Consider the following 72089-nt stretch of genomic DNA (forward strand, 5'->3'; position numbering starts at 1 on the left):
ATAACAAAAACAGATAACCTGAAAGTATGATCTACCTAGTAATTGTAACAATGAGGTTGAAAAGAAAATATTCAGTGGACTGGAAAACAAGTTTAATTTTAAAATGAATCATAATTCCGATTTTTGTATCATGATTTATCGTTAGAGTTCAAGAAAAAATCATGTGAATAATGGAAATTTGTTAGAAATTTTCGACTGGATTTCATTTAAAGAAAGAAAGAAACGAATATTGAATAAATCATTTATGCAGTATCATGCTTTGTATAATTTGTCTTATATTCAAATTTTAGCCAAGTAAAACAGTCTACAATTTGTTTCAAAAATTCAATATTGATCAGATAGATAGTAAAGAAAATAAGATGATGGTTGGAGGTAGTCGTCAGGAAGCTCTGGACCTAGGTTTCGTGCTATATGGCACTCGTCAACAAGGTGTACTTGTAATCTTGGGGGAAGTGATGCTCCTTGACGGATTCGATTTTCACCATCCAACCACCACCTCATCTCAACGTAGTGCATGAAATATTGAGTCATTTATACTAGTGGCCAAATAGCAACTTGGTCGATAGAATTCGATCTGCATTAATAACGACCTGACACACATGACACTGATTCCTACCCAGTGATCAATCAATTGTAAGTGGAGAAAATAACCTAGCTAATTTGAATGTTTTTCGTCAAGAAACGCCTTAAAATGTAATTCAATTATAAAATGTTAAATCAAATAAATTTTCTCAAAATAGTTTTTAATTCTTTCTAGGTTATCAAGATGTCAAGTAAAGATCATCGATTTATTCATAGGATCTAATAAGTTTAAGCTTTGATAGATAATTTTAAAGTCGGAATGTAGGTTTCGTTAGATGATTTATCGTTAAAACTCATTACTTTTCAACATAAAACTTTATATCTATTTATCATTTGTTAAAGTAGTATTATCAAGAGAATTCTACATCACCTTTATATCCAAATGTTCTTATATGTTATCACGTGTGTAATAACAAATTCAAAACAATTTTATAAAAGTAAACAATCAGAAAGAATTTTTGTAAGTAGTATGCTCAAATCTATGGATTTTCGAATCAGGACTATATTCGCACACCGTCTTTGGATGGATAGATAATCAGTTAACAACCAATAAGAGCACACATGTGTTTATTTGTAAAAGTTGAAGTCTTTCACTAGTCACATAATCATTTAGACATAAACTAATTTATCTAGACTCCTAATAAGTTCTTTTTGTTTTAAATGACATCAAGTTTTCTGATGATAACAGGTCAGCTATACAGTAACAGTCGTCTTGGATTGTAAATCCTCCTAAATCCTCCTGCAATCCATTCTTTAATTCTTCAACATTATTAGTATAGACTTATGTTTGTTACTGTTGTACCAACTAATACCAGATTCTGATTCAGTAAAACACTATTTAAATAATCCTCTTCAATAATAATTACGATGTGGTGAAAAAGAACTAGCATACAACAAATACTTCAATAGTGTTAACAAAGAATCTTGTTTTCCATTAGCGAAAACATTCAACATATCATCCGACAAACAAATAAAGATTATATGATAGAATTATTTGTAACCTCCAACACAGATTGACCTCCGTTAGGACATTATAAAAAGTCACAAAACACTAGACAACTGTCTCATCTCAGTACACACACACGGTCATGCTAAAGGTCAAACCTAAGATATTTATGTCTCGTGGTGAGCACTCGACTATTAAACTACAGTTTTGCCATCTGGCCACAAGTCCTCAATAATGACACTGAATAGTCGCTGGTCTACATGACGTCAATTTTTGCTGGAAATGTGCACCATTGGATTTCGACTCAGAGGTAATAATGGTCAAATGCTTATTCCGAGACATAAAGGTGCTGGGTTTGATCTTTGATGATCTTTGATGATTCTGAGGGCGTTATACAACAACGAAGAGGTAGTCTACTGATCTATGACCTGTAAAAGTACTCTGGTTAAGGTCAATCTATAACGAATACTATCTATAAATTAAATCAATCTTTACAAAACCCCTTAATCGATTCCGTGAATCGCTAAAATCAACTACATTTATTCTGATTGGACACTGAAAATCAAGTTGATGTCGTTATACTGTCATTTTTATCTTGTTAAAATCGTGTTGGAAAATTCGAAAAAAGAACAAGATGAATTTAGAGTGTTAATGCTTGTTCATATATTAAAAACTAATAATCATATGTGATACACACCTACCCTCAAAAATATAAGTTGGAACAAATTCATGTTGTAGACGTGTAAACACAATTCAATAATTCTACTGACAACAAATGCATCATAGTGACTAACTTGAATTTCAGCATAGTTAAAAATGAATCATAACTATCTGGTATTTTGATTTTACTTGTTCAAAAAATGAATACTTGTTTATTTGATTGTAAAATATTGGTGTACGCGTGTGTTGTGCGCATATATAGAACGTATTGTGTGATGTGTTCACACGTGGATACAAATATCAATTTATTATCTTCATTATTCATCTTTAAGATAATTGTGACTGACAGGAAAATTGCATGTTGTAACCTTAGTTGTGTAATAACCGTGGTTACTAATTATTATGATTGAAATTTGTCTATTTTTATGTTAAAGTATAATAATAATAATATCACAAGCCTTATAGCTTATAAGAAAAATGAAACTTGAATCGAAGTAGATATATAACCTAGACAAATAATGTAATAGTGTGTAACAATTAGTCTAGTTCAATATTTTGTTACACTGACTTGGACTATTATAATAATTTCAGAGAATAAATAAATAAGGAATTAAGTGTAACTAAGTTTGGTGTATTGTCTGTTTTACATAGTTAAATCACACATAGATCATATTACAGGCGGATTTGTTGACGGATTGTGTTAAATTAACTTGTCAATATGTATAGTAAATCGATTGAGTTTCATGTAAGATACAAAATGGATGCATTCGTATAAATTTGATTAATTTGAAGTTATACTCATTGAAGAGTTTCTATCATCTCGACAATAAAGCTCATTAATTCTACAGAATAGATAAATTGTAATTTAAAAACATACATTTCGTTCTATTTGGGACTTGCTAGATGGATGCATCTGTAGTACAGTGTTGATGTTAATTTTGAGACTAGAACCTCGATACCACTCACTTTAAGTACCAATGCTGCGTTACTTAGTCAAGCACGCCACTAACCTCTTCAAAAGGTATGATATTCCTATCATTGTAAGTAAACATATGAATTATCCCATTGTTGATATTCAGAATCGGATTTTGATTAACCTGTTGGCAGATATGTATCCCGTACTGATTACCTCGATATAACCTTTACTAATATTACTCAATAAGCTTAAAATAATTTATGCGAAATCCAAGCAAAACAGTTGGTCTCTTCATAGTCTAGTGTAACAAATCTTTGAATTGATCATTTCTAACTTTTATTCGATATAATTCTATCACAACCATCCACCCAGATCATAATAACTCAGTCATTTGAGTCCGGAGATGTATAGACAAACTCATTGATTTACCTATTCTGTTTGCTATAAAATTTTATGCCTGATCTTAAAAATTATATCCTATTCACTGGTTCATTCATACACTCTGTTATCAATTTATATTGAAAACTCGATTCGAATTGAACATTTCTATAGGAACCAGAAAAATGAATAACAAAATTTTATCATATTGAGTGAAAATTAAAAATAAAACATATTTGAGACTCCACTTGTAGCTGCTCTAAAGTTACTGACGGTCCCAAGCTCGAGTAAAGGAGAAGGGTTGAGCATGGAGTCGGCAACCCGTCTTGTAGAATAAGCCTTGGCAAAAAAATGCTAACTAGATAACCTGAAGGGAAACGGAAAAGAGAGAGGCCGAAGAACACATTATGTTGGGAATTGAAAGTAGACATGAAAATGATGAATAGCAACTAGAAACAAATAGAAAGGATTGCCCAAGATAGAGTTGGATGGAAAATGCTGATGAGACGCCTATACTCCTCCACGAGGGGTAACAGACGTAAGTAAGTAAGTAAGTAAGTAAGTAAGTAAGTAAGTAAAGTAAGTAAGTAAGTAAGTAAGTAAGTAAGTAAGTAAGTAAGTAGTAAGTAAGTAAGAAGTAAGTAAGAAGAGCAAGTGAGAAGAAGTGAGTGAGTGAGTGAGTAAGTGAGGAGTGAGAAGTGAGTGAGTGAGTGAGTGAGAAGGTGAAGTAGCAAGTGAAGTGAGTGAGTGAAGTGAGTAGTGAAGAGTGAGTGAGTGAGTGAGTGAGTGAAGTAGTGAGCAAGTAGAAGAAGTGAAGTGCAGTAGTAAGAGTGAGTAAGTGAGTAGTAAGTAAGTAAGTAGTAAGTAAGTAAGTAAGTGAAGTAAGTAGAGTAGTAAAGTAAGTAAGTAAGTAAATAAATAAATAAATAAGTAGGTACTGGTTCCATTTACCCTTTTATCTAACCAAATCTCATTCAGTGCATATTTTTTTCTAAACAAAAGTATCAATTATAATGGACGATCTCTTTCAAAAGATTTAATATTGAATTCTTTGTATAAATAATTACTTTGATAATAATCTAAACTCTTTTTCATTCAATAATAATTTCTCAAGTGATTTATTTAAATATTATTGAGAAAAGACACAAAAAGAAACAAAGATTATATATGACTGTCATTTCATGTTTATGTATGTAGTATCTTCTTTAAAAAAAAAAATAAATACTTTGTTCAAGTTATAATATAAGGGTAGAAGTTTTGCTGAACGACACTAGGACTAATTAATAAGTTTGAAATACATTTGATTAATTCGACAGTTGATAGCTAACAACAAAAACAACAACAACAATTATTATTATTATTATTATTATTATTATTATTATGAATAAACACTAACAAAAGGAAGTGATACCTGTATAAAGAGATACTTCCAAAGCATAGAAATTACATTGTTGAGTTTCAATGAGACCGAATTAACAAAAATAAACATTCAAATAATTATCAGTCTAGGGTAGTGGAGATTGTTGAGTTTAGAATGATATGATGAATGGATCAATGTTAGACAACACTTGAAAAGCTGGAAACACTGGACAGCAGTTTCGTCCTAGTATGTGACTCAGCAGAGCGCATCCACGACCCCGCACATGGGATACAAATCCATAACCTGTCTAGCCCGCGAGCGCTTAACCTCTAGACCACTGAGCCGGCGTCCAACAGTATTAATGTCTAACTTCAAGTAATCCACGATATTCCTAAGGAATCTCATACTAGGACGAAATGACCGTCTAGTACTTCCAGCTTTTCAATGGTGGTTTAACATTGATCCATTCATGATATCAATCTAAACTCAACAGTCTCCACAACCCTATACTGATAATCATCATGTGCTCACTAGTGAGTGGCTCCAAGACGGATTTCCTGGAGTTTCAGTGAGAAGCGGTGACTAGTGAAGTTCAACCGTGTCTGTTGTGAGGCAGTTATTGACTGAAGACAATGGTGGACGGCCGCGCATACTAGGACGAGACGGCCTTCCAGTGATGGTCAAACATTGATCCATTCATGATATCAATCTAAATTTAAATAATTAATTATGGCAGAAAATTTCTTTATTAATGAGACAACCAATCGACTGAAATATGTGTAATTTTCAAATGTGACAAAAATCAGCTCACCAACTTTTACAAATTCGCAGCAGACACACAATTTGGTAAGTAGTAAGATTGTGCTAATCAGCTTTCTTTACAAAAGGTGGGATTTTTCGGAACTCCACTTGGTAATTTTGGCAGAGTTTTGTTCTCTAAGCTGGATGGTTTGGTCGTGGAGCTTTCAACGTTATTATGAATGACGTAATCAGCACAAACTTCAGGTAGAGGCCTACCTGAAAGCTCCACAACCAAACCACCCAGCGCAGAGAACAAGACCCCATCAAAATCATCCACCTCAGCTACAAATCTTTTCTACCATCCATTTTGTAACCATGTCATATGGAGTCAATCAAGTTGACATTGAGTCAGTAATTCATAGATGATATTGAATGGAAAATCACCTCATCTGAAAACAAATTTAACTGAAGTTTAATATAGAAGGTATTGAATTGCAATCCATTCACATGATTACTTCATTGTTATTATACAACCTGAATGTATTGACTTATGAGTGTAAACTGGTTAAGAATTCTCGATCAACAAGAAACAAACCAATTACCTAATATTGTATACTTTTCAATAATCTTATCATAATCTTCCATATTGATTTCATTCATTTGTCTAATCATTCAAATCAAATCTATTTCTATCAAATCATTAATGATAGTCTTTTTGAAAATGTTAGAAATAAACTCTCGTTTTCTTTTTTAGAATTAAATATCACAATTAAAAAGGTTAAAATGCATTTTTCAGCGAACTATGGAGACAGTAACTGTTTTAAAAAATTTGGATACATATACCTTGTAGTCTACAAATTTGTAAATCAAATGAAGTCATTATGTTATAAAATCAACAGATTATGAGTTCACTTTTAAATACAATTGAAAGTAGATACCATTCATAAACCACAAATGTTAAACAGTTCTGATATCAGTACATTTTTCCCACCAGGAATATCCTCTAAAAATCAATATTCACTCTAAATAATATTTTCCAATTGTTATACATATCATTGCCTTTTTCGTGTTGGAATCATATATCATAATATAGAAGCGAATTTTCTTCATTCTAATAGACGTTCATCATATAATTAATCATTTCAGTGATAAATTTGTGTAGTACTACAAATTCATCAGTTAACTTTAAATTCTTCCAACACATACATGAGTTTCCCAAGAAACATTTCCCTATAAAGCGATACGTTACAGTCGAATCTGAAACTACGAAATATGATAATACTCAACTCATCTTTTGCTCATAGGTATATTCATCCAGTTTTGAGGCATACAGATTGTGAATGGCCATTGACATTACACGTCTGGCAAAACAGGAATAAATGTAATGCGTCCTTACCTGATTTCCTCCTCACTTACAAGCTGGTTTATTCTCTCAAACAATAGACTGTTGATAATGATGATGGTATACAGTGAAAACACATTGAGTATCTTGTATAGACAGTTGCTTATAAATAATGGTACTGTTTTGATTATGGTTGTAGTGGTTCTCCACGTTTCAGCTACGTACAGTACGACTGTCTTCACGTTCGTATTGAAGATTGTGAATTCGATGCTGGTTGACAGACAGTCGTTTTCAGTTGCATATATTCTTTGACTGTGGGAATGTGGTCATCGCCTTGCCAATCCTTACATATTCGTCTGTATCGGATCCTCCTTGTTCATCGATGATGCTGTTCATGTACGTGAAAGTTTCCACCTGTTCCAGAATTCCTCCATCAGTTCTGATTGTGTTGGTGTTCTCTGTGTTGTATTTGAAGATGTCGCCTTATTTCTTGTGCATGTTGAGACCTATTGATGCAGAGTCTTCTATTACACTGTCTGTGTTCACATGCATTTGTTGGTGTGTATTGGACAGAAGAATTAGGTGATCTGCAAACTCCATATTTTCTAGGTGCATGCAAGTTGTTCATTATATTCCATACAACCACTCAGATCGGAGATCTTCATAATTCAGTCAACTACCGGAAGAATGAGAAAGGGAGAGAGTGAGTAACCTTGTCTGACTCCGTCCTTACTTGGACTGCTTCTGTCAACTGTCTCCCATGCACAACTTTGCAGTGTATGATGTTGAAAATCTTCTCAGGTACACTATACTGTTGAAGAACGTTCTATAAATTTTCCTATCCACGTTTTCAAACGCCTTCTCATATTCAAAGAAGTTGATGTATAGTAACGAGTTTCATTCAACTAATTGTTCAACAATGATACGTATTGTGATCATTTGGTTGGTACATTATATTAAAATTACAGTTAATTTCAGTTAAAATAAATATACACTGATCGTGTGAGTATACAGTTATTTTTATCATTTCTGTCACGAAAGGACTCATCACGAATCGATAAGAATATAAACAGTGTAACGATTATTGTATTCATTATCATATACACAATTACAGTGAAGAATTCTCATTACATTAAGTATATGTTCGAAAAATTTTTTACTAGTCATTTAACAATCATTTAGCTTCATCAGTAAATAATTTCTTGTTGTGTTTTATGCTTGTGACGTTATGTTTTATTGAATTTATTCAAAATAATCTACTCTACAGTGCGCATCTACGATCCCACTTGGGGGATTCGGATCCCAGGGCCTTCAGTCTCGCGTGCGAACGTTTAACCTACTGGACCACTAAGCCGACATCCAATGGTGTTAATGTCTAACCTCAACCAATCCACGAACACACGCACTAATGAGAAGTCCCACAATAGGACGAAACGGCCGTCCAGTGCTTCCAGGTTTTCAATGGTGGTCTAACACCAATCGGTTCATGATCTCAATCAAAAACTTAACAATCTTCACAACCCCTAAACTGACAAAATAATCTATCTTAAATTTCATGATGTACGATAGTTTATCTTTTCTTCATATAGCAAACAAAGCGATGAAAATTAGCACCGTTTTCTGTCGTATATTCGTTCTAACCTTTTCATCGTAATTAGTATCGTAGTAAATTGTGAGTTTTTGTTTTATGGAATCATATCAGTATACATAATGTTCATATATACATAACTTATCAGTCGAAATGAGTATTTAAAACATGAAAATTCATTATAGATTTTTAAACAAGTCGTATTTTTCAAATCTATTGAAAGCTCTTTCCATTTATCTATACAGTATAATCAGAATGTTTTTCATAATCTTAGTTGACATACATTTTTTTTACATGAGGGTAAGAAAAAAAAGTTAAAATAGGGTATTATATATTTCATGAAATATAAAATTCAAGTACTTCATTGTATTATGGTTCTCTACGTTCATGTTCATTTAATTTTCCATTTAAACATTTCAATCCTTCATTACCATTGTGTTTAAAGATAAAAGATAATAAATAAATAAATAAATAAATAAATAAATAAACAGCAACAATTACAAGGTTCAAAAAAATTATTTTCTTTAAAAAAAATTTATGGTACTATTCATTAGTGTCATGTCATCTGGATTCATGATAAAATGTGTTTTTTTTTGTTCAGAAAAAATCAAATTATACAAGTTTACATGTTATTCATGTGTGCATCCTACACACATATTCACCACAACAACAAAGATCATGACAAATTTATGCAGTAAACTCATTTTCACAACAGTGCGTGTTTAATATAGACACTTGTTCAATGAGTTTTCGTACACATATATTTATATATATTAAAAAAAAGAATGAAAACTTCTTTGGACAATATTTTATTCTAATTCACTTGTTATTGTTTGACTTGTATCTTTCCATTGAGGTTTAAGACTGCTATTGATCATTCTGTTCTTGGTATATGTGCATACTGTGCGTATACCTCGATATTGCCTTAATTCACAAGCTTTTTGTAAGCAATGATGGATAGTGGCTAGCAGTGGAATCCAGGATGCGATTTTCGTCCAAACAATACCAAGTGAACTTAAATTCACCCTATTGCACAAACAAGTGGCTATCAGGACTCAGTAGCTGAGTGGATAATGCGATGGCGTTTGAAGCGAATAGTACTGGGTCCGAGTCTCAGAGTGAAAATCAACTCTGAGATACAGGTACATCCAGCCGACGAGTCCCAAATAGGACAAAACGCGCGTCCTTGATTCCACTGCTGGCCACTATCCATCATTGCTTGTAATATATCTTATTTACATTCTATGTGTCTCTGTTCTTGTTACCATGGTTAGATAATAATGGTGATGGGTAATTGTAAAATATATTGGAATATGAATTCATCATCGGAAGTTGTTTTCATCTTTTTTTTCTAAAATAAGTATCAATACGATGGTTTGTTTGAGCTCAGGTGATCTATAACATTCTTAATATTTACTAAGTCTTTTGCATTTTGCAGTATTGGTCATTTTTCCACTCATTAAGTGGATGAGTGATGTATATTATGATGTAATATATAATCTCTTGTTTTTCTCATATATTGGTTAAAACTGACTTATGACATAAAAAGGCTACATGATTTTGGCATTACTTGACATTTAATTTAGCGATTTGTCATTTTTATTATTCTTTATTCTTCCCTTGACTTTTGAGAAAAAATTTTGCTATGCTGAAGATGGTGATGTAATTATGAATATGGTTGTAGATAGGTATTTAAAATCTTGCAAACAACTGAGATGTATTGTTTTATCATATGTCAATCATACACTCCATTTATATCTTTCTCATTGTATGTCTTCCAACGGAGCGAGTGGCCGATACATTAGAATCCATGCATATAAGCAAAAGTATTTAAATTATACAATATCGTATCTAATATATCTACTGTAAGATGAAATGGTTGTAAGAGGTGATGTCAACAAAAAGTTAGGTTCTCGAACATCTTTCTAATTCACAGTTGCATAGTCTTATTTTCTTGAAAACAATTCATTTAATTCTAGATCATTTATTTGCATATTTCATGTATATACATAATGCAGTTATCGACTAGCTTTAGTGATACAAGAACAAGAGAAACGTGTTGAAATATTTCATTCTGAAGATTGCATGTTATTCTAAACACATAATACTGAATAAAGCCATTATTATTATTATTTCGAGCGTTTAGAGTTATTCATATCTGTCTTCTATGAATATGCCAGTGAAGAGCAGCTCAACCTACAGGATGAAAAATACAAATATGGTGTTAGTTGCGGCTTAAAATGTAATCTTTAATAAAAATTGCATGCTACCATGTAGTACTCAAACACTTAATGAACTAAAGAATGATTGAGAGTCCATGATGCAGCAAACTTATTGAACATTGAAAATGTTACAGATCACTTCAGCTGGTTCTTTACACACTCAATTTTAAAATAACCAATTCAAGTTATGCTACAAAATTAGTGTTTATTACATTTTAAATAGTGGTTAATAATAGAATGGAGGATATTTTATTCTGAGATTGTTAGTCATTTTACAAATTGTCATTAGCTTGTATTTACATATAATAAGAGAGCTATCCATTCAGAGTTCATATGGCCGCTAAAACTGACATAATATAAACAGTAGAAAAATATAAATCTTAATAATAAAGTATCAGAGTCGTTAAACAAGTTTGTATATATCCTCAATCAAAACCCTACTAGATAAACCTCTAGGTTTTTGGACGGATGTCTATTGAATTCTAATCCCTGTATAGAAATTAACAATAGGATACAAAAACATTTAGATAATGTGATCCTAATAGTAAGAAAGGTATTTTACAGACCACCAGCACATTTTACAATTTTGAAAGAATAATTCATAGTTTATTATTCACAATTATGTTAGTAAATTTTTTGGAGTTCGAAGTGCCTGATTATTGATAGTCATGATTATAATTTATTGAGAAATAACTTAATGTAAAGTATTATATTTCATCTTAATAACTGAAGAAAAATACGTTTGTGACGAAACCAAAACCCTGTATATTCAATCATTTTTTCACATTGAGTGTGAATATTTTAACGAACAACCTTAGAACTAGAACAAAATAACTATTTATTAATTTAACCAAGAAAATGTTTAATTACCATGTATTAGTTTTATCACTGACTATTTTGTTCACATAAGCCTTTGGGTCAGTTATGCAGTTATGTAGACCTTTAAAACATAGTTGGAGTAAATTAATTGATAACACAAACAGACTAATGCCTAATGATGTGTAAAATTATAATTATATTATGTCACGTAATTGAAAGAATTGACAACTCATTAATTTAAGATATATGTATATATGCATATGTTAGTAATCAAAATAAGTTACTTAGAAACATAATGAGCATCATGTTCATATATATAAGGTCAAGTTGATCTTGGCTCTAGATGATCTATATCCGTATGAACTTCTAATGAATCAATAGAGTTTCTTTTGAATAAAATTCAGTTATTCTCTTTGTTATATATTCTACCGCCCTACAATTGACACCAGTTCATGGTGAACAAACCATCTTCACAGAAACTTATTTTTGTAATCCAATAAACCAAATAATAATTTACAATGGTTTCGATTAGCCAACTATTGAAAAATGGGAAGAATTGAACAGTTGCTTCGTCCTTTCATGAAACTCCTCAGTGGTGCACACCCACGAGACCACAAAGGTTTGAAACTAGGAACTTCAAACCATTGAGTTGGTGTCGAGACGTTTACGTCCCTAACTCCGGTCAATTCACAATAATGTAATTGCTAGGTAGCTACATTAGGACGAAACAGCTGTCCATTTGCTACTATTGAAAGCGTTAAAGTTGAATTATTTATACCTTGAGTAATACCTATGAGCACGCAATACAATACACCTAGATGATTTGGAGTTTGCAGATCACCTAATTCTTCTGTCCAATACACACCAACAAATGCATGTGAACACAGACAGTGTAATAGAAGACTCTGCATCAATAGGTCTCAACATGCACAAGAAATAAGGCGACATCTTCAAATACAACACAGAGAACACCAACACAATCAGAACTGATGGAGGAATTCTGGAACAGGTGGAAACTTTCACGTACATGAACAGCATCATCGATGAACAAGGAGGATCCGATACAGACGAATATGTAAGGATTGGCAAGGCGATGACCACATTCCCACAGTCAAAGAATATATGCAACTGAAAACGACTGTCTGTCAACCAGCATCGAATTCACAATCTTCAATACGAACGTGAAGACAGTCGTACTGTACGTAGCTGAAACGTGGAGAACCACTACAACCATAATCAAAACAGTACCATTATTTATAAGCAACTGTCTATACAAGATACTCAATGTGTTTTCACTGTATACCATCATCATTATCAACAGTCTATTGTTTGAGAGAATAAACCAGCTTGTAAGTGAGGAGGAAATCAAGAAAAGACGTTGGAAGTGTATAGGACATACGTTGAGAGAATTATCGAACTGCTTCATGTAGCAAGCGCTTATCTGGAATTGTGAAGGGAAATGGAAGAGAGAAAGACTAATGAACACAATGAACTATGAATGATTTGTAAATGTACCCATATGTGTAAAAATAATTATAGAAAATAATCAATTTTTTTTCCTATATATAGAATACATTGATTTATGTATTGTTTTAATGTTAGGGTTTTTCTTCTCTTATTTAAACGATTGTTTCAATATAAATATAGCATTGTTCATCAATCAATAATTCTAGTAACCCGATTCATGATAATAGAGTTAATTGAATCGTGAAAGAAAATTTATTTCCCATCTTTATATGATTTGTTGTTAACAGAGTTTGTGTGTGTGTGTGCATGTTAATTCTGAACTAATTTTATCTTGATAAAATCATTATTCTTTTCAATAATTCCCTACAATAAATATTTTTTTATGTGTTCAATATTGATGTCAACTTTGTTGGTTTTTCTGGATCTAAATAGATCAGGCATCATTAATAGATCATGGCCACAGAATGAAATGAAATGCTTATCCTGCTGAATATACTCAGTTTAAACGTCTTACATTACGTTATATCTGCATGCAGTTTAAATAATTCCACCAAATACTAGGAAATCTCATATGTTTTACTGTATAGTTAGATAGATACAACTTAGATTGGAACATTCCATTTAATCTACTTTGAAAAACTGAATGATCTAAACGTATTTTCACCGAGTTCAACGACGAATTTATTGATCAAAGTTTCTAAAAATTATCTCAAGACAATGTTTCAATGGTTATGTTACTTCAGTGTTAAATAATGAATTTAGTTATCAGAGATAAGATTACATTTTTATCATTATATTTATACAGTTAGATTAGTAGCTAAGTTTACAAAGTTAGGGTAGTTACGTAATGTTAAAATTAACGAAAAACGAATGTTAAGTAGGCTTAATTGACTTAACAATTCAACTACGGTCATTTCTTATAAATTATTTACTTACAAACTGAACCGTACAGTTTGATCGGATTGACTGATCGTAAATGCGCGCTACTAAGTAGTCGAGTACTAGGATGAAACGGCCATCCAGTGCTTTCAGGTTTTCAATGGTGGTCTAGCTTAGATCAACTCATGAAATCAACTATTAAAAATTAAGTAACTACAATACTATCCATGGTGAATAACACAATTAGATTCGGAAAATAAAACAATCATTTGACTCCAGGATGATTTTTGATGCTAATTACAACCAATGAAGTCATCAGTTATTGGATTAAGCCTTTCTAGTAGGTGTAGACTACCTGGTTGAGGTTCAGTGATAGGCAAATTTGTGTGATATGGCTCAGAATTAATAGCACAGATGCAGATGCATTTTTTGCTTGTTTTCCTTTAAGTCTTTAACTGTAAAATATATTGTCGATATGTAGTGTTTTTTCCCGTGACATATCGTCAGTACTTCTACTATACTGACATTTGTCTTGATAATTTCATCTCGTTGTGTATGGTAACTTGAACTGATGCATATATATCAGATTCTACGTTGCTTGTGACTGACTGCTTGACTGATGAGAAATATAGAATATGCCTAATTATGTGTCATGTAATCATTTATTTGACATCACTCATAATACACAAAGTATGATTATAGAAAATAAATAATTTTGTTAGTCAATTTTCCCAAGATTTTATGTTAGAGTCCCACTCTCTACCAAAGTGAAATAAATTAAAGCTATGTCTAATTATGTTATTCTTATTTTTAGATGTTCGTGTTTCCCGAAAAACCATTTTTCTTTACGTTTCATTACAAATAGATGTTATTGTTACACACACATACATATTAATATATACTCAGATTTTAACATTTCAGGTGTAATGAATAGCTGGTACTCTGCATGAATTAAAGCAAATATATTGGAACATAAACCTGTAACCCAGTTGTTAGAGTTCCAATATTTGAGTTAGTAAATTATCACTTCATAGATCTTTCATGATAGTTATCCTTTTTACTAAAGTTGGATAGCGGTTAGCAATGAGAATCATAGTGACTGTTTTGTTTTACTTGGGATTGATTAGCGAGATTTACTGTATCCAAGTGTCAATGGTTATCAATGAGTCTCAAACTCAATACCTTTCTCTTCAAACTCTAAAGAGTTATTCAATGAGTTACTTAGTTCATATTGATAAATTTAACTTCTTAACATTAAAAGCAGAAAAATACACAACTCTTATAAACTAGTTGTTGTTTGTTTATACCTTCTGTCTAGAATATTCACTGATATAATCATCGTCTACATCCTGAGAGTGATTATGTTAGTAATAATTCCTGTGTAATGTATATACTTAAAATGATTACTTGTACCGTTTATATGTAAAGTGATCAACTTAGTGAATGATACGTTGAAACGAACTTCGATTCCCTAAAATATATATTCAGTTATTAGGAAAATGGTTCTAATTGTTTTTTTGTCAAAAAATTTAACCAGTTGAAATTCACTAACTGATTTCATAACCTGTTACTCCTTCTAGAGAAGTATAGGCCACCCACCAGCATTCTCTATCAAACTCTATCCTGAAACTGATTTCATAAGTAAACTATAAATCAGTTCAATCAATTCATTCATTTCGGTAGTATTGTATGGAGTTAATTAATTAAACAATCCTATCATCTCATCGATATATAGCCAATATTCATTAGGAATTATAAATTACTTCATACCATAAAAATTCAGTATTAAATTAATATAATACATAATACCTCTTTATTTAATAGTATTCCATAACTATAGCAACCTTATTACATAATAGTTCAATTGATGCTTGAACAATGTTTGCTTTATAACATTGACAATAATATATATATGTATGTACAAATAATCGCAGTCATTTCTAACTTGTTTGCATATATATATACTTATGATGAAATTGAGTGTAATATACGCATATTATCACTTTGTAACTGAAGTTCATTACATGATGCAATCTCATATGTACTTTTTTCTATTAGGAAAAATAGTGTTAATCATCATCTTCATCGAATGAATAATTGAATTATTCATAAATTGCATCATTTGACTGAATGATCTTTTTCACGTGCTCTCTATCATTCGTTCATCAATTAGATTTCGATTTTGTATGAATTTAATTGGTTAGAATGTTGACATATTGTAATGATAATATGCGCTAACATTATATATCAGTTACATAATATAAGTCAAAAATATCTTATAAATATTCTAATCTAATCAAAGAATTGTCTCTATCATGGAATAAATTCAATTCATAAGAAATCTAAAGAACATTGGAGTATTGAAACACTAAAGATCCTGAGTGTGAACTATAAAGAAGTTTACTAAAGTTAGGAATGTAAACCATTCGATGCTTACTCAGTAGTCTAATAGTTAAAGATTTGTTGTGAGACCTAAAGGTTCTAGTTTCGATTCTTGATGGGGTCGTGGATGTATACAGTATCTAGAAGAATCGAATGATCAGTAATTCCTGACTTTTGATTGTTGTTTATGTAAGATCTATTCATAATGTAAACTATCAAAGCAAATGACTGCAATGGCTTCTGGGTTTCGGTCATTCTGAATAATAATAATAATAACAATAATAGATGGATTATAACGGAAATTTTCCTCATTTTATTCAAAGTATACAAAAACATTAACTCATTCACCAAGTACAAGTTTTATGAATTCGATTTTGAAGGATAATGTTTGCTTGGTGGTTTATGATACTACTTCTGATTACTTAAATCGAAGTAGAGAGGGGTTACAAACTGTAAACTACTGGTTAAAAACAATGTCTTAACCAGTTAACCACTAGTTTTTAACGATGACTATTATTGTCTGATTTGTGCTGTTATTTTTTGTATATGCTACATTGAACATTGTACCAACAGATAAATGTTTTCCTATTTTACTGAAATTATTATACTTTTCTAACTAGATATAAACAAAGAAAACTTGTTTTAATCCGGAAAATAGAACATATATATATATATATATATATATATATATATATATATATATATATATATAATAACTGGAAAAATTCATTAACTTAAAATATACAAAAATAAATTAACGAACATAAATGTGTGCTACAATGCACATACATTGAACTTTGTACATCAAACTTGAAAATTGATGTTGTACTTAAGAATTTGGTTGATTTTTAATAATGACTAATCTATGTAGAATGTCAATGAATATTGATCTATGAGAATAAACTATCTCATAGGCATAGCGAATGGATACATTGTTGTTTGTTTTTTTCTTTTTCTTTTTTTTTGTTTGAAAAAGCAAACAACAACTGGGACGTCGTAATTTTGTACAACAAAATCCTGTAATAAAATATACATATATATTCATGTACGGTTTAACATCTTTTCTTCAATATTCAGTAAGTGTATAGTATCAAATATTTCCAGGTATTTTCCCGTCAGTTCAGTGGGTGATTGTTGCATAAAAGAACAAGACTTTTACTGGAGATTTCGTTTCAGTTATCTAAAGATGTATTTACACGTATTCTATGAATAGGTCACTGTAGCGCACTCAAACTGCTGGATGAAAAAGGCAAATAAATTGAAAGTTAGAGCTTAAAATGAAATCTTTTAGAAAAATGATGCTCGTACATGCAGTACTCACCCATCAAACAAGAAAATACTCGAAAAATGTTTTGAATTGTACACTTATGGAACATAGAAAAACGGATGCATTACACATTTACGGACACATATTCTATCTCATATATATAATGGTATATGTTGGAAGTTGATCTAATAATTAGATAATAGTGGTTATATATAAAACAGAATGAATGCTTCCACTTATTTTATACTTAACAGTTCAATCTCTAGATGGAGATTTATATTTTTTCAAAATTTGACAGTGATGATATAACTGTTAGGAGCAGCCGATAGAATTCCATGTCAAGAGTAGCAGTCTTCTAGTTTGTTTTGTGGAAAAGTTCAAATTAATTACATAGGCTTAAACTTTTGGCTACTATAAAAGTAGTTTGCAGTGATACTGAAAGTTATACACTTAAACTACACATCTGGAAAAGAAACCCAAAATATCATCAAAATCAGCAATTAAACATAACTACATTTCATAGAATGTTTGTGTTCTTACTGACAGTGGACCACAAAATCTAATGTAGTCCAACGAATAATAATATGTTCCGTGTTATTCACTTCTTTTTACTGATTAAAAATCTTGTGAACTGAGATGGATGATGGCTAGTAGTGGAGTGCACGACGCACGTTTTTTCATATTTGGGACTCGTCAGCTGGATGCGAGCTCTGGGGCTATAATCCAGTGCTATTTACCTCAAACCCCATCGCGTTATCCATTTAACCACTGGCTTGTGCGATGGGGTAAAAAGACCGATCAATTGCAGTAATAAACATCAATGGGAAAATTCACACAATCAATATAAATGAATTAAAAATCTTATGGTTTACCCTCGTGATGTAGTCATTAAATTACTAAGTAATCCGACTTTATATTTTGACAGTTTTCAGTAAATATATGCTTGAATCCAATCAATAAAAGTTGTTCCATCTACAACAAATTTAGATTGTAATGAATCTGTTAGGCATCAATGATTTTGTGCAGTTAAGAGTTACAAGTAAATTACTAATTGACTATCTGGATGGAAACACTTCTGATTAGTGCCCACCTTATAACCTGATCGACACAATTCGATCGACGTTAAAAGACTAAGTAAATATGACATTAATACTATTCAGCAATCAATCAAAGTCAATATTTCCGTTTTGCAGAGTGTTAGTCGTAGCCCAAACGGATCAATGTTATTGTCTCAGGTTGTGAACTGAATGACGTGGGTTTCAATCCCACAAAAATTAACACTTTCTTTCATACAGTAGATACTTCATGCTGAGAAGTGTTGACTAGCAAAAAACGTACACCCAGGGTTCCTTGCCATCTAATTCCAACAAACTGAAATACAAAAGTTTTACTGATGCCTACATTTCCATCAGTATTATTTAACTAAAAATTCTTATGTTAAGACTTGATGGGGACTAATTTAATTTTTTTTTGCAGTACTCGTCACGGATTGGGCTCAGTTCGGCAACAAGTAAATAGCGATAACTTATTACATAAACTTAATGATTTAACACTAACTAGTAAAGTAGTCTTGATTTTCATTCAAATCATTGAGTGTCTTGTGTTAATATCATGTGGACATGATACATGACTGCACTACATCTAACTGGGTAGCTAATTGGATAGAAAAGAAAGTTGACTATCACGTGCCCCATTAACATAACAAATGTGAGAAGATACATACCACATCACAGAATAATTATAGATAATATAATGAATTGAAAGAGTTTATATGTTATTTATAACATTCTATATTCGGGTAATAATAATAAACTCGTTATCATAATCTGTTTAAATACTTCATAATTACAATGAATATGTTCTTCAATGTTTACACAGAAATACAATATTATGGATTCTAGATCATAGTGATCAAAATACGAATACTTTTTAATTTAAATTAATACACACTTGATCTGTGAAAGTATTTAGTAATTTCAGAGTGCTTGACTATTCAAAAGTCATCTTCATCACAAACTAATATTGATTGAGGTGCACTGAATGATTGTTTTATTGTAGCTTAACGCTTTTATAACAAAACATAATCTAAGTATCCTTTAGCCCTATCCCCCCCTCATAAGAGAACAAAATAAAACTATCTGAAGTTTAAGATGTGCAACATGATATCATCGAAGCATTAAGTCTCAATTGAATGGTACATAATTTTAAACTGGTAACAGTTAACGTTTGAGTTTAATATTTTGTTAAGTGTATAAGTTGAGTAATGTACTGTTCGTTTTTAAGTAAATTTGGATTCCTAATTGTATTTCAACTTTGACTATAACCACAGATGAATTAGCACTATTCAGATTGTTGTTAATCCAAAACAACAAAGGGGACAATTTTAAAAACTGTAATAAAATGAACTGAAATGCGCTGAAATGAAAAGTAATATGAATGATACCCGTTATGTTCAGAATTAGTGCTGTTCATAGAACGAATATTATCCGGTAGTCAATAGATAGATGGACAGATGAACAGTTACAAGTACGTAAAAAAATCCATATGGAAATGAATACAAAATAGTCATTACAAATAGATGATATATTTAGTTACTCTCTAATTTTCTAGTCTCATAGACAATCCAAATAAGTAGCAACTTGTATAGATATGCCATGTCGACTCATCACATCAGAATACAGCTGAGTCTCAGAACAGAGATTTTACCTGATGGGTTGTTAATAAATAAGGATAGAATTTTGCTATAATTTACTTATCAACATAAACCAATCAGATAATTTGGAGCGAGCTCTGACGAATTGTCATCTTTATCAGTAATAGTCCTATAAATACTTTAATCAGGTATCCACAAATACTCAATAATTTCAGTTTTAAACAAAGAATACTATGATCATATAGGTCTGAAGTATGCGTTACAATATGAAAAAAAGCTACTTTTTTCACAGTTCAAATGACGAACTGATCTTAAATAGACCACCATTGAAGGCCTGTAAGGACTGGATGGCCGTTTCATCCTAAAATGAGACGATTCAATAGTGCCCGTCCCCGACCTTAGAATAGAGAACTGAATCCATGACCTGTAGTACAGTGTGGTACAGCAATATGATATAGTATATAGAAAACACAAGTATGGACTTGCAAAGGCATGTTTTGTAAATTCTTCACAATACTTGTCTCATTCCAAACTTGATAGGGTTCACAAATCTTGTAAAATAGTTATAAAGTCGATTAAGTTTAGAGAAAAGAGGATTAATATCTAAAAGTTTAGATGAAAAGATGTTTTCTTGTTACTGTAGTGAAATTATAAAATCTGAACTCAGTATGTCAGTTTAAACGTCAGTGATCACTTTCGAGAGATTATTCCACGAGTTCTAGTGAGAAACAGTGATCAGCCGAATTCAAACATGTTAGATGTGAAACAATTACCCATCAATGACGTATAAAGATCATTGTTTGATATTGCGAAGTAACTGACGATAGAAATGTAAACCGTTGGATCCTGATTTAGTTGTCTGAATGTCTAAATTAGATTTTTGTGTGGTCAGAATGCCCTAGGTTCGATCTCCTTTGTGGTTGCTGATGTACACTATTGAAGAGTCATATACTAGATACTTTTCATAAATGTTCCGTTTATTCATTGTATGAACAAAAATTAGTCAGTGTCATAGAATTTTTATTCTTATGATATGAATCACAAACACCTGTTGCTTAAATGGTTAGAACAATTTATTTGGTAACCCTGCTATTTAAAATCAACCTACGGTTTTAAAGTTATGACTCAGTGCTTATGATGAATTAATTCTACAAAGTAGTATGTTGACATACCTACATATAACCCTTCTTTTCTACAGATATAAATCAGTTTAATGCAGATTGAGTCGAAAACAAAAGAATATCATAGTTTTATTTTTTTTAATATTTAACTAATCCAAATAATGGATAATCCCTTTTTTGTGTCTTACTTCAATGTGCTTGAATCACCATAGCAACAAAATTTGTCTATATTTTTATGTGTATCAGATTAAGTTCAAGCACACGTGAGGCTGTCACTGGATTAGTGATAGTTGTAGTGATGATAATGTTGGTGATATCTGCAACACAAAAAACGGGCCAAACAGTGTTAAGACAATGGATTAACTGACTTGACCTTGACTCTGTTTGCGTGCCTAGTGAATATATAACTTAATATTTATTATGAAGTCCGTTACAGACAATGTGTATTTGTATGTTATGGTGGGTGAGAGATAAAAAGCGGCAGTTGGATTTTTATATTATATCACTATGGCCTTTAAGTAAATTATGCATATATATGTATCTTTGTGTTAGATGACTAAACAGTTAAGTATCTGCCTTTTAAGCACATAAATAAAGTAAAAATCGACATTTATAAAATTGTTACTAAGTGATCAGCGCAAGTTATATATTACTATGATGTGACTGTCAGTGAGTTAAACGGTACAATTTTAATAGTCTGTAACATGTACTAAAGGATTTTCAGTAATTATCAATACCTAAAAGTATGTGCCAAGCAGATTATCATATGGATATTTTAAAGTGCATAAGTGAATCAGCGTCCTATTTTTAATGACAAGATTCCTCAGTAGGTTGTATTCGTCACAAACTAAACTTAATTTGTTAACTATCGGGAAACCAGGAAACAGTGGGCATTTGTACCGGACTCGTCAACAGCGTGCATTCATCCCCACAACGGCGATCAAACATAAGATTTTCGGACTTGACAGACAAGACTTATTATTCAGACCATAGAGTCAGCATCCAATGTCTAATATTTATATGTACAACCAATTTGTAACATGTCACAGTCATCTTCGTATGTTATTGATGAGTAACTGACTCAACCGAAATCCGTCTGATCGCAGTTTCTCACTAGAACTCCTGTAATTGTCTCTCGAAATCAGACATTAATGACCAAATGATCTATGTTTTATCATAAATCGATATCATACTTATGACTAGGAGAATAAAATTAAAATATCCAATTCAGTTTGACCAAATTATAGATTTTGAATAAAACAATTCCTAGAACTCAATTGATTTACACTATCAATACAACTAACACTTATCTATTATTCCCCCACCCCTATTATAATAGTACAAAAGACTATTCACTATTATGAGTCAATTGAAGCTAGACCACCATGGAAAACCTGGAAGCACCGGACGGCCGTTTCGTCCTAGTATGGGACTCCTCAGCAGTGCGCATGCACGATCCCGCACCCCGCGGGACTCGAACCCAGGACCTACTGGTATCTCGCGCGAGCACTAGACCACTGAGCCAGCATCCAACGGGGTGCGGGATCGTGGATACGCACTGCTGAGGAGTCCCATACTAGGACGGAACGGCCGTCCAGTGTTTCCAGGTTTTCCATGGTGGTCTAGCTTCAATTGACTCATGATTTCAACCTATGAAATTTCTAAAAATCTCCACAAAACCCATTCTGATATTCACTATTAATTCAAAATACCTTTAATATTGATTAAGTAATTTCTGATCCTCACTACAATATTTCAATTTAAAAATCACTGTTTTGAACCTGATTAGTTCCACTGTTTTGTAATGATATCATTCGTGAACATTAACAAAACAAAGAAAAACTTGTAAATGTACTAATTTTTATCCTGCATCATTAGAATGTATGTTAAAATTAAGTAAACAAATTGAATGTGAATGACCTTATGAATTTAAATGGTAATAAATCATATATATATATTAATAAAGTACATTTTTCATTGGATAAAATACACATTTATTATTATTAAGTTATAGTTATGATTTATAATTGACCTCTATTTGTTAGTGATACTGTATTAATGAATTTAACAATTTGTATTATGTGTACTATGTTGATTAAACATATCTTGATGAAACGGCCGTCCAGTGCTTCCAGGTTTTCCATGCTGGTCTAGCTTCAATTGACTCATGATTTCAACCTGTGAAATTTCTAAAAAATCTCCACAAAACCCATTCTGACATCTTGACAATGACGTAACATTTTATCTATATATATATATATATATATATATATATATCTTATCTCAACATAGTGCACACAATACCAAGTCACCTAGACTAGTGGTCAAATTGCAACTTGGTCGATAGCATTCGATCTGCACTAAGAAAGACTTGACACTCATGACATTGATCACCACCCAGTGATCAATCAATTGTGATTACATCTCAGTCCTACAGGAGGTCGGTGGCGGTCCGGATAGCTCAGTGGTAACGTCTCTGACTGTGAAACGAGGTGACATGGGATCGAATCCATCAACACCTAGTGATCAATCAATTATGATAATACAGTAATTTGATTTTATTCTAAAAGCTTATATTCACTAATAAACTGAAATGATTCAATGTTCAATAAATGTGTATTACACTTTTGGTCATTCTTCTTCTTCTTCTTCTTCTTCTTCTTCTTCTCATTCAATAAACGAATAGATATTGAATATTGATGTGTTATTTTCTCTAGAGATTTCATTCTAAACAAAATTTTATGAACTATAGAAACACTTCACTTCTCATCGACAACAGGATTAATTAATAATGCTTATACTAATTAAAACATTATTCATAAGGAAAGCATATATTGTTATTTTTTTCCTGAATATAAGTTGATTAGATGTATGTTTCTTATTTTTCTATGATGAATTATGCAATATATATCTATATGGATGCAATTATTTTATCTTAGACCAATCATACACATAATACATATTCACGAATGAATTATTCTGAGAGAAGTTATATATATATATATATATATATATATATATATATATATATATATATATATATATATATGCATTTTTATTCACATTATATATTTTAATAGTCTATTCGACTAGTTTAGGTCAATCATGTGATTCCATCTACATCTAGGCCTTATCTAGCTCGATCATGTATCACATGATACGTGATGGTATTTTGATCATAAACCTAATTGTACATTTTTGAAGCTCAATTCAACATGAAATAAGATATTCATTAGGCTATGATTGATTTGATCTGTGTCTTTGTTTTGTATATATGTGTATATATTCCGATCATTATCTATTTTGATCTTATTTGAAAATCATAGTAACAATGATCTACATTGTTAATATGATTTTCTAAACAAATTAATCTTGTTTATTCATGTTTATTGTGAAGTTAACAACAAAACACAAATTATAATGAGAAAATTGTGAAGTTCTGTAAATAATACATATATGAAGATTTAAGTATTATAAACAATATTTTATCATTAGTCATGAATTAATTGAATCTAACTTTACTTTTTAATGAAAATGATGAATCATCTTGTGTTAGTTGAATATACCTTCTATTTAAAACAGAAACGATTGACAAATAGGAATATTTTTAAAAAAAAGTGAGTTTCAGAAGGAGTTCTTGTGGATATTATAGTAATTTTAATAGTTGAGATCATGAGTCACTTGAAACTAGACCATCATGGAAAACCTGGAAGCACTGAATGACCATTTCGTTCTCCTAAGCCCCGCGAGTGGTCTAGACATTAAGCGTTCGCGTGCGAAACCGATAGGTCCTAGGTTCGAATCTTGTGGGGTGGGATTGTAGATGCGCACTGTTGAAGAATCCCATACTAAAACGAAATGGCAATCCAGTGCTTCCAGGTTTCCTATGATGGTCTAGCTTCAAGTGACTCATGAATTCAACTATAAATTTAATAAACATTTACTTTCCACATTGAAAGCGAGGAAAAAATTAATTAACTTTTAGTTATTAGATGAATAAATTAATATTTATAATCTAGTTGTAGAATTTCATACTAAGTGAGCTCATATTGTAGGAATTCAATATGACGTGTATAGTGGATCATTTTCAATAAAAGCTAATAATATTGATGTGAAGCTTTGATGAGATTGTATTCCGATACTTTGTATACACAATTGATTAGTTGTTTAAAAGAAAGAATATAATATTGATTTAGAGAGAACATTTTTATCCGTTCAATGATAGAAGTCAGTGAAGAGAAGATTAATTTTGTGGTAATTTGGGTATAATGTAAATATATCACAACGTGTAAAGTGAATAACCGAATTGACGTTGTTACTGTTTGATCGCTGAATATCAACTTGTTTAGTTGATAAATGCAGATATAGTCAACATCATCTGTTAACAAAGTTTACCATAGTACATGATTTACCGCTACATTACACTTATTGTCAGTGTTACAATGGGAATTAATAGTGCAATGGATGGGTTACATTTATTTTCTTAATATTACATTTATTCAGTTAGAGTTGGGCAAATATTTTAATTAAAGAATTCTATGAACGTAGATACATTGAACGCATGACATATAGCAAAACGTCTATCTAAAATTAAGATAATGACGTGGATGAGTAGTATATTATGATCAGGAATCATTTAGCTCATTACGACACGTAAAAATAACCCTAAGTTTACGTTTATTAATTGATATGTGAAGTTTGAACCATGGAAGTTCGTACATGAAAACACATGTTCGCAGATATAAGTTAATCAAAGACGAGAATCGTAAAACATGTGCTCCATCTGTGTTGAATATAATTAAATCAATCATGAATGTTTCAAGTGTTCCTGTAACCCGCTATCATCTCACAGGTCTGTTCAATTCCATCTGTAAATATTGATATTTGTTTCAACTGGAAGTGTAAGTATACCAGTTTGGGAATTAAAATATAGTCCAAACACTGAAATCTTCAAAACAGTGAAAATACATTTTTCAGTAATGAAATCTAACGTCTACATTCACTAGTTAATTCTGTAGAAATTAATTACATATCTAGTGTCGATAATTGAGATGAATTAAGTTCTTAGTATTTCTTAGGTATCATACTGGTTAGATCACGAATTGATCGTGCCTGAATCCTGGGATAGAATCCTGGATGAAGGGTTATGAATGTGCACTACTAAGGCGCCCTATACTAACACGAAACAGCCATCTAGTGATTCAAGGTTTTCAATAGTGGTTCAGCAAAAATAAGTTCGTGATTTAAACTGCAAAAATTCTATGATCTCCAAAATATCCCTCTATACCAATAATATCATACTGAATTTGATCTAACTCCGCCTGCAGCTCTTCTAGGGTTACTGCCGGTCCTAAGCCCACACAAAGGAGAAGGGATGGATATATGGTCAAAATCCCTATCCCATAGAAAACAACCTTGCTAAGAAGCGCTAACCAGAATAAAGAAATCGAACGACTTAAACTCTGTCCTCCGAGTTGAAGAAAGAAGTACGACACCTCATGATGAAAGCCGAGATTATTCGGAAGTCACAAGACCAATACCCAACCAGAACAGCAATTAATATAGGTACATGGAATTCGATCTCAATAGTCAATTTTTGAGACTGAATATCTAATGATTCCATAAAATAATAATCATCTCGTAATATTTAACTTGTATTAGGCATTATTTATATCTCTATGTTATTTGTGAGATCATAGTTTTTATCTGAATTTCTTGTCTGGATTGTATTCGAAATTATAGATGAGACAGCTCTCCTAGAAGTTAATACCCAATACATAGTTGTATTTTTTTACATTATGATCTTCAAAACATTGTATAATAAATTCAATTTTGTGTTCCCGTTTACAAGCAAACCATTATGGTTACATGTGTATAGACCTCTTATATAGTTGCACAAAAAGAAGGAAATAGGAACTGATACAGATTCATATGGAGGGACGTGCAATTAGGATTAATGCAGAAGTTCATTATTTATTTCGTCAAAGATGTTGTCAGAAAGATATTTAGTGCTGTTAGACGTACGAGGGCGGTTATCACTTCTTGGTTGCCCACAATGTAGGATAATTCTTCTTAAAAGACTTGGGGAAGGAAACTGGATCAGTAGTAATTGTACCGACCTGAGAGTATGACTACGAAGTAAAAGAGAGAACTACCTGAGGGCTGTCACATGCGTCCTTTCTGTGGATTTCGTGTTATTTAAACTTCGTACGTCAAAAGGCCTTACTGATGGAGATAGACATACATGCGTTAAGATACGGTGCTGCATTTTTAAGGTCGGCCTTTTCTAACCTCTTCCTTCCGTTGTGTGCAGGTGGCATCCCTTCAGATGCTAGTTGTCTAAGGAAAACACCTTACTAACGTCATACCTCAGTACAGTCAGCCGTATGTCTTCGTAATTTGATTATGAATTTTCTGCTTTTAGTTTTACTGTTCTACTGATCCGATTGGCATGTTTTTATTCCAGCTAAAATGGATCTGGCGGGCCATTACGACAGACAAGCATATTGTCAACAGACTTAGAATTAAGGATTACTTATTCAGTAATTTGTTTTCTACAAACTGCCTTCATTTTTTCATGTAATATTTAAACTCATATCAATAATTTCAAACTGATATCAAATCTGTTAAAGTTAGTTGCCAGTTAGTCACAACGTCGAACCTGGTACGTATGTACATTGGTTCAAGTTGCTACACCTCATTAACACGGATATGAAATTGTCAGGCTAAATCTGGTAATAGTAGAGGTAATAATAGTACCAGTGGTAATCGGAAAAATATGCGACCATGGTACTACACTTCGATGATCTCACTCGTTCAGTATTAATTCTTAAGTTGTTTATTCTATTATCATTAATTGATTTCTTCAGTATTATGTATGGTATCGTCAGAAACAGGATCTAAATTAGTTTCTGTGCGATTGATCTAAATATACTGTGAGGTTAAGATTAGTCAATAAAGAATTTTCCATAAAACGATTTATAAGTATGAAAAGGATGGAACAAGAATCCTATCTGTACTTAGATGAATGAGATTCTATTTCTTTTATAATGATATCGGCAACTGAAAATAATCTTTTTAAGACTAATATATATATTTTTATCATATTCATTATACCTTTGGAGAAATACTTTTGATATTTTTGCAGACTCTAATTGTCGTCTGAAAAGTGGCTTCACAATTATTAGGTAATTCTTAATAGTACTATCACTCAACTTTATGGTAGAATTGTCGTGAACGTGAACACAAATGAGGACAACCAAATGTATTTGAATACAAAATTACATAATCTATTAGTAAAATCTGAAAACCATACAGTAAATACTTCATTTGTGAATTGTCAATCAATTGTCTCAGACTTGATTGCTCCTTCGTTTCCACACTACAGAATTAATTCCACAATTGTAATTATCAACTACTTGATAACCTACTCAATTACTATAGTTAGATTATAGTTTACCTATTCAGATGTTTCTACGAATAAAATGCCAATAGCTGAAATGAAACAAAATTAACTACATAATATCGATTGAGTTAACGAACATATAGTTAATTTGATCGATAAAGTTTGATTAGTTCTAGATAACAGCAGACAATTAGTCATTAGTTGACCGGCAATGATTGATTGGTGTAATGTAGTATATATTTTCTATAAACCAGTCTGTAATTGATTAACAAAAAAAGAAGAAACAACCAATTTATAAACATAATTTTAATAATATTATTGGCAATAATAATTATAATAATGGTACATAATAAAATCTGTATTGTTTAACATAACTTAAAATAGAGTTAGAATAAGAAAAAAAAACGATGAATAATTGAGAATAAAGAGGAGGGGAAGGGAGACTTAATTCACAGAGTATATTTAAGGGGAATAAGTGAGGAAATGGGGGATAGAAATAAATAAATCTGCGTTGTGTTAAACAATGTAGTTTTTTGTGTTTTTTTAATTATTTAATGATTGTTCCATTAAATCATTGAAAAAAAAGTTATTATCCAATTTTTCAAATGCATTCTCATTATTCAACGAATTGATCTTCTGAAAGAAAGTTGAAAAAGAAAACGGGAGAAAAATTAATGCATAATAATACTACTATTCATAGTCATTCATTTATTAAAGAAAATAAAAATATAGCATCGCCCAACAAGATAGTTTTATGTATTTTGTTTTAATGGTATAATAGTCAGGTTATTTGGGTAAAGATTCAAGAGACATTAGACAAGTGTTTTGTTTTAGTTCAAGGATTCATCAACAATGTATGAACTACATGACCTCCTCCCCATATGATATATGACAGGATCTTTGATTTTGTGTCAAGCATCATACCACCTATTAGGATCATCACTTCATATCATTATATCATCAATGAAAATTTATAAAAGGTCCAATAAATATGGAAGAACTATAAGAGATAGAATATCTGATTATCCTAGTGAAAAAAAACGAATGATTGATACTATTATGTTTAGGTTGTAAACAAATGATGGGAAACCAAGAAATAAAAGAGATTCACATCATTCTTCTACGTTCATTGTTCTTGTTTTAGTCAATAAGAAAAACTGTATAAAAGTTTAACAACATAATAATTTCTAAGTGATATTCACAACAATAGATTGATCTCAGCTAGGCTAATACCATTGAAAACAATGGAACATTCGATAGCTATTTCACCCTAATATAGGACTTCTTAATAGCGCACACTTATGACTCACCACAAGGAACGAACTCAAGACCATCAGGTCTCAAAACAAACTCTTAAATATTGTTAGATAAATAGGCTAATGATATATATATATATATATATATATATATATATATATATATATATATATATATAAACTAAGTAAATAGATATACATATATTTTCTTGATTTAAATAACTATTAACTTGGATGAAATATAAACTTATAGCAGACAAAGAAACTACTTTTATTGAAAATACTAAGAATGGTTGAATAAATACGGATAAAGGCAAGTTGTATAGAGAATACTTTGTAACCTTGACCGTGACGAAAATAAGACTAACCTACAACCTATATATATATATATATATATATATATATATATATATATGCCGTGATGATTCATCTTAGTTACTTGTATAAAAATTCAATTAATAAACGAACAAAAATTTCAGCATAGCAACTAAAATATTATTATTTAGATTGGTAAAAATAAGAGAATGTTTACTAATAACATGTTTACAAGTTAACAAATATATAACTAGTAGATATTGATTATCGATGTTACTGGTATATATTTATATTGAGTAAATGTGTATAGTTTCCATTACCAATAGTATTATTATCATGTTTATTACTATTAATTAACAACAGTTGTTTAATTGATCATTCATTCTCTACAACTCAGAAAATAAGTTTTTAAATGACATAGATGTGATCTGTAGGAAGAATTGTAGTTACAGGATAGTTTTCATCATGAACTAATCGACATCAGCTGGATATTTTGTTCTGTTCAAGTTTGGAACATCTTTTCATTATTTCACAAATCTATGATATTATATATGATTTTTAATCATCATATTTTCATGTCTAAACGAATAAGATGCCTACTAACTTTGTTAATGAGTATTATTGACTATGGACTGTGAAGTTAACCATAGTATATATATATAAACTTATTCTTATCAACTGACTTATTCAGTGTTCGGAAATCGTTGTATCTAACATGAGTACTACTTAACTGATGTTTCAACTCAGTGTGAGGATAAAGTTCCAATAATACCTGGAAACTAGATATTTACTATGCCTACAATGACTTATTGTTTATTATTAAATCAGAAATCAGTACATATAACTTTTAAAGCTTCAGATTTCTGATATTTTCGTGCAAGGCATTTAGACGAACTTTGTCAACAGTTCCGATTTAATTAAACAAGTCAGATGCAAATGAACATGTTTATGATAGATCAGACTAGTATTGATGATGGTAGGTATCTAATAGGGACGCCACTCGTAATTGGCACCTTATATGAGAATTCCCTAAACAATCTCACCTGAAACCCGACTAATTGCTCGTAAATTCATTGTTTTTAAACTCTAAGTTAGACTGTTTTTTTTCTTCTGATAAACAGAAAACAATCAACAAAGCTAATTCTATTCTGTTTGTATCCTTCATTTATATACTGTAGACAGTATCTGAGTCTAACTTGTAAGACTTAAACAACATACTGAAGACACATACGAAATTAGACCGTTAAGTTTCAATGTGTCGTTTCATTTTTTTTTAATTTTTTCCGTTTCTGAAATGTTTGCCTTAAAAATAATTATATGTATTTCCACTTTATTATTATTGCTACTATATTTCTCGAGTATTCTCAATCAATATAAAGGGTTATTTGAAGAAAAATATGCTTTCTTAGTGTTATGTGTATTGAACACATCCTGTTCTGTTTTTATCCCACATGTCAGTTAAGAACACGTGCAAGCAAATAATATAATATAAACCATATTTGAATACAAAGGGATATTGTGTGTGTGTGTGTGTGTTTGTGCAGAGAAGTTCTATACTTTTAAGAAATCATTTGTCTGTAATCTATGCGAATATGTTTTGATACACAGAAACACATATATGCACAATACAAATAATAAGAGGGAGAATAAACAGTCAATTTAATTAGGAAAACATAAAAACCAGATGGATAAATATGTGAAAAAGAAAATTACCACCATATGGAATGAACATATACAAGAGAAATGAGGAAGGTTAATTCCTATTAAACATAGTCCTTTAATTAATAAGGACTGAAATATACAAAAACAGGCACGATCCTCTATTTCTGCCAATCAACTATTTCAAATTGGCAGGGGGGCAAGTTTAATCACGAATATATACACAAAGGAAATCTAACTATGCATCTGTCTTTATTGTTAAGATGAATGAGTCATAAAAAATATGTTTCTTCTAATAGCTAGTGGTATGGAGGGTATTTGGGGGCAAAATAAAGAAATAACGGATGAAGTGTTTCCAGGTTATGACCTTGATGATAATCTAACTTGTAAAGCAAGCAGAAAATCTCCTGAATGTATCATAACAAAAAGGAAGTATCCATTTTACAAACATTCAAGCTGACTTCAAGTATATAACTAATTCTATGAAAATTTATTTCTTCACAATAATCATGTATTTTTTGTGAGAAATAGTGACTAGTGCATTTCAATTGCATCACGCTGGATGATTATTGTTAGACTGTATCATAAAATAGGCCGAATTTAGAAATACGGGCTGTTTAATTTTAAATCGTACTGGCGTATAAAGTAATTGAGTTTACAATGAAATGAGGAAGTTCTGCATTGTTGTTCCATACTCTATATAAACGTTAATATGTATTAGCAAAGTTATCTATCCTGTTGTTTACAAATGGTATCAGAATGCGGAGACCTATCAGAGGATGATTAGAATGCACTAAGTGGCTGAACCATAGGAATGTGTAATGTAACCACTACCAAGGGCTTTTGGATTTCCTCGGTAGTTTGTTTGTAAGATTCCGGATCTTGGATAAAGGTGCATTCAGAATATTACACACGATGTATGTGAGACTGAATTTGGGATATAAGACTCAAGAAGCAAGTGGATATGTTTGATCGAGTTCATGGGTTAGGGGCTACAACAGAGAGGTCTTTTGACCTATAAAATGAAAATGGACACCTTAGCCTATTTCCATAGTCTAAGAGTTGGTCTAATTTAGGGTTTAATGTATGGTTAAAGATAACTGTGATATTAATTTGTCCTATCTACTTCTTCCATCTCAGACTGATAATCAAAGAGATTTTTTGAAATTTCAAGAACCAAGATTAAATCGTTCAAGTTTTCAGTTTTGCTTATTGTGTTGGATATGCATTACTGGAACTACAACTCAATAAATGATGCCAACATTTTCTGTCAGAATTTCCTGAACGACATCGGATAATTACCATTGGTTTCTTGACCATCGATTCTTACCACTGAAGAATATAAACTGAATTCAGTGCCAGGTAGTAGGTACACAGAATATCAAACTAAAATGAAATAAGTGTCAAGTACTGGTTGGGTTTTTCAACCCTTTTAAAAAAATAAACAGTTTGGAGTTCAAAAATGACCTGTCAAGTGTACAATTTCATCATGAAACTAACAATTAATAATAGGTTTATACTTGAACATGTACTTAACATTTAAAGGAAAGAGTAAAATAAAATAAAATTTACCTTTATTGTTTTTGTTTCTTTCTGAAAACTATGAATTACTTCATAGATTGTCGTCGTCGCTTAACAGCAAAATAATCTGTAAAATAAGCGTGGAAAAAAGAAAATATTATTCCTATATCATTATCAAGTCATTAAAGAAGAAACTATTCGATCATTATCAAATGTTTAAAACAATATCGGGTTCCTTAGCAGTGCTCATCTGCATCCCCACTAATCTGATATTATGAATAAATAATTGTCCGCTGCTCATCGATTTTCAGTAGCATCTGAACTGAGATCGACCTGTGATGAATATGACCAACAAGCTGAATTAAAATATTAACTACAATGTGTGTAATGTCATTCGGTATTTTCTTCTTTCTTATTTGTATCCTATTTAACTGTAGTTGTACAAAATCTAAGCTTTATTTATCTTCTTAAATTAAACTGTTTGTTAAATTGACTACTATTAATAACATGATGTCAGAAGGTTAACTCTTAAATTTTATACGAGAATTTATTTTGAACATAACTGTTGGAAAAATTGTTAATATTCAATCCATATGAAAAATAAACAAAGAGTACATTATTGAAGCGTTCAGTTTCGTTGTTTAGATGTTATATAAGACAAGACTATAGGTATAAGTAAGCCAAAAAAAGTAGTCTATACAATTCAATATTTTGAGAAGGGGTTTTTGTGGAGATTTTAGAAATTTCACTAGTTGAAATCACGAGTCAATTGAAGCTAGACCATCATGGGAAACCTGGAAGCATTGGACGGCCGTTTCGTCCTAGTATGTTGAAGTTAGACATTAACACTGTTGGATGCCAACTCAGTGGTCTAATGGTTAAGCGCTCGTGCACGAGACTGATAGGTCCTCGGTTCGAGTCTCGCGGGGGGGGTTCGTGGATGCGCCCTGCTGAGAAGTCCCAGACTAAGACGAAACGGTCATCCAGTGCTTTCAATTTTTCCATGATGGTCTAGCTTCAATTGACTCATGATTTCAACTAATGAAATTTAATATTTGTCCAGAGTTCAAGGTATACATAATGAAAATAATACAGTATTTTCTGTCTGATTGTGAATTTTTACTACTAGACTATTTCAAGCTTTTTTTCTAAAACTAAAACATATTTCAATCAGTTGGTCAATTACAACATAGAACCTGGTACGTATGTTGATTGATTTAAATTTCCATAATCACATTAACACATATATATGAAATTGTCAGACTGAATCCTATAATACTAGAAATAGTAACAGTATAAGGGGTAAGGGACAAGATTAAGTAACAAAGATATGATTCCACACGAAATGAATACACGAAAAAAAGTTATGAGATATTTAGAATCTCAGAATTTGAGGAAAAACAAAGACTGAATACACCTGAGCCATGTCATTTAGATTCTCTAACTATATTTACACTAAACTGTTATGATTTCCTGTAATTGTATGAATTTATTTCTATTCTCTTAGTTCTATTGTTCCTTACGTTTTGTTTAAAATTATCAAATGATCCCGGGATTTGATCTTTTTTTGAAGTTAAAGTAAATAATAAATATATCGCATTATTAAATTTACAAAGACAGATTGAATTAAAGGTCTTCAGTCTTTCTGGTAATCTAAACTATTACACATTGGATTATTATTAAATAATATGAATCAATTAAATTTTACCAATATTAGTTAAAAGAACTTGGTAAAACAAGGCGAATTCATTTAATAATTTTTAACTGATAACATCATTTTGTGAATAGTTAATACCGATCTATCTGTTTTGTTTACATGTCATTTTAAACTCAACTAATGTAAATTTCAGATGGGTTTTGTGGATATTATAGTAATTTCAATGGTTAATATCACGAGTCAGTTGAAGCTAGACCATCATGTAAAACCTGGAAGCACTGAACGGTCGTTTCATCCTATTGTGGGACTCTTCAGCAATGTTTGGTTATACATTTTTTTTGTTATTCTGAAAATATCAATAAACTATTATATGAATTACAGACAAATTTAAGGGATATTTATAAGTGCTAAGAATTGTGGTAGCTTTCGAATGTCGCTTACATTATTCTATTTGACTAATGTATTTTGAATAAGTAGCATTTTATGGTATTCACAGTCATTATATCATAATATACACTGATATTATTAATCTTCTTGTTAAGTAACTGTACAAAATTATCATTATTAAATCGTATCCAATTACCATTCTAGTAAATAATTCATAACAATTATAACGTCTACCTTGAATAAAACTATTAAATATAATTTAAAAATAATTGTGAGTAAGGGGTTGTAAAAACTGTTGGATTTCATTGAGATCATGAATCAATCTAAGTTAAACCATCATTGGAAACCTGAAAGCACTGAACGGCCGTTTCATTTTAATGTGGATTTCGTGTGCGAGACAGACATTTCTGGATTCAATTTCTGCATGCGGATTCGTGGATGAACACTGTGGAGGAGTTTCGTACTAGGATAAAATCCTCATCCAGTACGACCAAGTTTTCAATATTGCTCATGATTTCAATAAGAAAAATGATTTTAAGTGATACAATCATAATCAAAAGTAATTGGATAATTGTATTTTTTAAGGAAAATTAAATACCAATCATTAGCGAAATCGAGTGAATTCTACAATTAATTTAAATATTTAGTTCAGAATTGTGAATTTTTAAGTTTATCACTAATAGAGATAAAAATTGGATAACAATAGAAATAAGTTCATCATTAGGAAGAGTTAAGTAGTGAAAAATTTAAATCCAATCCCAACTATCTAATACAAGTTTATATCACAATTGATTGATCACTGGGTGGTGATCAATGTCATGCGTGTCAAGGCCCAGGGTTTCGTGTCGACTACCTCCAACCACCGTCTAATCACAAGTTTATATACAAGTCTATGAATCATAGTAAATGTATCATTCGTAGCAAATGATGGTACAACAGTGAATCAATTTCAGTTTTAATGTGTAATCAAATTAAGTTTGTGAAAACAAGTGCATAAACCAGTGAGTATTACTGTCATACTTAGAACTTGGAAATCATGCATTATTTTTTACTTAGTAATTATTCACACTGTCGACCATCTTTATTCAATACAGAGTTAGTTTTCATTTATTATCAAACTCTACTGAAACAACTGTTCAACACTCTTGAATTTCAAGGTTTTTCTAGTTGATGTTTGAGATATTTTCACAGTAAGTTTCCACATAGTGGATTGAAATAAAGACATATGAATAATACAGAACTATAAATTAGTTTTAATGATCTTATAATTCCGTGTTCATAAACTAAAATTTTTTACAACAATTTACTAAATATACAGGAACACTAGTGTTAATATCAGCTATTTTTTAAAAATAAATTTTACTAGTTAGCCAATTAGAAAAAGAAAGGTAGGAGGAAAGTGACTAGACCAACAAAGCACATTGATTTCCGATATTATTTTAAGGTGATTAACCGAAAAAAAATTAGATAAGTATAATACAATTCTAGAAGAATTATTGAATTACCTGTTACTTTAGGCCCAGATTTCTTTAAACTTAATCGATCAGGTTTTATCAGTTTAACTGAATGTTGAGAACAGGGATTCGAACTTGATGGTAACATTGTATTGTTACTATTATTATCTGAACGGATAATAATTGGATTCACAGGTAATGTTGTCGTTGTTATTTCTGATAACTTTTCAGTAACTTGTGATATGTTGCCGAATTTGTATGGTGTTGATGATGATGTTGGCGATGGTTGATTCAGAGTTATTGAGATAGTTGACTCTGTCGTTGAAGGAAAGTTCATTTCAGATTTTTGATTATCATTTAGTAAAGTATCAGTATTAGATAGGTTATATAATGAATTAAACGAATAAGTGAAATTTCTGAGTTCACTATTTGTAGACTTTTTATAGAGTTCCATGCGTGTTTTTTGCGCTACTGACACTGGAAGACGTCGAAATGCTTTTAATTTACGCGGAGATTTTATATAGAAACTTGGAGGTGATTGGACAGGTTCTAAAATGAATTCATTTGTAGAATTTTTCCGTAAATTTTCACTATGTAATTGATGTACAGAAAGTGGTTTCCGAATTTTGTTCTCTAATACAATATTGGGTGGTTGAAAGTTCCATTTATTTTGGAAACGGTCTAAATCTTTACGTATAATTGTCTCCAAAGTTTGCTGAATACGCATACATGATACAGGTTCACCAAACAACCTTCGACATAATTGAACCGGTGCAGTGATACTAGCAGTAGCTGACATTCCCAAAGAGGAAAGGTAACAACTGATCGTTACAAGCCAGGTTAAGGAATATATTATGAAATACAGATAGATGATTGGTCAATAACTACTGTAAAATGATTGGCTAGGGGGACATTTTAGTATATACTACTGTAATTAATTAAGTAGCTAAAACATAAATCAGAAAAACATGGATATTTACAGGAACGCTTAGGCAGATTCACACTGTAATCGTTGATTTATACTTAAGAAATCTGAAAATTTCTTATAATGTAAAGAGTATATTGACGATGTGTTTGATTTTAAATGAGTACTGGAGAAATTTCGACTCGTGTGAACAACCTTTTGAGAATCAGAAGGATCATTTATACACAATATTTATGTGTATTTAGGTAGAATTTTAGACCTTAGGAAATTATGGATAGTTTAGCTTCTAGCATACCAAATTCTTAAAAATGTATTTTGCCATGAAACGAATTATTGACGCTTCTGTTGCGTTTAGTTTTCCAGTTTGTCATTTTTGAAACCAGATTTTCTAACTATGTAGATCATTTTGACGGTTACTTCTGGTACGGCTATGCGATCAACACAATGTGCATCTAACACTACCTGTTCTTGTGAACTAAGTTATATAGGCATAATTTTTCCCAAAGCACTTCCGAACACTAAAATTTTGTAGAATATGAAACAATCAATAGTTTTATTTTTATACACTTAGTCAACTCTAATCAATTGTTTGATGAATATCTATAAATTTGTATCCGTACAGCTCTATATGCCAAAGTAACAACTTATCTCACACATGAAGTGAAGAGACATAATTATAAATATTTGCTTCTTCGTATCAATGAAGTTTATGTATAGTGATGCATTTCATTCAGTTGATTGTTCCAAAATGATTCGTAGTGTCGCGATTTGATCTGTACACGATCGATCCCTACGGAATCCAGCCTGTTGGTCTCGAAGTTGGGCATCTACGGAGTCTTTCAATCTGTTTAACAATACCCTGTTGAAGACTTTTCCCGGCGTTGAGAGAAGAGTGATGCCCCTGTAGTTATCACAATTGCTGAGATCTCCTTTCTTCGGTATTTTGATCAGAAGTCCTTCTTTCCCGTCTGTTGGTACTTGTTCTTCATCCCAAATCTTGCTGAAGAGAATGTGGAGTATCTTTGCAATTACTGCTACACCTGCTTTCAGTGCCTCTGCTGAAATGTTGTCTGGTCCTGCTGCTTTGCCACTCTTGATTCGTCTGATGGCTATGCTGATCTCTTCAACTGTTGGTAGGCCAACATCGATTGGGAGGTTCGTGGGTGCTGCTTCGATGTTGGGTGGGTTCAATGGGGTTGGTCGATTCAAGAGTTTCTTTAAGTGCTCTACCCACATGTTTCGCTGTTCTTCAATGTTGATGATTACTTTGCCTTCCTTGCTTTTCAGTAGTCGTTCTGGTTTACGATAATTTCCACCGAGTTTCTTTGTTGTGTCATGCAATTGTCTTATGTTTCCTTCTCTTACAGCCTTTTCCACCGTCATTGCTAGATCTTCCCCTTCCATTTGTTCTCCATAGTAGTTCCTCCTCCATTGAGTAGATAATGAAAGACCTGGAACTCATTGCTGAGGCCTATTTTGAATTTGTTGAGTTTGTCAGTATCCCGGAGAAAAGCCGTATTAAACTCTTGTGATGTCCACCCCGTTGTCCAGTGCTTCATATTGGCGACCAGCAAGTGATGATCAGATACTATATCAACCCCCCTCTTGGTTCTCACATCCTCCATCATCCTCCTGAACTTTTTGTTGGTGCAGATATGATCAATTTGGTTCTATGTAGTGTGATCCGGTGAAGTCCATGTGGTTTTGTGTATGTGTTTATGTGGAAATATAGTGCCGCCTATGACCAGTTTATTGAAGGCAGATAGGTTTGCGAATCTCACACCATTCTCGTCTCTTTCTCCCAGTTCGTGTCCTCTCATGATGTCTTCATATCCGGTGTTGTCCATTCAAACCTCCCATCAGAATGGTCAGGTCCTTGGTTAGGCATTTCTCAGCGATTGACTGCAGCTTATCGTAGAATTGATCTTTAACGTCTTCATCGTAGTCGTTGGCAGGCGCGCAGCATTGGATGACGTCCGTTGTAATGCCCTTTTTCTTTGTTTTGAAGGAGGCTTTGATGATCCTGGGTCTATGAGATTACTATCCTATGAGTGATTTTTCTGTTTGTTTGGAAAGCATCAGTCCAAATTCTTGTGTATGTGGAGCATTTTCTTCTTCATGGTCGAAGTATAGCAGCAGCTCGGCTGGAGCTAGTCTTTTTTGTCCAACGTGCGTCCAATGTGTTTCACTGATTCCAAGCACCTTCAGGTTGTATCTTTTCATTTCTACAGTAATTTGGATGACTCTCCCGGTCTCCCTCATTGTTCGAGCATCAGCCTCGTGACTTCCGAAGGGACTTGGCTTTCACCATGAGGCGTCTTAACTCTTCTAAATGAAGACCTCCTAACTCCCAGGGCAGGGTTTAAATTATTTTTTCTGGTTAGCGTTTTTTTAGCGAATTGGTTTTCTACGGGATGGAGTCACTAACCCCATGCACATCCCTCCTCTTTTATCCGAGCTTGGGACCGGCAGTAGCCCCAGAGGGGCTCCAGGCGGAGTTTGTTACAAAAGACAGGAGAATGAAAAAGTGATATGGAAATATTCTTAAGAGCCAAATGAGATTTTTGTTTAGAAACCAATATGTCTGAACAATCTGATTGTATGTGGGCCACAAAGTCGAAATCAGTATATTTCTCGTAAGCTAGGAAATTTAGATCATTTCTGGGCGGTTCTCCATTGACAAAATTGTTATTTTTTATTGAAAATCAGGGCACATGATTTAATTTCATAGATACTCGAGAGCTGGCATTTATTAAACAATATATGAAACGTGAAGACTATAGATATGTGATAAGTGAAAATGTTAAAGTCATTTTTTAATAAATGACAGGAGACAGTTAGACTTTTATTGTTGACATAAATTAAGAGATTGTATGTTGTTTGGAGTTCTTCACCTAAGATACATTAATAGAAATATTCTGTTACGGAGACACTTGTTTATTTATCGAAATCTGTTTCATTGGCCATCTGCAGTGAAAATTTAACAACCACATCGGAATATCACAGAGATAGTAATAGAGGGGCGTAGATCATACGAATTTCAGAACATTTGACAACCAGAGGTTTTCTTCAATACACGAAACAATTAAAGACTTTTAATAGTCGTTACTAATACTATCTGGCCGGTACTTTTGTTTGTGGCACGAAATCAGAGTAATAAAATGCAATTATCTCTATGATACAACCTTAACACCAGTTAAAAGAAATCCATTTGGTATTGTTTGCTTGAATTTTCCCATTGATGGTTAGGACTTCAACTGACCAGTTTTTTATTGGTATATGTGCATCCTGTGAGGATTGTCTCGATATTGCTTTAAGTCATAAGCATTATAAGCAAAGATAGATGATGGCTAGCAGTGGAATCCAGGACACGCGTTTCGTCCTATTTAGGACTCGTCAACTGGATGTACCTCCATCCCAGAGTTGATGTTCACTTGGAGACTCGAACCCAGAACAGTTCGCTTCAAATAGTGCTAGCCACCATCCATATTTGCTTATAATGCTTTTGACTACAAACCAAGGAGCCCTAGACAGTTACTTCCTAAACATTCGAGATTTCTCAACAATACTTATTTACAAATGTTATAACGCTTATAGTGACCCCTAAAGATTTTTTATTCCTATATCTTATACGCAGTCATAAACCCTGAATTAGGACAAAACAGTTGTCTAGTTTTTACTGGCTCAGCTTCAGATCTCAAATTATGATAAAACTCAAAATATTAATAATTGGTAATCATATGTATTTTGAAAACTAAATTATAGAATATGTATGCATTAACGGTTACATCCAATGGTGGAACTGAAACAGTATGTATACAGTAAGAAATATATTTGAAGGTAATTTCTATGTTAGCAACTTTATAACAGACCCATCAAAACTTGGTGTTTCGGAACTTGAAATTATCTCGAAATTATTATTCACTGCAATGAATTATCGACATGATAAAGAACATAATAAGCAGTCGGTGACATAGATCACTGTACATAATTTGAAAATGGATTTGATCACATAAAATAGTTGATATGTGAGCGAGAATGATTAGAATTGGTTGTCTGCTTAGTCATACATGTAGACAGTCTGACAGGTGTCAGATAAGTTATATATTCCCCTTTCCTTATAATTATTATCATTGATTGTTCATTGTTGTTGGATTGTGCCGGGTTTTGGTGTGGAAGTATGTTTACGTTCTAGTGAGGCTAATCACGTGTTCTTGATCTGAGTTGTGTTGACGTCCTGTAGAATAGACACTGGAAGGGGATCTAGTGTAGATATTCGTCTAAGGTAAATTAAAGTCCCATACGTGTAAAAACAACCGTTATAACAATAGTATCCATTAAAAATTGTGGTAAATAATTATTTCAGTTATGATTATGCCATAATACAGTGTAGTGCTGCTAACCTTGAATTGAAAATTATTCATTTCTTATTGTCATATCTAGTTAAACTGTTAGTGTTTGATTGCCTTATAAATAATTCGTATAACTCCAGGATCTGAACTCAGTACCGTTTACTTCAAGCTCGAACCCACTGCTATCCACCACCCATTTTTGTTTATAGTGTTTGTGACCAAAGGCAGTATCGAGACGATCCACACAGAATGCACATATGTCAATAAGAGACTGATCAATTGCAGTCCTAAACTTCAATGGAAAGATACAAACAGAAAATACCAAATGAATTTAGGATTCACCCTACTGCACAAGCGAGTGGCTATCAGGACTCGGTTGCTAAGTGGATAGTGCGATGGAGTTCGAAGTAAGCGTTACTGGGTTGGAGTCTCGAATACAGGTACACTAGCTGGTAAGTCATAATTCCCATAGATATAAGTCAATTTGTATCATTTCTATTAATAATGAAAAATCTCGAAGGTAGTCACATGAATGTACTAGATACATCGTGAAAATCTAGATTGTTTTTCTCTCTTTCATCAGATCAAATTTCTGATATACAGCCTATCTATCATTGGAAAAATAATAAGTTCATTATCTTAATCAAAACAGCAGTAACAACATAGAACTATGAACCAGATTTGTATACAGTGAGAAAGAGTATGGGATATGAAATTTAATTAGATTCAGATGTTCTTTTACAGTTCGAATTATTATTGGTAGATGTATATTTATAAGGAGATAGGTGTCTTTAGTATATAGATGTATAAATTATGAGGTTTCAGTAGGTAAAATAAACAATATCTACCAACTCCTTTCAGAAAAAAAATTGGACAGTTCAATGCCCATAAGGTTCGAATGTGTTTTTGTGGTGAGAAAAAGCAAAATTAAGTAGAATTGAATTTAAATTGAATAGAACTTCCACCCCTCATATATGATCCATTCAGTGTAGAGTTTATTGATGAAGAGAAGAAAAGGAACAAAACAATGCACTTATTACTTTACACTGACTGATCACTAAGCAGTAATCAATATCATGACCATTTATTTCTTTGTTGATCGAATTCCAACGAACAAGGTGAATTATGAGAAATATTATTAGTGGCTCAATGTCTTATAAACTATTTTTTGATAGTGCAAATATTTGGAGGCAATTGGAAGATAGTTTTGGGTCAATGTGCCATGAGTTCCAATCCCATAAGGAGTATTAGTTTCCACAAAGTTATAGCTTTTTGTTCTTGATAGTACGCAAAACTCCTGGTACAGTTAAGCGTCCAAAAGTCACACGAACAATTTGATAATGGTGTAAAAGTCACATGATCTATAAATAAATGGACAGTTGAGTTGGAAAATATTGCCTAAGAAAGACTACTGTTACGAAGATCTTAATGCATAACTAATTCAGGATCATTCCTGGCTTCTACTCTGAGTAATATCTGATGTCTCCAATTATTGAGCTGTACAATCTCCATGACTGGGAGTCTTGATGAAGCGACAGATGGCAGCTCTTCACAGCTATCTTTCACAGTATAGCGTCATGCCATAAGTTAGACACTTCTCCGTTGTTTGCACTGTCTACAAATAATGTCACTTGGTGTTATAATTCTCTCTTATTACGACGCAGTTATTCCTGTTGCTTAGTATTCTCGGACACTAATTCACTCGACAAGTCCCCAAATCAGAACACGGTTGAATAGGAAAAAGCACATACCAAATAACAAGGTTATATGAAAGTAAGAAGCACAATAGGAAAAACGTTAGTATATTTATAGTTTTTACATGAGATTTCTAGAGTGTTCTCCAAGTAATGACTAGCGCTGATTGCGTAAGAATTGCCCGATCAACATGCATCAACGCAATCATGCACCGAGCACGCTTTAATCCAATCTATGTCCCGCTAGCATTTGGTAAGCGCCCAGTTAACATATGTAATACATGTTCAAGACCTTAAAGTCGACGTTTTGAGATTGAACCAATAACACTTCATCTGAACACATACTTTTGTAATTCATCATAGCATTATCACTCGAGATTAGCAATCTTTCATAAAAAAACAATGATCAAACAAGAAATAAAGATGTTTTCCTGATGATTATCAACTAGTATGAAGCCTAAGTTCTGGAATTCTTTCCAATTGACTTCAATCACCTAATATCTGTTTCTTTCGTAATCAATAAGATGAATGCATCCCACTAGTCAGTCATCAGTCATTTAAAAACATATTGTAGAGTATGCTGTAAAAAGTTATGGATTCTATGCTACTGAATCGAGTATAGTGGATATTGTTTACTAGTGAGTTCGTGAATTTAAAGTATGTATTCAACGTGGTACATTGTAAACTAAGATCACATTTAAATTGTGGATACATAGTCTTTGCCTCAATGTCAATTTATTTGACTTAAACGCAAGTAAACAGCTTTAGCAATAATTATATCTTCTTATAAGTCAACCAGACATAAGCAACGTAGAACCTGCCATATATATGTATTGATCCAAGTTGTCAGTCAGTCAGTAACAATGTAGAAATTCGTACGTACGTACATCAGTTCGAGTTGCCATACCACATTAGCACAGAGATGCAGTTATAGATTCGAATCCTGTAGTGGTAGAGGTAGTAAGAGTATAAGCAGTCATCGAAAACATTAGGGTTTGAAGATGTTATTCAAGGAGTATAATACAGTGAAATAAATTTGGAAAGAGAAAAAAAAGAGATAAGGAGAATTCAGGAGATTAGAATTTAGGAGGATCCAAGTTGATACAATATAAGTACAGATATCTTAAATTAATACCTTTGTAGTTCAATTCAAATTACTTTATTATTATTCTTTTCTTTTACACCAGCTTGCTTTGACATATGATAAGACTGGCTGGAAGAGTTACATGGAAAAGCGTGTTTAACATGTAAAACATATCAACAACAAGTAGTTGGTTAACATAGAGTTGTTCTATTAATTTATTCGACACAGGATTTGGACATTGAAAGCTACAAGATATAGTCTGAAGCATAGTTCTCAAAGACTAAAAATAACCATCTCAAACAGTTCATAATAAATGCAAATAAAGGTCTATTGATAGAAACAACACAGAATTTAGGGGACTAAGAAAAGTTTTTAAAGCGATTCTGAAGGTTCGTGGGCGATTAACGTTTATCGACTACATATATAAATACAATGTTCTATCAAATAACATGACAAAAAGAGATTAGCGTTGCTGGTGTCGTTATTTTATGAAGATGACTAGAGTCTAACTTAATACCGGTTACATACAGCTTATCTGTAGTGTTGGTTCAGTAAATCAACCCACAAGAAGACAGTATTTTGATTTCAGTGCAACCCATTTTAAACTGTTCCCGTCTATAAAATAAGAAATTTAAGTGAGGATACTGCTTATTTATGATATTTTAATGGAGTCAACACTGAGATTTTAACCGCGATCCTACAGTTTACTATTTTTGGTAAAATTATTTTCAAGCGGTCTGTCCATTAAGCAAAGGTTTTAATAAACCAGTATTCTACTTATAAGATAGATTTTCACAGTAGACAAACAAGATTACCACGTTCAAATAGTTGAAAACACTACACTAAGTCGGTCATCATCAACGTATAACCTAGAACAAATGTCCACCGGCTTAAGTTTTCACATCATATCAATATAGAGATGAAATTAACAGGATGAACATCAAAAGGATCAAGATAACATTAAGTAGGTTAAACATAGGAAATATGCTTTGGAAATTCGGAATGAATTCACAGAATAGTATATAAAGATCAACACTTAAGGAAAGATATCGAATAGATGGATTTGAACTACCATAACCGATTCTAAGCTATCACGTAAGGTTCCTAACCATTGTTCACAGTTATTCTGCACACACCAATCAGACAATTTTGATCTGTTAGAGCGGCTCAGACCGGTACTTGATGACTTTGTGGACTAATGGTATTCCTTAGTTTGGTCACCCCTGGCTTTTCCATAACCTCAGTCAGTTAGTCAGCTACAACATAGGACCAGGCACATATATGCACCGGTCCAAATTGCCATACCTCATTAACACAACAAGATGGACACCGAATTCATAAAAGTAGTTAATTCAGAGGTGGTAATATATAAAAGAAAGATTGCATATAAGGATATAGTACAGGAAGAAAGAATTAGTTCATAGAAAGAAATAAATGAAGCGATTTTAATCTCTTAGTTTAAGGGAAGACAAGGAGTGTATACACCGACGCCATTGTGATCGATTCTGAGCCATGTCACCCACAGTCTCCAACCACTGGTTACAATAGTCACGCGGACCCCAACCAAGTAGTCTGTTTCTACCAACATGGCTCAGACTAGAAGTTAGTGACTTCAAGGACTGGTGCCACGTTTTGGTTTGGCAGCCCCTAACTTTCTTCCAACCATCTCCAACACCGGTTAGCATTGCACGTCGTGGTAATCAGTGTTCAGGCATACGTAACACGTGACCCAACCATCTCAGTCGATGAAGATTGACAAACTCATCAACTGATTTACCATCATTCCCTAATACCCTGCGTTTAACCTCACTATTACTTACCTCGTGATCCCAGCAGACGCCAGCAATATTTCTAAGTCATCTGTGGTCAAATACTAGTAGCTTACGAGTGTCTTCGACTCTTAATGGCCATGTTTCGCTGCCGTAAATTAAAACAGAACGGACTGCCGTGCAGTATACTCGTCCTTTTATTGATAGATGGATATCTCGCCTTCGCCATAGGTGACGTAAGTTGGCAAAAGCCAAACGAACTTTTGAATCCATGCTGAGATTTCGTCAGACACCAACCCATTAGGACTGACCAGACTTTCAAGATAAGTGAAGTTGTCAACGCGTTCGACTAATTCACTCCCTATCCTTAGTTCGGGTGTTGACGCAGGCCAGTCCTGAAGCAACAACTTGCATTTAGAGGAAGAGAAGCGCATTCCAAATACTCTGGCATTGTTGCTCAGTGCTACCAAAAACTGCACTCTATCAGCGTCTTCACCAAACAGGACTGTCATCTGTGTATTCTAAGTCGATAAGTGGACCTCCTGGTATGAGATCAATACCCGAGAATTCAGTCGACGAGAATGTTATTAGTATCAGTAGGTCTATGATATAGTTGAACAAAAATGGAAAGTGGACAGTCTTGACGTACACCACTTGAGGTTGCAAAAGCAGATGACAGTTCGCCATAAGCTCTGACTCGACTAGTAGTGTTCGAGTAAAGAGCCTTCACAAGGTTTATGTACTTCTGAGGTACGCCTTTCAATGACAGACACTGCCACAGAATCTCGCGGTCTATGCAGTCAAATCAAGAAAGACCACCACTGTCGGACGCCGATAAGTATGCCTATGTTCTAGAACCTGACGAATGGTGAGTATATGGTCGATGCAGCCACGACCAGGTCTGAAGCCAGCTTGAGTCTCTCGTGTTTGCAGTTCACGAGTCTTAGTTAGGCGTCTGATAATTATCGAGGCTAGTATTCTAGATACGATATTAGTTAAACTAATCCCTCCACGGTTGTCACAGGATGATTTTAACCCTCTCTTATATATTGGGACGACAAGTGATTGTGACCAGTCAAATGGGATAATGTCTAGCTCCCAGGTTTTAACTAAAATATTAGTCAACCTAATCGCTAAAAATGGACCACAACCCTTAAAGACCTCTGGAGCCAATCCATCTGCTCTTCCTCGTTTCAGATTAACTATAGCCTTTTGAACTTCTGCTAGAGTTGAGGGACCTACTTCAAAGTTCCATCCACACTGTCTGGGAATGGTGGGTAGTTGTAGAGTAGCTGAAGACCAGCTGAACTGTTCTCTAAAGTGTTCCAACCATCGTTCTAAACGTCTGGACTAGGAGCAGATGAGTGTCGTCTTTTTCCGAAATAGTCTGGCTTACACTTGACTTAGTAATTCCAGCTTCTTTTATTACTCTGTAGAGCTGTCTTGTGTTCCATACAGCCGCCGCTTTTTCCATCTCTTTTGCTTCCATTGCCCACCACTGCTCACGGTCGTTCCGTAGACTTTTGGTTAACCTAGATCTGATTTGTTGTCGCTCTTCATCGTGTTCAGAGCCTGATGGAATGAGTTTGTGAGGACCCATCAGTGCAATAGACCTTGAGGAAATCCATTGGTTCTTTGTAACTCTGGTTTAAATCACTAATAAATGTCATTGCTGTTTCCACAGCTGTTTGTATAGCTTTCCAAGCAACATCTTGGTGAGCCTCGTTTTCAAAACTACCTAAGTGTGACCTCAGTTGTTCCTGGAACCTACTTTTGGTTTCCTCGTTACTCAATTCAGTTCTAATGAGTTTTTTTTACTGAGGCATTTTTGCGTCCAGTGAGGCGCAAGTAGATGCGTGCCCGTATGAGGGCGTGGTCGGAGTCCAAGCAGGTACTCCAGAATGAGCGACAATCTTCTACCGACCCTCACCAACGATGACTGATGGCACTATGGTCTATTTGAGTCCATCGTTGGTTTGGTGTAGGGGGTCGCCGTGTTAGACGATGTCTCTCCTTATGCTTAAAATTTGTGTTTGCTAAAAATAAACGATTGTCTGAGCACAGTTGCAGCAGACGATCACCATTATCTGTTCGCTGATCTGGATTCCCGAAATACCCATCTAAATATCTTACTGTTTGGTTTAAGCGACCTATCTGGGCATTAAAGTCACCTGCTACGAGTACTATGTCTGAACGTTTAGCTTTCTGAAGAAGTTCAGATAGCTTTCTGTAAAATTCATCTTTCACTTCATCTGAGCTGCAGTCAGTGGGAGCGTAGGCAGAAACGACAAAAAGGCAACGACGTGTGTCCCTATCCTTCCGAGTTCTTACGGAGTCGTTTAGCCGAACAGCACATAAACGACTGTTAACAGGGATCCACTTTAACAATGATTGTTCCGCCCTCATGCTTAGTGCTATGTCCTTTCCATAACCTACTTTTCTATCAGACAGAATTACGTGTCGGGGTAGGTGATGATTGGGGATGCGTAACGCCTATCCTAGGTACCTCAGTCAAAGGTTTACGTGCTCACGAACTAATTACGTTAAGAGGATAGCATTAAACTTACTTATTTATTTTAACACGTAAACATTGGTTAGAGGCACCAAATATATATGCGCTATACAAATCATTCAATTTGTGTGAAAGCATTAAACGCCGATTATAATCACTTCAAGTTCCTAAGAATCTTGTTCACTCTTATAAATATAAAGAAAATGCAACGCGCCATGTGTATATAAGGCAAACGATAGATGGTTTGATTTAATTACCCACTAGAAAAAATATGAACAGAAAATTTTATATCGGCTGAATATGTATAGATTATACATGTGGAATTATTCATGTATACAGAATGATATCAAATTTGCATTTCTTTCTAGTGCATTTAATCATTGATCACTTATAAATTAGGATTATCAACTTCTGAGGACGAACGAAGTATAATTTGTTTCTTTGAGAAACCACCTTCTGTTTCTACAATCAGATATCGATAATCAAATTCTTTAGATTCATTCTGATTAGATGAGAAAAAGAAAAACAAAAGAAGAGTAAACCTTTTTATTTATGTACGACTATGTTTAACTGTGTAAAGAAGAAATAGTAACTAGTTTTTCAAAAGGAAGCCGTACATTTATCTACTTTCCAGTGGTAAGTAGTATAAATTCCAAACACATATTTCTTATTGCAGAGAATAGGATTGAAAATTTGGATTTGAAGATTTTGGGAATGCAAACAGTAGTTATTTACTTATTTGAACACAAACATAGGTACAAGGGGGCAACAAATACATATGCGCCGCACGATAACAATGAGACCAGTAGCAGTTAACGCTGATCAGTGTGAGGGCTGTGATACTGCCTGGGTGCCCAAACTGAAGCAAAAGGTTTCATTGGGGGGGGGCCACACCCCGAGCCTTTGATCTGAAGGTCTAATCTACAAGGTAGTGGAGCAACTTTAGGATGCAGCCCCATGGTGGCCGGTGACTAACAACTGGTTTATATGCCTTTTGTTACCTCAAGATCCTGGAGCCCATGTACAACATTGGTTTGGGATCATGGTTTTCCAACTCCCCTAGGTGGATACTCCAAATCCGCTAACCCGGTTAAGGCGCCAGACATTCGCTTTACGTCCTCTCACTTTCGTAAACTACACCCACGCCGCGGGAAGGCAGTGAGTAGGACCTCCCTGGTAGTGGCTGTATACGCATGGCCATGTGAGAGAATTTCGAAAGGGAGAGTGAACTCTCCTCACCCTCAGCCGTACCACGGGAAAGTTAATATGGTGAGACTGATTTGTTCATTATGAAAAAGATGCCTATCTCTACATTTTAAATCGCGAAATAAGGTATGTGTTTTACATGCAGACTTATGGAACTCACTTTCATTGTATTCATTTAGATGGTTATTTAATAAGCTAGCGAATAGAAAATTTTGAACAGGCGGAGGATGTATAATCTACCAAAAATGTATACCACTTCGAATTATTACAATGAAAACAATTATGCTGCGGGATGTGAAATGTACGAAGGTTTCTTACCAATAAACTAGTGTTTTCAGATTTAAGTAGCGATGAGTATGGTTTTCTACACAGTTTGGAAAATAATTAATGTTAAGTTTGAATAACGAGTTATTACGAGGAAATCCCGAATATTCGATAAAGACTGAACAACTGAAGGTTTATAGAAAAAAACAGTTCGATTTAACTGTGGGAAAAAATACCTCCGTTTCAGAAACCCAAGTTCAACTACTGTTCCGAAACACAATTATCACAAAAACCATATGTATTAGAACAGAATAACATCTAAAGCTCTGCTGCAACTTTACATAATAGTACAGACATTGAAGGATTGACGTTAGTCCTGACTTTATTTTGAGGAAAGACTAGTTGGTTGGAATTTTTCTGCTTGGTTAATGCTTCCTGTGGCTTATTTTTTTTATGAACCACACATCTTCGGATGTTTGTACTTTTACTCTACTTGTCACTAGATGTGTAATTTATGACACTGATTTCAAAATTAAACTGAAAGCTAAGTACAGTTGGTACGTTCAGCACTCTTACTAAACCATGCGAGTGCAAACTGGAGTTGGACTACAATTTTACACTAAAAAACAATACATGGTGAACACTTTTTACAATATAGATTTTCACTTTCATTGCTTAGTACTCAAGAATATCATAGCGTCCCAGTTGAACATATCTATGTTGCTTGAATATTTTAGATTGAATGCTTTTCGCAAATTATCCAAATACGTAGTTACACAACTATCTCCGAAAAAGATGGACATAATATTATTCACTCTCAATCCAGGAGATTGGATCGATGGGCAGATCACTTTAGGGATCAGTTCAACTGGCCTTCAGCCACACTTCGGTTTCCCACGATCTCCAGTCAACCTGAATGGCAAGTTAATGCAAGTCCTCCAACCGTTTACGAGGTTGAAAAAGCTATAGGAAACCTGAAGCGTGGGAGAGCAGCAGACCCTGACAGGTTTACCCCTGAGATTTTTAAGAATGGTGGTCCAGTATTAGCAGTAACATTAACTGAAGTCTTAGGTAGGATTTGGGAACTGGACGTAATCCCATCTGACTGGTCTCAATCACTGATTGTGCCAGTCTATAATGGACAAAAGTCCTCTTGTGACAATCACAGAGGAATCAGTTTGACTAATATAGTGTCTAAAATATTAGCTTCAATAATACTTCAGCGCCTAACTAAAGCTCGTGAAGAGCAGACTAGAGAAAACCGCGTTGGTTTCCGACCTGGACGTGGTTGTATAGACCAAATATTCACACGACGTCAGGTCCTAAAACATAGACACACATTCAGACGCCCCACAATCGTAGTATTTCTCGACCTTAAGGCGGCATTCGACTCTGTTGATCGTAAGGTTCTATGGCAGTGTTTGTCACTGAAAGGAGTACCAAAGAAGTACATTAACCTTATAAAGGCTCTCTACTCGAACACAACTGGTCGAGTGAGAGCTTATGGAGAACTGTCATCAGAATCGATTACCTCAAATGGTGTTCGTCAGGGCTGTCCACTCTCTCCATTCTTGTTTAACTTTATCGTCGACGTACTTTTAGAGATAACACTCTCCTCATCTAAATTTACAGGGGTTGAACTACTGGGAGATTCACTTGCTGACTTAGAATATGCCGACGACACAGGTCTATTTGGTCAAGACGCTAACAAAATATAGAGTTTTCTGACCACTATAAGTAACAATGCAAGCATGTTCGGGATGCGATTCTCCCCATTCTCGAAATGCAAAATGTTGCTTCAGGATTGGGTTGCATTGACACCCGAACAAATGATAGGGGTGAAGTAGTTGAGCATGTCGATCGCTTCACTTATCTTGGAAGTCTCATCAGCCCTTGTGGCCTGGTGTGTGACGAAATCTCAGCACGGATACAGAAGGCTCGACTAGCTTTTGCCAACTTGCGTCATTTATGGCGTAGGCGAGATATCCGTCTACCAACCAAAGGACGAGTTTACTGTGCAGCAGTTCGTTCCATCCTACTTTATGGCAGTGAAACATGGACGGTAAGAGTAGAGGACATTCGTAGGTTGCTAGTATTCGATCATAGGTGTCTTCGAAGCATTGCTCGTATATCCTGGAACCACCGAGTAAGTAATGCAGTTGTTAGAAAACGGGTACTAGGTAAGGATGGCAAATCAATTGATGAAGTAGTGAAACGTCATCAGTTGAGATGGCTGGGACATGTGTTACGTTTGCCCAAGCACCGACTTGCGATGTTTTATGGTGTGAGAGTAGGTTGGAAGAAAGCTAGGGGCGGCCAAACCAAAACATGGCACAAATCCATGAAGTCACTGACAAGTGGACTGAGCCATGTTGGTAGGTGTAAACTACCTGATTGGGATCCGCGAGACGATAGCAACCGATGTTTAGAGACCTTGAGTGACATGGCTCAAAATCGTTTGCAATAGCGTAGGTGCATCCACTCTCTGTGTTCTCCCAAATTCTAATTTTCTGAACCCTCCATGTCCGTTTTCTTCTCTTTCCAAATTTATTTCACTGTATTATACTCCTTGAATAACATATTCAAACCTTAATCTTTCCGATTACTGCTTATACTCTTACTACCTCTACCAGAATGACTTGCTTTGAACCATATCACTCGGGGTCTGCGATCACAGAATTTTTGAGTTTCAAAGGACCAAACTAAGAATCCTATTCTTCTCATGCTAGTAAGCAGTAACTTTATTGGTTAGTTTTGTGCAGGGGTTTGAATCACTGTGAAGTATATTATTTCCAGAATTCCATTCATAAGGATTGTTTTAAGGGGTCATTGAGGATGTGACATTGGTAGTTAAGATAAAATTTGAATGTGAATAATGATTATTGAGACATATACTTTGCTCATTATTTAGGTTTATTTATTCGAGATTTGAAATAATACCCGTATCAGTGTTTCTTTATCTTAAAAGGAATACAAATGTTTTCAATAATACCTTTAAAATTAACAAAGATTATCGATGAATGTTGCAACAAGATTACACCGAATGTTAAAAACAACTCACTTCAACAACCTCGAGATAAACTACACCAGATGCCAAATTGCCTTTAATGTAAAATTTCATTGCCATATGCAGTCGACCTTTGTCATCATGCCATGAGTCATAGCTAGAAGTTTTGTGAACAAGGAAATTAGGAGTCAATCTTTGACATAGATAAGGAGTTACGGTAAGCTAGTTAGTTAATTACACGATGATATGGTTTATTAATGTATTGAATAGAAGTGTATCGATGTGGCCTAGTGGTCGAACCACTTGCCTTTCAAACAGCTCGGAGGTTCAAACCCTACTTCAACTAACACAGCTTGGGAAGTCAAGTAATATCACTAGTCCTCACATAGTGTTGGCCGATGCTAGGTTAGACGACAGCTGATTGGACCAACATGAGACTTGAAAATAACGATAGCGGTTAGTGATGTAAAACTAGATTATAATACAGTACTAACTGATACATGTTAAACGGTATGGATAACGTAATCAGAGAATCATCCATCAAATGTTTTATTTCATTGGTTTTTCATCAGACTCGTAAAATCTGAAATCTGAAGTCACAGTGTATGAATAAGTATAGTATATTTTAGTAACTCTTTAATGTTGGTTAAAGACACTAGCCGAATGGAATTGATGTGCTACCTAACCATTCAACATCATCATAATTTTAATATAAATTGCAGAATATATTAAACAGTATGAATACTTTACTCTAAGGATTCAAAATAAGTCAGATTTTGCGGACAATCCTCACCTATCTATTTTAAACCAGGACACAGTAAAAACACATCTCTTTTAGTTTGTAGTTTTATTGTTATCCAGTGAGTATTTTCATAAGCAAAACGATCAATGTGGACTAAAACTCACAAACTTATATTTACTGGTAAAAACCAACACATAGCTTATGTTACTTCTTTTAACGTGAATTACTAACGACTTGGTTTTTCTGAAAATTTACGTAGCTAAGTGCTCGTGTTTTGGAAATAATAAGCTAGGCCAGAAGTCGATAGATCTTTTGAGATTACTTAATATTTAGAGGTTAAGATAATCCTAATAAGCTAATTTGACCAAATGAGGAAGATTTAACTGACTTTAAGAACTTGGTGAAACGGTACACATTGACACAGGCAACGTTTGCACACACATCGATCAGGTCAGTCCACAAATATTTTCAGCAAAGTTAGCTTATTGATAAACCATAATTGAACACGGTATATTGAAGATTAGAGATGGAAGTAAGGCTACATCGGTTTTGAATAAGATTTGTGTAAATCAACTAAGCAGGAGTATTGATGAGTTTTGGGAGGGTTTTCCCACAAAATATGTTTGATACTTGATTTTTCAAAGCGATAACTATCAAAACAATCGATTCCACTGTCCAGATTATAATGCATTAACTTACGGTGTCAGCTTCTAGTCACAAATAATCCGGACTTTGTAAATATCAAAGTCATGAATGCAGAAATTCAGTTACTTGTAAATAGTGAACATTAGGAATCAAAAGATTGTCGACGCTGCTGAGCGCGATAAATAATACTATCTTACGCAATATTTTGTCTTCTACGACGACTATCGGGGCTGGTACGAGCCTTGAGAGAACTTCCAAAAAAATCAAGCACCTGAGAAGTAATTAGATGGAGTCTTATTTTCTGATTACAATAAACGCACTCGACTGTCAGTCTTACAAATTCTGAAGGCATCGTCATAAACACCATTAGGGCTCCTGGATGAAAAAAGTTCTTGAATTATTGCATATAAGATAGTGCCTATTGATTACAACTATTAGTTATGCAACCCATTTCTCACCTGTAAGCACAAAGCCACCAAGGACTACCGTAAAATACCCAACATCTTTAGTCGTTTGTTTTACTTTTCAGAAATCCAAAACATTATTTTGAGATACCTTTCTCAGTTACACTAGCTAGTGGAAGGTTTTCACGTTTTTCTGATGCGGTGACAGAGCTGTTACTCGCTGAACTAACTGAACGATATGGCCTTACTGGCCATTGTTGATAGGGGAAACGTGAGACACTTAGCTTTACCGATGGGACTTGGAAGCAAATTAGCTTGACAAGTCTTGTCATTTTTTTACGCTGATTTCCGCAACCAGGACGATCCTAGGGGTGTCGTTCACTGATGGAGGCCACTGAGCTCTTGAAGGTCAAACCGTCATAAAGCGATTGGTGCGCCACCGCGACAATCCGCACGAGGTGAGACTTTTATGGACGACCTTTGAGCGACTCTAAAATGACCTTGAGAGTACCCGCCTAATAACTAGAACCAAATGAAGATTATTAAGCGGTTTGAAGGATAGGGATTATGATTTACATTTGATGTTTAAGGTTAGGAATTATATTTAGGCTTTCCATCACGAACTGACATCAGCTATAATGCCAGAACTCTATTCAGCCAAATAAATGACTGAATGAGTGTATCCCATGACAGTGGGACATGTGAAGTAGCTAGTTGCCGCTTGAAATGCAAAGGACAAGAACTGCTGATTGGTTTGGTCTGTCGCGGTCCAGGCTGTGAGGTAAATGAATTGTTGCTAAGCAGTCTCAATACTTGGTCACAAAATGGTCGATGTCTAATCCTAATGGTCGACTGGGAAGAACTGCAAACTGAATTGTCAGATAACTCCTTCGAGCAGGAACTAGTTGATACGCTTATCACATGTGCCCTAGTTGAACATGTGAAAGAAGCGACTAGGTACGACCCGGACTCTGAATCATCCTTACTAGATCTTATATTGACTCACTATGAGGATGAAGTTGCGAACCTCCATTACATGCCACCCCTTGGTAAAAGTGATCATGCAGTTCTAACTTTTGACTCTCATATAACTGTCAGTCACGAGCACGCGTCAGTCCAATCCAGACCTTTTTTCTGGAAAGCACACATACAAGATATCGTGCACTCAGCATCATCAGTAGATTGGGTAATAGAGCCAGAGATCTCAATTGAAACAGCTTGGAACGTATTTCGAAATCTATGCCTAAAAGTTACCACACCCCACATCCCTTGAACTACACCAAGGAGGCCGAGAGACTCTCCACCGTGGTTCAGTAGGGAGGTTCGCATCTTTCTCCGTAAGAGAAGAAAAATGTGGGATAGATTCAGGTTACTAGGGTCTGATGAGAAAAATCTCAGTATGGAAAAGCTCGGAATACCTGTGTCTCGACCCTCCGTAAGTCTGGAAAGTTGTACGAAAAGAAAGTTGTTAAGAAATCCATAGAATGTCCTAAACGCTTGTATTCCTATATAAACCAAAGGACAAAAAGAAGAGGAAATATTTCTGCATTATGGGGAGTCAGTACTGCTTCATCATTAGTGGAGGACGACATTGGTAAGGCTCAAGTGTTCTCGAACTACTTTAGCAATGTATATACCATAGAAGCACCCTTCCCGTCAGTCCATACAAATCCCCTCACATATACACTGGGTAGAGTGACCATTAAAGAACTCGATGTCTTTGGTCTACTAAATAAACTTGACATAGGTAAATTCACGGGCCCCGATGAATTACATCCTAGGCTACTGAAGGAATTATCTAACTTCTTTGCGAACCCTTTAAGTATATGCTTTAATCTATCCGTAACCCATGGTCGTTAACCGAAGACTGGGAGAGCGCCATAGTAAGTCCTATCTTCAAAACAGGTACGAAACATAAACCTGAGAATTACCGACCCGTTAGCCGAACTAGTGTGGTTGTCAAAATCTTAGAAAAGGTTATTCGGAAGGAGGTGTTTAAGTATCTCGATGAAAACCGGATCCTTTCGGAGAAGCAGCATAGTTTTAGAATAACTTATTCCTGTTTCACTAACTTTTTAGAGGTTCGCGAAAATTGGTGCGCTCTTAAGGACCAAAAATTACCTGTAGACGTAGCCTACGTTGATTTCAGCAAAGCTTTTGACAAAGTTCCGCACAAGCAGCTGTTATACAAGCTATGAAATGTCGGGATTGGAGGCAATCTATTGATGTGGATAAAAGACTTCTTAGTTGGGCATCAACAAATAGTACGCGTGAACTCAAAGTTGTCTAGCTGGGAAACTGTGCTTAGTGGAGTGCCAGAGGGTACAGTTTTGAGGCCAGTGCTATTCCTCTTATACGTAAATGACCTTCCTCGTCTCCTGTCATCACCGGTCTTGCTATATGCTGACGATGTCAAGATATGGAGAACGATACGATGCAAGGGTGATAGCTTAGAACTTCAAAATGACCTGAAGAAATTATCTGAATGGTCTCAAACCTGGGAGTTGCCGATAAATACTTCCAAGTGTGTCGTGATGCATATCGGTCATCAAGGTACAGGTACATACACGATGAACAACACTGAGCTACCTGTCGTCCAGACATATAATGACTTAGGAGTCATCGTTAGTCAAGACTTAAAGACCACTGCACACTGCAGTGCGGTAGCTGCCGAAGGTCTTAGGACTTTATGGTCAATACGCAGGGCTTTTATTCGTGCAGACGCTAAGACGTTTTTGACTTTGTATACAGTGTTCGTACGTCCTAAACTTGAGTACTGCATACAAACGGCCAGCCCCTGCTTAAAAAAAGACAGTGAGCTTCTGGAAAAGGTTCAAAGAACAGTAACTATGCTAATTTCCGGAATAGCGAAGCTGTCGTATGATGCTCGACTGACCAAGCTAAATATATTCCTTTGTCATATGGAAGAACTAGAGGTGACTTGATTACAGTTTTCAAATTGCTGAGTGATAAATCTACATGTGATATGCCCTCATTTTTCTTGTCTTCCAAAACAGAGAATTTACGAGGACACTCCAAAAAAGTTTACAATTCCAGGACAAATTACTTGTCAGTTGACTATTGACTTTCCCATCGAACGAGTGGGATTCATTACCTCAACACGTAATTGTAGCTCCATCTGTCAATGCTTTCAAAAGAAAGTCGGATCAACTGAGAGACCATCATTGCCAGGACTAACACAGGCCATCTAGCATCCTGTCAATTCCAAAATGAAACTGATAGATCGCCAAAATCCGAGACATAATAATTCATACGTAATTGGCTCGTTCACAAATTGTTGTCTCGTCAACGTCAAGCCTCCTAGTAACGAGAAAAAGCCATCGTGATGATGCATGATTTAGAACAAGTCTTCAATAATACTGACGCGCACTATTAAAAATAGAGTGGTATTTTTCTTGTGAGTATACTCTATAGTATTGATCGTTAAACTGCTCATCAAAATTACAATTTTTGCTTTAGTTGAATTTGTTTCAGTTAAAATAATCCCCGAGAGTACCTTTTTTCTGTGCTTTACGAGTACAGATACAAAAAACTAAAGGCACTGGTATTTATTCTTTATCATTGAGTATTGTTTGTATTCATAGGTGTGAAAGTCTTTTTCTAACTACAAATGTTGGTTTTTAATTGATGTTAGGCACACTAATTTTTCTATGCATAAACATGAAAAAAAATTTATGGCGCAAATGAAACATCTTTGTGGCAGACCGGCATGCCATTTTCCTGTCCATGATGGTATGCTCTGTGATAACTGCAGTAACTGGTATCACATGGTGTGCACCGGACTTACGCCGGCTGCATATAAACGGTGCTGCAAGCCATTATGACGTTGGTTGTGCAAAGAACGTTGCTCTACAAAGTCCTTGTCTGTTCTAGAAGCAAGTGAGCTGCTGAGTACAGCTAGAAGATTGCCCTCAGTTAAACAGACAGCAGTAAATGAACAGAATACTGTATTCGAGGAAATTGAGAGTGATATCATGAGCCCAGCTCCAGAATAAAATAAGACCATAAGGGTGAACCCCATCAGCGAAGAAGACAAACATATGAATGTAGGCCTTGTTACAAGGAAAAAGAAAAAGCTCACTGAGAGAAAGAAACTATCTATAGACAGTAATGAGGCACGTGAATATACGATTTCACATCCAGATTCCCATATCAATGTTATGCAAACTTGTGGTGCTTGGATTAACTAATGATTCTTTCGTACTTTTTGAATGCTCGATTTCGAATTCTAAATACAATACATTCGTTCGTGCTTGTGTCGTAATTCTTGATTCAACTGCGTTAATTCTGGGATTTCTAGTTCATACAATAACTCATGTAATTTCGAATATTATAAAAGTATGAGGGAGCCAAGTCTGAGCGGTGTAGAGGATATGATTAATAGACAAAATAAGGTAAATGAGTGGCTCACAGTCACCCTTAGGAAAATAAGAGTAAGAAAACAGTATGTGGCCTCGGAATCGGATTGCAGGGAAGAGACGATTTTAGGAACAAGTGTTCCATAGAGTGTTAAGACGGACCTCGGTGAGAGGTCAGTCGTTTTTCATAAGTTAAGAGAATCTTCCGATAAGGAACCTGTTAAATCCAAACTAAGGTTTGGACTGAAGAATAACTGTCTTGGTGGGTTAGATACGCTCCCCTGCCCGTTTAAAATCCAAAACAAAGTGGTTGGGTAAAATGATGGTTCTGAAATTCATTATGAGCTTAAATGCACATTGTTATCTTAACAAATATGACCCCTCAGCCATCCAACCAATAGTTGTTCAATAAATCAAATCTGAATTACATAAATAAGGAGCCTGATAAAGGATGCGAGAAAATTACCAATTGCAACAAATAAATATTATTCTGTCCTGCCTAGGTAAACCACGCACAAATTCATTCAAAAGATAATATTTGGTTGTTTTATAACACAAGGTGTTTCCAATTCTGGAAGAGCGCTTCAATTTACAATCAGAAATGCACAATTCTAGTCAATACAAAGCAACACAATCAAAAGGAGGAACAAACCAATATGGCTGGCGCCAAGACTAAGTATCAAGTAAAACAACATAAATGCAGTTCAGGAAGAAACAGGGAAACTTAGTGAAGGCGTATGAAAATTAAAAACTACAATAAAAACAAATAGTACCGACTCAAACGGAATCAAAAAGACTAACAAAATTTACAACGAAAGGAATCAGTAGGAGCAAACTGCAAGTGTATACATGTGGGGATTTTCACACACAATATGATTATGAAGAAATTCGTCCATAGAATTAAAAGGCGTATGAGTTGGTGGGAGCTGTTCTTTCCTTTTATTCGGGAAACATCATATATTTCAGAGATCTAGACTTGAATTCTGGCTGGATGTAATTCAAACTTTGAGTATTAAATAGTAATGAAAGGCAATACACGCAAATGGACGGCGAATTTGGAATGTGAATAGGAGATTCATATAATTCTCCTAACAATGACTTCAGAGCACTGTTTATATCTAGGTTTTGTGACCTCTTTGTGTTGTACACAGTTCACCAACATTTCGCAAACATTCGTCAGGAAGGTGCTCGTTCACTTAAACGATTTCTGAAACGTTATCTTCGCTTATTAAGAAGCATAGTTTGTGACCTTTCTTTGTAATATCATGTAACGAATGACCTAATTGGGGTGTTTGAATGAACTAATGATCCCTTTGTACATGTTGAATGCTTGATTTTGAAATTCTAGTACAATATATTCGTTGGTGCTTGTCGAGTACTTCTTGATTCAATTGCGTTATTTTTGGGATTCTTAGTTTATGCTATAATTCAAATAGTCCTAATTATCATATCGGCGCCACGATTGAGTCTGTGATGTGACGGCTGGGCATACATTCAGATATTGATGTATTTTTTAGGATTACTAGTATGGGGGTTGTGGAGATTTTATTAAGTTTTTGATTGAGATCATGAACCGACTGATGTTAGACCACCACCTTCGGAAACCTGGAAGCACTGGACGGCCGTTTCGTCCTATTGTGAGACTCCTCAGCAGTGCGCATCCTTGATTCCGCTCGCGGGAAAGGTTCAAAATATGGGCTGTGACCAAGGAAGATATTGAGGATACTCAGTCAGCTTGGAATATTACTGTTAATCTTGCTGGAAGTAATATCAAGTCTTTCAATTATGATTCTATTAAGTTGAGTATTTATAATGATCATTTATCTTCATCAACGATTGCAATAAACAGTGTAGAGTCACATGGCAGTTCAGAGTTAAATGAAACTCAGAATTCTTGCGAGACAACAGTTTCTAACAAATCGATTTATCAGATTACTCATGTTATTGTACCAAATATGGCTTTTCCTAATGATTCACATATTTCCGATGAAATGTCTTACAAATCTGATGGAAATATGTTGAGTGAACATAATTATGATCAAAAACCTGATATAGTTTTGATAGATGCTGATTTTTCTAATGATCCTTTACTCTGCAATGACATTCTTAATAAATTCGAGGAAACTAATTGAGAAGAATCATATCTTCATGTCATACCATTTGTTTCTTGTAGGAAACTCGTTCAGTGAGAAGCACAAGTACTAAATGAGCTCGATTTTGATTACAATTCAGATGATTTCATATCAACTGCTGTTTATCCTTATCACAAAGTCACTTCCAAAATATACTCTAATCAATGTGAGAAATATGTTTTAAATGAAGCCACATTATTCATAATTTGGGGATATGAAGATCAAACAATATTTCGTGGGGAAGGATAGTCTGAAAGTCTATGGTTCAAATTGTCGACTTACATGAATAAATCAGGCTTTTTTTGCATAGCAAAACCAGGCAAGCAGTCAAATTTTTTTAAAACTTCGTAGGGTTTTTAGTGACATTGGAACTGGGAATTAATGGTACATCTATCCATATTTCTTACCTCTTGCTCTGGAAAACTTCGAAGATCCTTTGTGTCATCATATGTAAGCAGAAGTGTGTCAGTGTCTGTTTTTTTCCCGAGGATCACCACTTCCTAGACATTTTCTTCAGTGTTTATGAGCACCTTCGACACGATTTTTTGTGTGGTTGCTGCGGCTTAGTACATGCCTCTGGTAACAGAGAGCCCACATTGACTCCCGAGCAATCCAGTTATCTCTTATATAATCATATTCCCGTGGAAGATGAGTTCTTAGGTGTTATTACCCCTGAGTAAATCTGAATATAATGTGTTATGAAAAGCGAAGCATACATGTCAGATCGCCTGGTTTTCACATGATATTTCAAGCATTTCCTCACATCAGGATTTCTGAACTACAGCAAATGATTTGTACACTTAACACTTACCTCTCTGAAAAATGCTCTCCAGACATTGAACGAATAAAGTATTATGTCTGTATAATTGTGCACTGACTGTGCCGCTGAAATTTCGGTCACTTACGAATCCATAACAAAAATGCGTGTATCATACGTACCGCACATTATGTCCAGTAGTCTTACGACGTCCTCGCGTTGTTCTCGCCTGCAAAAAGCACACGTGACAGTGTGCCTTTGCCCAAGACTATCAGTAGCCGGAACAGTAGAAAACCTTAAGATAAATGTATTGCTATTCCTTACTTACCCAACTTTGTTGGTCTGATAAGTCGAGTCAATTTATACTACCTCTGCTCACTGCGAATGAAGGAAATCATAGAAATGTTCCCATTTTCACCGAAATCCTTCAATTCAGTGTTTGACTGGATGTGCTATAAATTCCCGTCTATATTTTAAATATCGAAACTTAATTAATTGGAATGTGAGTTCAATAGCCTGGGTACAATTATGATTGTATTTTTAGCAACATCATCCTTGGTAATGTTTGTGGAACTTCCAAGAAACCAAATGTCGAATTCTACGCGTTCACGTATTACTCAACAGAAATGGTTTCAGATATAATCGTTCAACGACGTGTCGTTTCAAATGATCTACAGAAATGTATCGTTCAGTGCACGGATGGTTGTGCACGGTCTTAACAGAGGTGAATTTTAGTTCACCATTTGCTGCACGGACCCAAAATCCAGATTCATAGAGGCATTATTTCGACTTGAAGGATAAATTCGTTCGAAATAAGGCATACGTAGATGACCGATGTCGTCTTCTTTGTCTAGGTTGTGGTGGTGAGTTAGAAGTTGTATGCTCTACGGAAGAATGCTGATCCCTACCGTCACCTACATCCTGAACACAAGCATCTGATTCTGACGAACGGCATTTACGTCCATATGTACAAACATATCTGATGAAAAAAATACTTTACGGTTGGGTCATCATTGTTCTTTTGCATACGTACTTAATAGTCGAATGCTACAAAAATAACTATCAACCATAGAAGTCACATTACCTTATGTCCTTCTTTCAAACAGGTCTCAAAATTGTCTCAACTTATACATCGTCGCGATAACATAATATCGGATTTGTGTCGTAACGGCAGAAGACCTACGGTCTATGTTATTCCTTTTCTAGTATGCTTCTATAAGTGTCCAGTCTTCCGCTGAATGAGTCAATTGAAGATTCGGATATCACTACTTCGGGTAACAGGTTCCAAGTATTAATGACTCGGTGTGGCAACCTGTATGCCACGGGTATTTTGTTCGTTCTTAGCTTTTCTACCCGCCTGCTATGTCCTCTGAGATGTCCCGATCTAGTGGGAAGAAAAAAAGAGAATATGTTACGTTCAAAATCGTTTCTTAATATTCTATAAATCAAAATTAGATCTCTCCTTAGTCTGAGATAGGACAGAGTAGAGTGCTCTAGCTCTTCAAGCCGCTCTTTGTATGGTAAGACCCGGAATTGCACGCGTAGCTGCCCTATGTACTTTTTCCAGGATATCCGAGTCACCTTTTGAACAGGAGCTTGCAGCCCGAAGGCAGTTTTTAAGCTTAGTTTTTACCAAGTTTGTGTTTACTGTAGTGAACATGGTAGTATCTAACTTACTGAATGTCCGGTTTAGAGCCAAGGAGGTTCTAAGCCCCTTAGCTGCGACCTCTTGACAATCGACCGTCGTCTTAAGATCATGACTCAGTGTCACCCCAAGATCCTTATGAGACCAGACCACGGGCACAGCCACTTCCTCTATGCTGTACCTATTAACTTTTGTACCACCAAAGTGCATGTAGACACACTTTGCTGCACTGAAAGGCATCAGACATTATATAGGTCTGCCTGATGTACTCATGCATCTCCGTCTCCATATTTTTACATCGTCAGCGCATAATAACACTGAGGAATGTACTATAATTGGGAGGTCATTTGCATACAGTACAAAAAGCATAGGACCTAGGACATAACCCTGAGTTACTCCACTAAGTACTGGTATCCAGGTGGAGGTCTCCGTCATCGTCTTGAGACCCAACATTTCATTGTGCAGCATTGTGCGAGCATTTGTGTAGCACACCTTTAATTCTGTGGAGAATATTCCCTTACCACCTAGAGTGGTTTGAGGATCGTCTTGCTCCGAGCTTTTACAATTTGAAAACCCTTAAGAATGAGGTTTCTTTCACCCTTTCAGCGTCGCTCGTTTATTTCCACTTCTGCAGCTCGTCTCTTAATGCGATCAACAGGGCTGAGATCCTCGAGGACGTATATTCAGGATCCAACCAGTTTACGTGAGTTACCTAAAAACAGGTTATTTTCTTCAACCATGGCAAATATAACCTTCAAGAGTCGGCTTTTGTGAGAACTTTTAGAATCCACTTTTTGTCTTATTCTATAAATCTTACAGATGCTAACTCCCGAAAATGTTTCTGGAAGTAGCTTGCTTATTAAGGACTTAATATGATTGAGGTTGTGCTCAAATCTAGCCTTTGGTTCTGTAAGATCCATTTTGAATGCTTTGTGTGTGAAAATCCCCACATGTATACACTTGCAGTTTGCTCCTACTGATTCCTTTCGTTGTAAATTTTGTTAGTCTTTTTGATTCCGTTTGAGTCGGTACTATTTGTTTTTATTGTAGTTTTTAATTTTCATACGCCTTCACTAAGTTTCCCTGTTTCTTCCTGAACTGCATTTATGTTGTTTTACTTGATACTTAGTCTTGGCGGCAGCCATATTGGTTTGTTCCTCCTTTTGATTGTGTTGCTTTGTATTGACTAGAATTGTGCATTTCTGATTGTAAATTGAAGCGCTCTTCCAGAATTGGAATCACCTTGTGTTATAAAACAACCAAATATTATCTTTTGAATGAATTTGTGCGTGGTTTACCTAGGCAGGACAGAATAATATTTATTTGTTGCAATTGGTAATTTTCTCGCATCCTTTATCAGGCTCCTTATTTATGTAATTCAGATTTGATTTATTGAACAACTATTGGTTGGATGGCTGAGGGGTCATATTTGTTAAGATAACAATGTGCATTTAAGCTCATAATGAATTTCAGAACCATCATTTTACCCAACCACTTTGTTTTGGATTTTAAACGGGCAGGGGAGCGTATCTAACCCACCAAGACAGTTATTCTTCAGTCCAAACCTTAGTTTGGATTTAACAGGTTCCTTATCGGAAGATTCTCTTAACTTATGAAAAACGACTGACCTCTCACCGAGGTCCGTCTTAACACTCTATGGAACACTTGTTCCTAAAATCGTCTCTTCCCTGCAATCCGATTCCGAGGCCACATACTGTTTTCTTACTCTTATTTTCCTAAGGGTGACTGTGAGCCACTCATTTACCTTATTTTGTCTATTAATCATATCCTCTACACCGCTCAGACTTGGCTCCCTCATACTTTTATAATATTCGAAATTACATGAGTTATTGTATGAACTAGAAATCCCAGAATTAACGCAGTTGAATCAAGAATTACGACACAAGCACGAACGAATGTATTGTATTTAGAATTCGAAATCGAGCATTCAAAAAGTACGAAAGAATCATTAGTTAATTCATACACCACATCCATCACAGCTTAAATTGGAATATAATTGTCTGTAATAGGTTGTACGTCTTCTTCTTAAGTTCATCCTGAGTCTGTCCGACATTGTATTGGATAAAAACTCGGTATTATCTAGAATACACTCATTAGTATTAGAATTAACAACTCAAGTCGGAACAGATTGATCTGGGTCCTGAAATTGTATACAATAAGCATGCCGATTCTGTAATGAGGTCATTAATCTCTAGAATTCGAACCATAGACTTTTCATCACTATACTGCACCGCGAAATAATGTTGGATCTTCATATCCCCAAATTATGAATAATGTGGCTTCATTTAAAACATATTTCTCACATTGATTAGAGTATATTTTGGAAGTGACTTTGTGATAAGGATAAACAGCAGTTGATATGAAATCATCTGAATTGTAATCAAAATCGAGCTCATTTAGTACTTGTGCTTCTCACTGAACGAGTTTCCTACAAGAAACAAATGGTATGACATGAAGATATGATTCTTCTCAATTAGTTTCCTCGAATTTATTAAGAATGTCACTGCAGAGTAAAGGATCATTAGAAAAATCAGCATCTATCAAAACTATATCAGGTTTTTGATCATAATTATGTTCACTCAACATATTTCCATCAGATTTGTAAGACATTTCATCGGAAATATGTGAATCATTAGGAAAAGCCATATTTGGTACAATAACATGAGTAATCTGATAAATCGATTTGTTAGAAACTGTTGTCTCGCAAGAATTCTGAGTTTCATTTAACTCTGAACTGCCATGTGACTCTACACTGTTTATTGCAATCGTTGATGAAGATAAATGATCATTATAAATACTCAACTTAATAGAATCATAATTGAAAGACTTGATATTACTTCCAGCAAGATTAACAGTAATATTCCAAGCTGACTGAGTATCCTCAATATCTTCCTTGGTCACAGCCCATATTTTGAACCTTTCCCGCGAGCGGAATCAAGGATGCGCACTGCTGAGGAGTCTCACAATAGGACGAAACGGCCGTCCAGTGCTTCCAGGTTTCCGAAGGTGGTGGTCTAACATCAGTCGGTTCATGATCTCAATCAAAAACTTAATAAAATCTCCACAACCCCCATACTAGTAATCCTAAAAAATACATCAATATCTGAATGTATGCCCAGCCGTCACATCACAGACTCAATCGTGGCGCCGATATGATAATTAGAACTATTTGAATTATAGTATAAACTAAGAATCCCAAAAGTAACGCAATTGAATCAAGAAGTACTCGACAAGCACCAACGAATATATTGTACTAGAATTTCAAAATCAAGCATTCAACATGTACAAAGGGATCATTAGTTCATTCAAACACCCCAATTAGGTCATTCGTTACATGATATTACAAAGAAAGGTCACAAACTATGCTTCTTAATAAGCGAAGATAACGTTTCAGAAATCGTTTAAGTGAACGAGCACCTTCCTGACGAATGTTTGCGAAATGTTGGTGAACTGTGTACAACACAAAGAGGTCACAAAACCTAGATATAAACAGTGCTCTGAAGTCATTGTTAGGAGAATTATATGAATCTCCTATTCACATTCCAAATTCGCCGTCCATTTGCGTGTATTGCCTTTCATTACTATTTAATACTCAAAGTTTGAATTACATCCAGCCAGAATTCAAGTCTAGATCTCTGAAATATATGATGTTTCCCGAATAAAAGGAAAGAACAGCTCCCACCAACTCATACGCCTTTTAATTCTATGGACGAATTTCTTCATGATCTTATAGTTCAAACGTTTATGTTTACATAATCCGTGACGTTTTGATAAATTTCGACTGCTTGCCTAGTTTCGCTATACAAGGACTGCCTGATTTATTCATGTGAGTCGACCATTTTCCCGATTGATACACTTATATACCGTTTTAATTTGCAGTACGCGTGATTAAGCTCCGATACACATGTTTCTAAGGACGCAGTTTGTCCTTGACTTTGGTTTCGACCACTTGGTTGACTTCCGAATACCTCACTGTTTGGTGTTTGCAAGTTCATCGTCTTCCAGCTCTCCTCCACTATGGTACTGTATTTTAAAAGAAATTGTGTCTTTTGGTTTCTAGATTTTACACTTAGCTTGGCACAACGTCAGGATTGTTAGGCAGTTTTTACTTGAGTATTATAGAGGGAATGAAACAGAAAATAAAACAATTGTACATGATTTAACTAGAACATTAATTAAATAATTTGAGCTTCAGATAGAGAAAAAACAGAAACGGACACAGTCCAGAAAAATCGTTTCTCATTCAAACTGAAGTACTCTTGATTTAGAACGTTAAGCCACATTACGGAAACGCTAATTGAGAAAGTGAGTCCTATACACTGGAACTGTTTGGTCTTAGAAAAGGAAGCAGCCAGTCACAAAACAACATACTTTTAACCGATGAGATTACACTAGCATTTTTGGAAAACGTTTTCATCACCAGCTCAGGTCAGCAGATGGATCATTGAAGACCTGGAAATGCTGGACGGTTGTTTTGTTTAAGTTCAAAAGTAAGTACCTACAACTCCCCATAGGTCGAATCCAGAAACCTCATGCTTGGAGACAGCACAACACCTCAAGGTAACGGAATCAGAATTCAATAATATATTCTCAACGTCAGTCAACTTGTGATGTTAGTAATTGCTGCATTGACAGTAATAAGAACACTGTGTTCAGTAGTCATATGTTTAAGATAAAAGTCACAAGGTCGAATTTATCTGAAAACTAGAGTATGCGTCGTTTCAGAAATCTTTATACCTGTGGACATATTGATCGAGCAACAATCCATGAGTAGATGACCTATAGTGCGGAAGAAGCTGGTAATTGTGCACACATTATCGAACAACCTCTTGGAAGATGTACTGAGTTCTTTGAGCGAACTTGTAAATGCAATAGGTTTAACAGAGTAGATAGGTTTCGGAAATCGCAGTAACACAGTTACAGACGGCTAGTGATTTCTTAGCTTACTTCTATGAGTAAATAGATTAGAGGTTCGTGTACAAAACTATTCATTATGAATTAGGTTAGTTTGATACAGCATATTGTATGAAAAAACATCTATACATTTAAAACGGATTAACCCATGGTGATGACAAGGGGATTTCTGATTGCGCCTATGAATTAAGATGACTAACGGTCAAGATCAGTCAGATTGAGATACTTTCAAATGTAAACCTCCAACTTGTATCTCAGACCATCTGATTGTTGTCCTCTGAACACCATCGTCATTGTAGAAAAGTCATAAACTACAAGAATACACGACCATTCATTGTTTCTGTAAGTTTTGAAACATTATTTAACACATGTGCCCAGTCATACACATCCCATAAGTTCAAGTGACTTTGTTTACTTTGATATCTGTGTGAGTAAATGTCAGATTCATTAATAAATGTGCGTGTTGATATCCTGAATGAACACATTATGGCGCTTTGCATATGTGACCAGTCTGATAAAGTATTTAAGCTCGTACAACACTTTGGCAAACAAATTCTTCCTGATCACTGTGATAAATGGGGACTAAGACGATAGATGTAAGCCGAGTGACAATCAATCATTTTTCAACCAATTTGAAGAGAAAATAAAAAGGCATTTGGAGTTACAGAACAATGCAAGTGTATTCGATTGAGAAATTGGGGGCCACGTCATTGATGATGCATTTTTACGATGAATGATATTGAGTGATGGGCACTAGGATTTTGATTGTTGATCAGATTTCCCGGACGGTTCTTCAGGAACATCTGCAGATTGAGCCGAAGCCAAATCAATACCTGCACCAAGACCGGCCAGTATTAGTTCCTCTTGTGATGGACCTGCAACGACTGCATATGCCAATAAACATCAAAATAAAAGTGATACCAAGTATGACAAATGTGAACACATATACATTTATATTTTACTTATCTATTACAGCACAACATGCAGCACAACACTACAAAAAATGAGATAACTCTCCAAGCACCAGCTAGTCAATATAGACTTCGTTTACTATGATCAGGTCGAGTTGGCCAACCTCGAGTAATGTGAGACTCACCTGGATTCTGACATTCGAATGATACGACCAGTACAACTATGATGAGCTGAAATGAGAAGGCCGATCAGACGGACAATATCACACAACAGAATTGTAACATACAGTGAGGAATTGCATTGTGGTGGTTTACTGTTGAAGTGAGTGTTGTTTGCTCGTTGGCTTGTTCGTCCGTTGACTGCATATATTGCACTGTTGTATTTATAGTGGACGTCGTTCATTCCACGTACACACACGTGTTCACACCTGATAATTGGCTGTTCAATGGAGTTGATTTGAACTCGTATGTTGTGTGGCAAGTCGGCACCCTTTACCTCACTTAGTCCCTTCGATTTCGTCTGTCACATTGTCTCAATTGCCCAACCCAACTGAACAATCAATTACAGTTATCTGACTGTTCACAGTTTTTTGAATCGATTATGTTCATGTGTGACTTCATTGTTTTGTGTGAAGTGTCCCTGCGGATATGTGTGAGTAGTAGTGCTATGGTATGATATTTGTTGTGGAGATGTGGTTATGATCTGCTTGATTCATTTCAATCGAGCGTTGTTTGAGATCATTGGCTTGACGAATTTTCTCACGATGTGTGGATGTGTCTATGGAATGACAGATATTTTGTTCGGTTGACGTGCAGAACCCAAGCTGTTTGCAAGCTGTTTTGTATGTTATCCTAGAGAGAATTCATATTCTAGAAAGTGTGTTTATATTGTTATCTTAGTTTACATGGCAACTCAGTAGGTTTTCTAAGTAAACAATATTTGATGGAGAAATAATCGCACAACTCAAGTACTTGTAAAGTAATGAGTCACCTTTCAACAAGTAATGTAAAGCCTGAAAATTATTCAGTTTGCGACAAATTTCAACTAGTACTGGTGTCTGTAATGTTCGCAACAATTGAGAAAGGTGAAAATGGCGTGCGCCACTCAATATTACTATGAAGAATGCTAATAACCTTACTTGGGGAGAGTTTCATAGTAATCTGATGAAGGAATAAGCATGATTATCTACATCAGTAGCGAGAATAGATTCATTGGAAATGCAATTCAGTCAACAAACGAACAAACCAACGAGCCGTCATGCCACACAACACATGAGTTCAAATCAACTCCATTGAACAGCCAATTATCAGGTGTGAACACGTGTGTGTACGTGGAATGAACGACGTCCACTATAAATACAACAGTGCAATATATGCAGTCAACGGACGAACAAGCCAACGAGCAAACAACACTCACTTCAACAGTAAACCACCACAATGCAATTCCTCACTGTATGTTACAATTCTGTTGTGTGATATTGTCCGTCTGATCGGCCTTCTCATTTCAGCTCATCATAGTTGTACTGGTCGTATCATTCGAATGTCAGAATCCAGGTGAGTCTTATCTTACTCGATGGCGGTCGATTCCAATCGACCATATGACATAAAGCTGATACATGTTGATTATTCATTGGAATATATATCGACCATTTTCATGAATATAGTAATATGTCGATTTTTAAAATCGTTATATGTGGGTTCCAATTCGTTTTTTCCATCATTCCTGATGTAATACGTGACATTTTTATG

The 72089-nt window shown here is 34.5% G+C and overlaps 2 protein-coding genes across 3 annotated transcripts; both read right to left on the minus strand.

Moving 5' to 3' along the window:
• Positions 1-28363: 28363 nt before the first annotated feature.
• MS3_00003927 (uncharacterized protein) lies at positions 28364-37989 on the minus strand. Its single transcript, XM_051211802.1, has 4 exons — positions 37029-37989; positions 33531-33606; positions 28783-29364; positions 28364-28749 (listed from the first exon to the last, which is right to left on the minus strand). Exons 1-2 carry the CDS (start codon positions 37774-37776, stop codon positions 33566-33568), a joined length of 789 nt encoding a protein of 262 aa, XP_051071903.1. The 5' UTR covers positions 37777-37989; the 3' UTR covers positions 28364-28749; positions 28783-29364; positions 33531-33565.
• Positions 37990-47754: 9765 nt separating this feature from the next.
• On the minus strand, positions 47755-56486 carry TIMM21_1 (Mitochondrial import inner membrane translocase subunit Tim21). Of its 2 annotated transcripts, XM_051211803.1 has the most exons (6): positions 55733-56486; positions 55636-55698; positions 55498-55595; positions 55375-55448; positions 53845-53947; positions 47755-49815 (listed from the first exon to the last, which is right to left on the minus strand). In XM_051211803.1, exons 1-6 carry the CDS (start codon positions 55911-55913, stop codon positions 49702-49704), a joined length of 633 nt encoding a protein of 210 aa, XP_051071904.1. In that variant the 5' UTR covers positions 55914-56486; the 3' UTR covers positions 47755-49701. The 2 variants fall into 2 exon arrangements, with proteins under 2 accessions (XP_051071904.1, XP_051071905.1); XM_051211804.1 differs by having other exon boundaries at positions 49597-49815; positions 55375-55595; positions 55636-56486.
• Between the last annotated feature and the right edge of the window lie 15603 nt (positions 56487-72089).

This window comes from Schistosoma haematobium, chromosome ZW (assembly GCF_000699445.3).
Source record: "Schistosoma haematobium chromosome ZW, whole genome shotgun sequence".
NCBI classification, from domain to species: domain Eukaryota; kingdom Metazoa; phylum Platyhelminthes; class Trematoda; order Strigeidida; family Schistosomatidae; genus Schistosoma; species Schistosoma haematobium.

Excerpts from the sequence above, each read along its gene's own strand:
- MS3_00003927 (XM_051211802.1), bottom strand. The coding sequence starts at position 37,776 with ATGTCAGCTACTGCTAGTATCACTGCACCGGTTCAATTATGTCGAAGG. Across the intron at positions 33,607-37,028 it reads ATCTGGGCCTAAAGTAACAG|ATTATTTTGCTGTTAAGCGA; the intron begins GTAATTCAATAA and ends CTTATTTTACAG.
- TIMM21_1 (XM_051211803.1), bottom strand. The coding sequence starts at position 55,913 with ATGACAAGACTTGTCAAGCTAATTTGCTTCCAAGTCCCATCGGTAAAG. Across the intron at positions 55,449-55,497 it reads TTTGTAAGACTGACAGTCGA|GTGCTTGATTTTTTTGGAAG; the intron begins GTGCGTTTATTG and ends ATTACTTCTCAG. Across the intron at positions 53,948-55,374 it reads CGTAGAAGACAAAATATTGC|CTATGACTCATGGCATGATG; the intron begins GTAAGATAGTAT and ends CAAAACTTCTAG.